This window comes from Helianthus annuus, chromosome 5 (genome assembly GCF_002127325.2).
Source record: "Helianthus annuus cultivar XRQ/B chromosome 5, HanXRQr2.0-SUNRISE, whole genome shotgun sequence".
Lineage (NCBI taxonomy): Eukaryota > Viridiplantae > Streptophyta > Magnoliopsida > Asterales > Asteraceae > Helianthus > Helianthus annuus.
The window spans coordinates 28,251,928-28,324,016 of NC_035437.2; the positions used below are offsets into that span (position 1 = coordinate 28,251,928).

A 72,089-nucleotide genomic window follows, 5' to 3' on the forward strand; every position below is an offset into this window, starting at 1 on the left:
GTGACATCTTGACCTTTCTATCTTCAATTTGTAGCGGTCTTTCTACAAACTTAAGTTTATCATTTACCTCTATATCCTTAAGAGGTACTACTAGTGATTCATCGGCTAAACACTTTTTGAGATTGCATACATGAAATACATCATGTATTCCTGCCATTTCCTCTGGCAGTTGTAGCTGATAAGCTACTGGTCCTATCCTTTTGATAATCTCAAAAGGTCCAACATACCTGGGGCTTAGCTTTCCCCTTCTGATGAATCTTACCACTCCTTTCCAAGGAGAGACCTTCAATAACACCTTGTCTCCTACTTGAAATTCCAACGGCTTTCGCCTGTTATCAGCATAATTCTTTTGTCGATCACGTGCTGCTTTCAGTCGTTCCTTGACTTGAATAATCTTGTCCGTTGTTTCTTGTACTATTTCAGGGCCAGATAGTTGCTTTTCTCCAATTTCTGCCCAACAGACTGGAGTTCGGCACTTTCGTCTATAAAGTGCTTCGAATGGTGCATCATTGATACTGGTATGATAGCTGTTGTTGTAGGAAATTCTATTAATGGTAGATGATCGTCCCAATTTCCTCCGAAATCAATTACACAAGCTCTAAGCATATCTTCCATTGTCTGAATTGTCCTTTCACTTTGTCCGTCCGTTTGAGGATGATAAGCGGTGCTTAGACTTAACTTGGTTCCCATTGCTTTTTGGAAACTTGTCCAAAAATGAGAGGTAAAACGGCTATCTCTATCAGAAACAATTGATAAAGGAATTCCATGTAATGAAACTATTTCATTTACATACAGCTTAGCTAATTGTTCCATACTAAAAGTCTCTTTCATTGGTAGGAAATGAGCTGACTTAGTTAGCATGTCTACAATCACCCAGATTGTATCATTACCTTTTCTTGTTTTGGGTAATTTGGTAACAAAATCCATTGTTATCAATTCTCACTTCCAAACCGGCATTTCTAACTGCTGCAATAAACCTGAGGGTTTCTGATGTTCAGCTTTAACTTGTGAACAGGTTAGACACTTGGCAACATAAGCTGCTATATCCTTTTTCATTCCTATCCACCAAAAATTCTTTCTTAAATCCTGATACATCTTATCACTTCCAGGATGCATCGTATATTTAGACTTATGGGCTTCCTCTAATATACGGTGGCGTAGGTTTCCTAGTTTGGATATCCACATCCTTTTCTTATGGAATCTCCAAATTCCAATGGTTCCTTGTTCTAATTCCTTAATCATTCCTTTCAATTTCTCAGTATCATCCTTGATTACTGATTCCTGTGCTTTTCTAATATGTTCATTTAAATCTACTTGTAGATTTAATTTAAGAGAACGTACTCTTTTTGGCTTTTCATGATACTTTCGACTTAAAGCATCGGCTACTACATTTGCCTTTCCTGCATGATACTGGATATTACAATCGTAATCACTAAAAATTTCCACCCAGCGTCTTTGTCTCATATTCAACTCCTTTTGCCCGAAAACATATCTTAAGCTGTTATGATCGGTAAAAATAGTGAACTTACTACCGTAAAGGTAATGTCTCCAAATTTTAAGGGCAAAAATTATGGTTCCTAACTCCAAATCATGGGTTGAATAATTCTCTTCATGATTCTTAAGTTGTCTAGATGCATAGGCTATAACCTTTTGATGTTGCATCAACACACATCCATATCCTAACTTAGAAGCGTCACAATAGACTACAAAGTCTTCAGTTCCTTATGGTAACGCTAGTATGGGTGTGTTGGTTAATCTTTGCTTAAGAATTCTAAAGGCTTCTTCTTGTTTTGGTCCCCATTTAAACTTAACAGATTTACATGTTAGCTTAGTTAAGGGAATGGCTATTCTAGAAAAATCTCGAATAAATCTTCTATATAACCGGCCAATCCTAGGAAACTTCTAACCTCGGTTGGTGATTCAGGGGTTTTCGATTTAGTAATTGCCTCAATCTTTGTGGGATCCACATGAATTCCTTCATGGTTAACTAGATGTCCAAGAAATTGTACTTGTTCTAACCAAAATTCGCATTTTGAAAATTTAGCGTAAAGCTTTTCTTTTCTCAGCAAATTTAGGAGTGCATGCAGATGCGCTGCATGTTCTTCTTTACTCTTAGAGTAAATGAGAATATCATCTATAAAGACAATTATGAATTTATCCAAATATGGCTTACATATTCGGTTCATCATGTCCATAAATGCGGCTGGGGCATTGGTTAAACCAAATGGCATGACAGTAAATTCATAATGGCCATACCTTGTTCTAAATGCGGTTTTAGGAATGTCTTCGTCCTGTACCTTTAATTGATGATATCCTGAGCGTAAATCGATCATAGAGAAAAATCGAGCTCCTTGCAATTGATCAAACAGATCATCGATTCTTGGTATTGGGTACCGATTTTTAATCGTGACCTTGTAAATTCTCGGTAATCAATGCACATACGTATTGACCCGTCTTTCTTTTTGACAAATAAAATCGGTGCTCCCCATGGCGATGAACTTGGCTGTATGAATCCTTTTTCTAAAAGATCGTCCAGTTGTTTCTTTAACTCTTGCATTTCTGCTGGTGCCAAATGGTAGGGTGCCTTGGCAATTGGTGTTGTCCCTGGTAGCAGATGGATTCTGAGTTCAACTTCCCTGTCTGGCGGTAGTCCTGGTAATTCTTCTAGAAACACATCTGGAAACTAGGATACTACAGGAATATCTTCCAGTTCCTTTCCTTTAGTGTTAATGATTACGGAAATAAAATACACTAGTGACCCTTTTCTTGCATAACTGGCCGTTTTCATTACAGAGATGAACTTTGTGGTTCTAGACGGCTTATCTCCTTTAATTGTGATCTTTTCACCTTTTGGTGAATTTACTTGGATTGACTTTTGATCACATAGAATACTGGCTTTATTGGCTACTAACCAATCCATTCCTAATACAACATCAAATCCTGCCAGATTCATTGGATAAAGATTTGCAATAAACTTTTGATTTAAAATTTCTGTTCCTGCTCCCTGCAAGATTTCGGAAATCTTAGTGGCTTCCCCGTTTGCTGTCTCTACTAGACATTCTTGTGGGAGTTTAGTTAATGGTTGATTGAGAAGTTTGCAAAATGAAGTATTAATAAAACTTTGGTTCGCACCAGAGTCAAGTAATACTTTAGCAAAAACATCATTAACTAAAAACGTACCGACAATCATGTCCGGGATCATCTTGGCTTCTTCTGCAGTCAGAACAAATGCTCTATCATTCTTAGTAGTCTTATTGTTCATGGCTGGAGCTAGTTTCGGATAATTCGGCATGATATGCCCTTTTTTCTCCACAGTTGAAGCACACTTCATAACTGGGTTTCTTCCTACAATCTTCTTCTTTGTGTCCTGGTATCTTGCAGAAGTTGCAGTAGGTGGAGCATCTTCCTGAATGCTTCTTCTTGCAGGCCTTACAGTAAGGTGCAGAGGTAGAACCTACGTTTTTCCCACGCTTGGAATTTGCATAGCGAAATTCTTGGGTAAGTCTTTGAGCTAGGTTCCTCCTCTGGTTATCTTCTTGTGTACGCACTAATTCATCAGTCAAGGTATTTGCTAGTTCTCCAGCTTCTTCTATAGTTTGTGGTCTAGCAGCCTTGACTACATGTCTAATTTCACTGATTAATCCCCAGATGTAACGGGAGATTAATACTGGTTCTGGTGATGCAAGGGTTGGCACTATTCTAGCATATTCGAAGAATGTAGTAGTGTAACCCTTACTATCTACTCCAATCATTCTAAGGTTTAAAAACTTATTTGCTATCTGTCCTTTTCATTAGGAGGACATAATTTCCTTTCAACCATATTCTTAAACTCATTCCATTCCATATTGTAGACCCTATCACTTCCACTAGATTGGAGGATAGTGTTCCACCATTCTAATGTTGAGTTCTTAAACAGATTGGACGCAAACATTATCTTATCCTCTTCTGCGCACTTGCTTATTTTCAAGACTGCCTCAGTCTTTTCTATCCAGCGTAGAGCTGCAATGGCTCCTTCATTGCCCGAGAATTCTATTGGTTTACAAGACCAGAATTCTTTGTAAGAACAACCATAAGACATGGTTCTTCTTCTTTTTGGAATGGGCACTTGAAATATTGGTCCATTGTTTACGATGTGTTCTGGTTCAGTAGGTGGTCGTTTAATGCCATAATTACTTTTATTATTATCCGCTTCCTTAACCGTTTTGATAATATATGGCATCGCATCTATAATCCCTTGTGCCACTATATGTTGGATGGCACTGTTATCTACTTGGTTTCCATTATTATCGTTATTCTGGTTTTCTTGATTCACTTCATTGTCCATCTGAATTTTAAACATTTACCACGTATTAATATCACAAGACAATATCCAATACAAACAATCACATCACAAACATATTGATCGTCGTTATTGCGACCTTTACTCTATTTTATATATGCATCTCTATATCTATTACAAATACAACTGGAACTGAAAATACAATACTAATATGCATCAGTAACTATAAGATTATCTATTTTAGTTGTTTATAATTTATTATATATATATATATATATATATATATATATTCAAACTTACACACATACATATATATTTATATATTATTATTATTATTACTACTACTAATAGGGGTTCATCCAATATTGCATGTTGCGCTTGTCATATTTCCAGACGAGTCTCTCCCCTATCTGTCTCATTCTCTCACTTCCTTCTAAAATCTCCTCACCAAAAGTGCGGAGTTCTTGCACATTCTTAGTGCTCATGGGTGGTGCAGGTGCTGGTATCGGGTCAGGGAACTGGGGTATGGGTTCTTCGTAAGGGTACGGGCTCAATAAGACTCGGCTCATTTCGAGCTTTTTCTCGAGCCGATATCGAGTAGCTCGCGAGCCGCTCAGCTCGTATGCACCCCTAGTCATTATCAAAATATGGGTCTAGAGGGTCAAGGTCTGGGTCGGGTGATACTAGGTTTTGCATGGGTTTGTCTTCTAGTGGGTAGCGTTGTTGATAAACCCTATGGTCGTCAAACCATGGGTCATAGTCTGGAGGATGGGGTGCTGGTACTCTAGGGATTTCAGTTGGGTTAAAAGCAGGTGCTGGAATTTGGTCTACTGGGTTTGGCTCAATTTCCATAGGTTGTGTGGGAAACAGTAGTAACGGTTGGGGTGCTATGAGTTGTTCTAGATTCGAGTCTGCAGCTGTAGTTGCTAAGATATGAAAATTTGCTAATCTCTTATTGATCATATCCTGAGCTTGAGCATTCATTTCTCTATACGCGGCTGCTAAAGCTCGCTGCTTGTAACACCCCAAAACCCGAATTATTAAATTGCTAGTATGTTACCATGATCGATAGAATGAAATATAATAACTACGTTATTAAACCTAGTTAAATAACTAGGTAAAACAAGTAGGGAAGTAATTTGGGTGACAATTGTGATCAAGTAACAAACTTTAAGGGCCAAGATTGTCAAAAAGGAGAACTTGAGTTATTAAAAGAAAAATTCCACACACACACTAGGTGTGTGTGCGTATGAACGATCAGGAGAAAGGGAGAGAAGGGGTGCAAGCCCTAATTCATGAAAAATCTTCAAATTGAAGGGAAATTAAGCTCAAATCCGATGCATGAACTCGTTGTCTTGATGATCTAACCCTAGCAAACATGTGGTAAGTTGTAATTTATGATTTGATGATCTTGCTATGAAGTGGGTTATGATCAATCCATGAATTGTATGAAATTGATCATGTAGATGTGTTAGAATCACAATATAGACCATGAACTATGCGAGATTCTAAGTAATTTGATGATTTTGGATGAAACCCACTTGTAATAGTGAAAATGATGATATGGGTAATCATGCATGTTCAATAAGATTGATGTATGATGTTATATGTAATAAGTAATTGTTAGTTAATTTGGGTATAGTATGAAAATTACATGATTCTAATGGAATTTGATGATCTTGATATGAACTAGTAATATTATGCATAAAATACTTGTACTATGTGCATAGGAAGTAGTATGCACTCCAAGTGTATGATGAAATGCCTAAGTGAAGTTAGGATGTGAGATTTTAGGAAGTGGTTTGACATATATGAATGGCGTATGATAATGATGTAACTGGTAGTATACTAACTTAAAGAATGTGCTTTGGGTGGAACTAGTACAAGAATTCGGTAATTGAATGTATGTGATGGTCAAGATTATGCATTAGAGGCTTTTACATTGTGCTTGAACGGGCGATGCTCGCCATATGTTTGTATTAATCACTTAATTGCGATCAAGAAGTGAATATGTATTAAACGTATAACAAATGACCATATTAGTAAAGGATGATGTTATGAATTACATTAAGTTGTCTAACTTAGCAATGTTGTTGTCAAAGTGTAGAACCATGAAAGCACAAGTATGCGTAAATTGATTATGTGTAGATTATGTATGCGACTAGGTGATCGTGTAGTTGTATGTGTCATACAACACTATGTATGAAATGAATGTGATGTTATTAATATGATCTACTATATCAACATGAATGCTTGTTCAAAGGTTAGAAGTTATATGCTAGAAGGTTGACTTTCTGAAAGTCAACCGAGGAATTATAGTATGATTAGGCATTTTGACACAAGCATAAGAATCAAGAGATCATGGATTGTGTGTTAGACCAATTATGTGTTATGTGTGATAACGGAATTGGATTTCGAAGATATTGAATAATGTGGTTGACGAATCATGTCATATGCATGTTAGTGAAAGCCAATGTTGATAAGAGTTGGTAAATGTATGTTAATTTGAATAGGCATGAATACTAACATTATTATGGCATGACAACATGAAAGAATTGGAACCACACAAGCATGGACCAAGCATGGAAGGATAACGGGTCAAGATGAGGCAAGGAAGCGGTTACGAGCACGGATGCACAAGGTAAGTGACTTCCTACTCACTTCTTAATATGCATATAGATTTCATGTTCATGAGTGTGGGAAATTATGTAAGATTATGAAATGATGAAAGTTATCTAAGTCGAAGGATTTTTTATGAGAATAAACGGGTCAAAATAAGCTTTGAGCGAAAGTGTGTTAAGAGGATGCAAGACATCTAAGAATTTGATCCTTTATGATAAACAACGTTGAAATTATAAAGTTCATGAGGAATCGAGGTCAAATAATCAGATTATGTTGATAAAAGCATGAACGGGTCAAAACTTGGTAAAAAGGTAATAAGTCGATAGCTTAAAAGATTAGAATTTTGTTAATCCGGATGTCGAATGTTAACTCCATGAGATGGGGAATTTAATTACGGTCGCGTAGGAAAAAGAATCGAGTGAAACGGGTGCAAAACGAGCAAGTTATGCGAGTTTTAGCATTTATGAATGATAGCTGATCTGGGTGCTACCGTAACTTACGGTAGCTACCGCAAGTTACGGTAGGCTCTGAAGCCATTTTTCTACCATAAAGCAGTAGGTTGTCACCGTAAGGAATTGGTGGCGCACGGTCGTGCGCTTGGCCGCACGGTCGTGCATATCCGAGTAAATCAATGCACGGGCTTGTGCACTACCAGTGCCCCTGACGTTGTAGGTACCGCACGGTCATGCGGTTGGACGCACGGCCATGCGTCAGCTGCAAGTTCATTAAAATGTGCAGAATTCGTCCAAATCAGTCCCGTAGCCCATAGGGTGTCCCAAAATGTAATCTAACTCATTGTAAAGAGTTCATGAGCTGCAATGAGCGTGTGCGCAAGCATGAAATGGAGCAAGATAAGTATAGAGGCATATGTAAGTTTATGGAGGTACGTATGTGATTAGGCATGAATGAGTTAGGTATGTTACCAGCAGGAATGTATATTTGTATATATGTATAATGTCGGAAGTGTACGCAATGATGTAGGTATGGGTGTATGTAGATACGCATGAAGTGACGTAGATGTGTTTATATAAGGGTATGAACGTATGTATGTAATTGGTTATGTGTGATTATATAATTATGTACAAGTATGTAAGAAAATAGCTACGCATGTACCCAATGAAATTAGTGCTAACGATATTAATAGTATGCCTGGTGAATGAAGTGGAACGCAGGAATAGCAAGGAAGTCTCACCGTGGATCATATGATAAAATGGAAAGCTGGAACGTAAAGGGTTAATGGAACGAAGAGTAAACGTGAATAAATCTTGTGTGTTTATGATGCGTGCTAATGTTATGACTTTGTGTGGTGAGCGCAGGTAGTACGAAACACGAGAATCATCAAGGGATAGAGATCAAGGACCGAGTCACATCAAAGATTGTACGGGGTGTATAAGAATGTAATTTGTTATATATAAGTTATGTTTTATTCTATAATTGAGTTAGTTTGATGTATTCAAAATAGAGGAGTTATTTTAAAAGTGAACTTTCAAGTAAGAAATAAGGTTTATAATGAAAGAAATCTTATGGTACGAACTTCCGCTGCGTCTTTTCAGTAAAAGCGTGTTAGGGCGTTAAACTGCTGCTGAAGTTTTCTCATCCTTTTTCTACGTTCATGAGCTCCTCTGCTGAACTATCCTCTCTTCTTGGGAGGGAATGGCTCTTTAGATTGTGCTTTGAATACGAAAATCCCTTCTTCGGTGTTAGCCGAATACCCCGAGGGGGTAGGCTGGGAAGAGGTTCCTTCGTCCCTAGGAGAGTTGGACAGTTGACGGTAAGCGTCCGAAGGTCCTTGGTCACTCATACTGTAAACTAACAAATTGTCAAATAACACAAAACAATAATATATGCACATAATCCCGTAAATAATTTCCTAACATAACAGATAAAATTTTGGTGTCAGCAGAACACTTCTGTGGCTGAAATCAGTAGTTGTGGCTCTGATACCACCTTCTGTCGCAACCCCCGACCCCTGCCTCGGGAGGCGGGCGGTCGCGGCTTACTTAGAGATGGTGGTATCGGTATTTATCAATTTGGCAGCGGAAATTACATCAGGACCGTAGTTAGGAAATATTTTATCAGAGTGAAATACCACATTTTTATAATATTAAACACATGGGAAATTCCCAAGTTTCCATTACAAACATTTTATAGGGATAAACCCTATTTTATTAAATAAAAATATTTTCTTTATTTAGGTAACTTTTATATCCACTTTTCCAAGCCTTCAGTGCTGTCCAGCTGGCTTCTATTTGGCTTTCACATTTTGTTACCTGAAACGCGTTTAAGAACATTTTGTCAGTGGGAAATACTGGTAAGTGAATCCCAATTTAATCAAGACAGGTTTTATTAGTTTTACAGTATTGAGGGTGATCTCGTAATTACATTTGTTTATTTTTCTACTTTAATTACCACCCATGGTACTGCCAATCCTGACTTGTGGTAATATTACTACTCACAGTATAGTAACAAATTTTGTATACAAAACCCCAACATACCGACGATAATTGTAGAATCACAAATACTCAATCACTGTTAATTATCATTTAAAACAATTGAGGTTTTGTAAAAACAGTTTAAAAGGAAGGATTAACTCACATTGCTACTTTAGGGTTTTCCTTTGTGTTTTCCTGGTTATAATCTATTAATTAAAAAATGCACACGCATTAGTATAATAACCCAATATTTACATTAGTTATACACTCCCCGAGACAGAACTTCAACGACTACGTCGGGTAGAGCCTCAACAGTCGTTACAGAGCGTTAGATCAATCGGGCAGCGTATCTAATACGTAACCGGGGGTTATGATACTTACAACGAGGCAGAACTTCGTTAATTAAGGGGTATAATGCCCGGGTATTATGTTTACACTACATAATTTAAAAGAGAGTAAAATTTTTGAACGGTTTGAGTTGAATCCCGATGCCCTCAATATATAGGGCTGTTCGTCGAGTCCGTCGCGCCCCGCGACGAAAGAAGGCAGGGCCTTCGCGGCCCGCGACATAGGGGATCTAGGGCGTAGCCTTGTCTGGTCATGAGATAGGTTCAACACGCGTGAGGACACGTGGCGGCTCAGGGTGCAGCCTCATAGCCAGGCGCTCGCGGCCCGCGTATGACCAAGGCTAGGTCTTCGCGGCCTGCCAGAGACCCAAAAATTTGATTTTTAATTAATTTTAATCAAATAAAGGTATTTTGGGTCGTTTCTCGTATACGGGGTGTATTTTAGGACGTATAGAGGCACTCTAAATATTTTAGGGGTGTCGGAAATATTTTAGGAGGGTTGTTATATTGCACCCAGTCCACCTTTCGATAGTTATATGCGCAGCAGGGATACTTTTAGTAGTAAGGTCTGCAGGCTTAGACTCACTTAAAGCGTAGTCAAAATCTAACAAAGCAAGAGTTAGTGGAATATATGAGAGAAATAATATACTAATTTAGAGGATCAAGTTATTCTACAAAGGCTTATAATTGTAAGAAGTGTAAGAAGGATTTATAGAGTGACAAGTGTCCAATAAGCTAAAACTAAACCCACTACATCACCACCAAAAACCTAAACACCCACCCCCACCCCACCCCACCACCACCCAAAAACCTAACCCCCCCCCCCCCCCCCCCCCCGGGGCAAAAAAAAAACTATACCTCACCAAAAAAAACCCCAAAAAACCTAACCCCCACCCCACCCCCTAAAAACCTAAAAAAAACAAGAACTGACCTTAAAAAACAAGATAAGTTGAACAAATTAAATAACTACAAAATAAAGAAGAAGAATTATGTTATGATTTTATACCAGTAAAGAAAATAAACAGGTTACGGTGATTGCTTTTGTTTAAAGTAAACAAATCGGGTATTGATTTATTGCAATAAAACAATCACATTTTATTCTTATATAGTCATTAGTTGAAGATCTTTTTAAGATTTTTTTCATCATTAGTAAACCAAATTTGAATGATAAGCAACATATATTCAAAACAAAAAGAACACATAAAACCTAAATAACCCAAGGTGTCATTCGCATTGAACGAACCAAAATCTAAACCGTCGTCGAACGAACCAAATCAAAACCGCCTTCTACACCGAAATCATCCGATCGTCCCCTACTGCAAAAACGAATGAAGCAAAATTGAATGAGCCAAAGTCTAAAATCATCGTCTTAATAGGATGTCTACAATTTAGAGTAGAACCGACGAAGAACAGGAATTGGATATGACGACAGGGATCAGATAAAACGATGGTGATCATTTAAGTGAACAAAATCATGTTCTTTTTTATTTGATTTAGAAACAATCAAATAAGCCTTTATTGCGATATTGAGTAAATCAAAAGGATAAAGACGGAATCTTAGTTGAAACTGGACGGTTACGGAACTTTGATGCATGTATCATGTATCTGAGAATGAAAGAGAATCTATTTCACTGTATGTATACGATTAATTAAGTTATTAATTTTAGTAAGTTAGAAAACATGTCGTTCCTTTACTAAGGGTGAAGGGGGCACCCCCCTAATTAGGTGAGGGAAAACTTTTTTAACCCAATCATACGTTGCCATGTCATTTCCCCTCTATAACTCCCCTCTTGTCCAAAAACGTACGGGGTGCACCCCTCTTAGGGGAATTGTTTTTTTATTAAAAAAAAAAATTCATTGATTGAAATAAAGGCTGGCCCACCTTCTCTCTCCTTCCCTCTTCGGTGCCTCCTCCCCGAAATTGTTCCCGATTTCACTCCCCGCCTGAATGGCAGCACCTCCTCTCTCGGCAAAAGTGGTCCCCGAAGGGACTCCCCGAAGGTGCCCCGGGTAGCCTAATGCTTCACATTGTATATTTGTATTGATATTAACATCCAAAGTGATGCATTTGATTTCTTTGTGATTAATGTTTTGAACCAACGTGCCCCTTCATAAATAAACTCATGGAACGTTTTAAAAAAAAGGCTACAACTTTTTGGAAGAGATGACCACCTTATATGGATTAAATTAAAATCACACTCCTTCATTTGAAAAAGGCATGTCTTTTAACTAAAAGGACATGACCCATGTTGGTAAATCACACTCTTTCATTTTAGAAAGGCATGTCTTTTAACTAAAAGAATACAACCCAAGTTGGTTTTTCAGTATTATATAATATAATTTACATGTGTCATTTATTTTACTTATTAAAAAAATAAATTGATTTTATGAATTGCTACGTTGAACAACGCTATGTATCAAGTCTCATATAATTTGGTAAATTACATACTCCAATCTTCTCATTTAAATAACTAAATGAATATAATAAGGGTAAATTGCATTTTTACTTTTTTTTAGGTTTCGGTAAAATTTCAGACGCTGATGTAGCTGTCGTAACTAATAAAAAACAGACTTTAATACCTATAATAATATGGGCAACTAAAGTCATCTCCACAGAGAATATGCAGTTAGTGTAATGCAACCTCCTCCAGTTTTTTGGTTTAGGTTTCACAAAACTCAGTTTACTTAGTTGATTAGCCACCACATAGACATGGTGTCGGAAAGTTAGTTAAATTAATATGATAATAAAAAATAGGTCTTTTTCATCAGATCTTTTACAGTTCGATTAACACTATCTAGTAGTATGAGTCAACCTACTCTATGTCACCCATCAAGTTACAAGGTTTTGTCATCAACCGAACAAGTTGTAAATCAGGAACTCGAAATACATGCAAATAGTTTAAATAAATCAACACATTAAATTGTTTTTCCAAAGTTGTCATTGTCAAAAACAAATCAGAACATGAATAAAGCTAAAGAAAAGTGACAAAACCCTACAAACTGTCCGCTTGAAGAAAGTCACAGAAAACCTAACCGCTCATCGCGTTCCTGTCTTGATTTACGTTGTAAAGTTGCGAACTCAAAGCCCCCCACCCTCAAATATAAAACCTGCTGCGTTCCTTTATTCTTCCTATGGGCCACACCACACTTAATTCCAGCCCACTAAGATCAATTAATGCACTTTTCTTAAGATAACTTAGCCCACATGACTCTACTTGTTAGCATTTTAACTTCTTAGCCCACTAGTGGCTCGAGTATGCATTCAACTCTGACTATTATAGAGGAGGGGATGCATATGCTCGATTGAATGCATCACAAAATGCTTATCCAGTGATTTCGTTAGCTGTTAAAAGAATGCTTTCGTAAGTGAGTATGTCTGCAAAAGTGAAACAATCATATTTTAGTTTTCTTCTAATTGCCATAACAAACCAAATTTGATTTATTTTAATAATTTTCGCTAACATGCATTTTCATATTATGGTTTGTATTATCAGATCTTTTAACTCGTTCTCTCTTTAAAGCCTATCAAACTAATATGTTTTCTTCTTATAACCATGCATTTTTATTATTGTTAATATAAATAGAGTGTATCTAAGATTACCGATTAGACACTATATTTTAATTAACGAAATCACAACTTATGTTCTTTATGTTCTAATTTCTTTAGGATAGATATCCTTTCTTCCTAAAATGATTACAAAAATAAAGGATATCCGTCGTACATAAATTAGAACATAAACGACATTTGTTGTAAAGAAATTAAAACATAAAGGACATTTATTGCAATTTCATTAGTTAAAAAAAAACACCTAAAATTTTGCTGAAACTTAAAGGACATAAAGTGCAATTCAAGGGCGCAGCTTTGTGGGGGCGGGAGGGGCGGCCGACCCCCCGAACTTTTCGCTCAGTAGTAGAAAGTATGTAGTTTTAATATTAAAATTTTTGGGTATATACGTTTTCGACGCCTCGATTTTATAGAAAATTTTTGATATATATGTTTTCAACACCCAGTCAGAAATCTCAAATTTGACTATTAATAAATTAAATACTTCACTATTTTTAAGAAAAAAAAAACCTTTAATTTTATCCTTTATCAAATAATTAATTCCCAGAAGCAACCAAAGTCAATTTTTTGAAACCATTCAAACTTTTTGATTAAAACTTATTCACAACCCCATCACAACCAACCACCAAAGCAACCCAAATTTCAAATTGATTCACACCACAACCTCCATGGAATAGTCTAAATAGAAAACCCACAACAACCATCCATCTAACAATCAAATGGCGTTGGTAAAGAGAAAAGAAGCACCGCCATTATTGTCTCCGGCCATGTTAGACCATATGGTGTGGAGGGACTTGAAAATGAAGAGTTGTGCGACATGTGGACGTCTTGTCAGCACGCATCAGAAATATGTCTGTAGTGCAAAAACAAGAGGCGTGGGACGGGGTGTGGAAGTGTGGTGTTACTCGAGTTGTGGCACAATTATTTGTATAGTTAAATTATATTTAAACTTTTTTTATAAAATCTATCTATTTTTTTTAAAACATTAATAATAGTTAAACAAATAACATTAATAATTGAACATTACATAATTTAAAAACTAATAACATTACATAATTTAAAAATTAATAACATTACATAATTAAAAAATAAAAAAAAACACACAAAATAAAATAAAAAAAGATTAGCTAATTAAATAAAACCTAAAAAATAAACATTATTAAATAAAAAATCTAACTATTTGCCACGCCAAAACGTGTTTGAATTCGTGGTTGTAGTCGTGACTGAAGTTGATAAGGGCGACTTGTATGATGTCGTCCTCCCCAAGGTCACCGCCCGCATTTTCCACCACGGTGTGCACCGTCTCAAATCTTTCACTATTCAAACAAATAGTCCTAAGATAAGAAGAAAACGTGTCTACGGTTCGGGTGGTCTCACCCCTATGGACGCAAAAGTCTTGTAAATTTATCCTCTAAAACGGACCACTCGAGCGATTATGCGGCGTGTAGTGGCTAAGTGCTTCGACCCACGACTCGCATAACGCGATATCTTCTTCTTTAGTCCACAAAATCGTTGCCATTTTTTGAATTTTAAAGTGGAAAAGGGTAGAGAGTTGAGAGAATTTTGGATGAAATGTGAGTGTTTGTAAAAAAATGAAAGAAGAAGGTTGTATTTATAGGGGAATTTATTTAGTTTTAAAAAGTAATCATTTTAAAATTTTAAAAACTTACTGTTCGGTGGTGTCAACGGCTACTGACCACAGGCAATTATAAAACGCGCCACGTCACCTTTCAAACTGCCTCTACGCCGGCGGGCTAGTGTGCACGGCCGGTGTCCACACATGTTGGCGGGCAAGATTGTATTAAAAACTTACCTTTCGTTTACTTGCGACTTTATTGTAATTGATGATTTTGGTTGGAAGTTAGTTGAATAAAAACGATGTGGATCACAATTATTGAATTATTTTGTTTTGCATTAGTTTGGATCTTTCTTTTGTGTTGCATCTCCGGCTTAAAGAAGAAGGTCGCAATGACCCTCATTGAGCCATTCAAGTTTGGGATTTTGAGAGCACAAAAGTACACATATTAGTGAAACCATACAAAATATTTTAATTGCCAAATATTGTAGTAGCTGCAAATATTATAGCTACTGTGTTAAAGCAAACGCAAATATACGAATATCACAAGACATAAACCCCTTTTCACTTTTATTTTGGGATTACTAATAAATTTATAAATTATGTGGTTTTTATGTCAAATAAAGTTATTAAAATATGACGGTCTAAGACTCGTAACACATGAAAGAGGAAGCTATGAGTATTTCTTTGTATAATATTACAAGGTATGAGGAAACTTAGAGGTATTTAGAGACTTGTATTTACTTTATTAAAATCGCTTACTGTGAATATGCTATAGCGGCCTATGAGAAACATAGGTTTAACCAGCTACACGCAATTGTTCTCTAATATTTGATGCATGTTCATACATTTTTTTATGATTGTTCTTTATAATCAACACAAACAATATTAATATTAGTAAAAGTAACGTTCTACTATAATAGTAGTAATATACGGCTAAACTATATGATAAAAACCAATGCTTTTAAGTAAAAAAAAGTAAAAAATTTATAATTGAAATTTGGATAGATGACAAAAAAAAATAAATTGGGAACTATTCCATATTTGGGGCCCATAATGTATATGACAAGAAAACTATAAAAATTTTGCAGGTGGTGAAGGCTGGGATTCGAGCCCAGGCTTATGTGGGAAAATAAAGCTATTTTACCACCAGACTACAATCAAACTAATTTTTATAATTATCAAAATAAATTTAATATACACATTATACGTTTCAGTTTTCTTTAGAATGAGCCCTAAAAATTTGGTGACCCAAAACCCTAGCTTGTTTTCGCTTATGCTTGGACTGGCCCTGGTGATCACTAATCCGGTTGAATCATTCTACCTCAATGAGTCAATGATGGAAACTTCTTGACAAAAACCCACTGCCCTACATGTTACGTAATTAAAATAACGCGTCTTGATAATTGAATAAAAACAAAACTAGAAAGTTTATAGATTAAAACTGAAAATCTATATAAACAAGTTTTCATTTTTAATGTTATGTGTATTATTTAACGTTTAAGTTTATAACATCATGTCCGATTCTTCTAGTAATGATTGGCCTAGTTCTCCTCCTCCTTTTGGCCTCATTGTCGGTATCATGGTTGGTGTATTTGTTTTTTTAGTCGGTAAGTTGTATTTGTATTCATGTATCCAGTTAAAAAAAAAATATTTAGAGAACATACACATATTTATAATTTACTAGTTCCTAGCAGATTCTAGATGTTAAAGGTATCTCTTTTGCAGTGTGTTCGGGATTGTGGAGGCTAATAAGATATACAAATTCTATGGAAAAGAAGGCGGAGGCATTAGCGAATGACGACGCTCCGTTTATTCCCCTCACCATGGTCAAGTTCCTCGATGATATGGAAATGGAAAAGCCCATCCGATTCACCTCTCAACAACTACAAATATCCACAGATAACTTTAGCATGCATTATGTTGGGTTCAGGTGGGTTTGGGAAAGTTTACAAGGGAGTCCTCAGCAAAAACAAACCTGTAGCTGTGAAAGTACTAAATGGTACCTCTGACCCGCGAGTAGAGGAACAATTCATGGCGGAAGTGAGTACTATGGGAAGAACCCATCACTTTAATCTTGTTAGGCTCTATGGGTTTTGTTATGAATCAAGTTTAATAGCTCTTGTATACGAGTACATGGTTAACGGCTCGTTGGATAATCACTTGTTTAAAGCGAACAAAGGGTCTATGTTAGGGTTTGACAAGCTTCATGAGATTGCGGTGGGAACTGCAAGAGGCGTTACATACTTGCATGAAGATTGTGCTCAAAGAATAGTTCATTATGATATTAAACCAGGAAACATACTCTTGGATTCAATTTTTTGTGCAAAAGTAGCTGATTTCGGTTTGGCCAAACTTTGCAACAGGGATAACACTCATATAACCATGACAGGGGGACGAGGTACCCCGGGCTATACTGCTCCTGAGCTCTGGATGTCTCTTCCAGTTACACATAAATGTGATGTTTATAGTTTCGGGATGCTACTTTTTGAGATCGTCAGGAGGAGGAGGAACATCGACACTAGTACTAATCTTAGTGATATCCAACAGTGGTTCCCCTTATGGGCTTGGGGCAAGTATGAAAAGAATCAATTAAATGATCTGATGACAGACTATGAGATCGAAGAGAAGGATCATGAAGTTGTGGAGAGGATGTTAAAGGTGGCTCTATGTTGTGTTCAATATAGGCCCGAGACTAGGCCGTCAATGAGCATCGTAGTTAAAATGTTGGAAGGTGTGTTAGAGGTGCCTGAGCCTTTAAATCCTTTTACACATATGTTTTCAGGGGCTAACGAACAACCTAATGATTCTTTCGGTCGAATTTGCTTGGATGTGGGTAGTTCAGATTGGTCTTCATCTGAAGTTGTAACAAAATCTGGTGTAGTCACGGGAACACCAGTTATGAGGAGATATGAGATAACAATGGCATCCGTATAATCATGTGAAACTGCAACATGATTATATTGATTATGTGTTACCGCGAGATATATTGGCAGCCGTGGATCGTTTTATCGTTAGAATAAAAATGATATATTTTTTTTCTGATGATAAAGTTTCAATCAAGTTTTATCTTTTAGTTGGCAGCAATGTATATTTGACTAATAGATAATATATTTGTATAGAATATTTTGTAATTATTATTGTTTTCATATTCATTGTATTTATCTCTAAATTATGGGATTGTAGTTTTCTATATAATGGAAACCCTAAGAGGGAGAAGGATCAAGGATCCTATTGTTTCATGGTATGGTATCACGAGACCAGCAACAACCCTAACCCCCCTTCTCAGCCGTCGAGTTCCTCCCTTCCTTCTTCGATCTCGGCTGCCAACTCTTCTCCCTCACTTGTCTTCTCCAAAACCTTCTCACATGGACACCAAACTTCACCCGGCCGTCACGGTCTCAAATATCAAAACCTCCATCCCCGTCACACTTGAGATGGAAACTTGCCACTGGTCTACATGGTCGGAACTATTTAAACTCCATTGCAAGGCTTTCCAAGTCTATGATCATCTCCTACCCCGCCCACCACTTGCCGCCAACCCCTCCACCGACAAAGACAAAGATAAAACAACCGAAACATCCACTGCCAACGAAGTCTGGGAACGCCTAGATTCCATTGTCCTTTAATGGATTTATGGAACCATCTCTCAGTATCTCGTTCACACTATCATCAAACCCGGTACTACCGCACACCAAGCATGGACTACCCTCGAGAACCTGTTTCAAGATAACAAGAGTGCCCGTGCTTTCCACCTTCACTATCGGTTCAACACTACCCGTCTCGAGAACTTTGCTAACGTTTTTGCATACTGTCAAGAACTAAAGGTGCTATCCGATCAGTTAGCCAGCATGGGTCATCCCGTTGACAACGATGCTCTCGTCTTACAACTCATTATCGGTCTCACCGAACAAACAGTATGAAGGCATCGGGACCATGCTCCAAGGTCAAGACCCACTGCCGCCATTCGCCACTGCCCGCTCCAAACTTTGTATTGTTGAATCGCACAAACAGGAACAGGTTAGTCATGCTGCCAAAGCCGCGGGTACGGTTCTTCAGACCTCCACCCGACAGGCCCTCCAACCCCAGCTGCGGACTTCTCTTCTTCGTCAGACCGTGGTCGCGGTCATGGTAGGTCCCATGGTCGTGGTTGCGGAAGGAACGGCTCTGGCAGAAGACGATCGCCCTACAATTTCTGGCCCAGCCCATACTCATCTTACAATTATTGGCCGCCACCTCCTTACGGTTGGCCTGGCAATGGGCCGCCCTAACAGTATCCTCCACAATGGGCCTCGCCCCCATGTCCTTATCCCACCACTAGCTCTCGGCCAAACAACAACAATGGGGCAGGCATCTTAGGGTCCAAACTGTCACAAGCTCATAACACGGCATACACCCCAACGGACATCAATCAGGCGCTTAATGCAATGTCCGTGAACCAGCACGAGCCGACATATTTTATGGACACCGGGGCGACAGGTAACATGTCTAATACCTCTGATAATTTTCACTCTTTTTCTAATAACAGCATGGGACAACAAATTATCGTCGGTGATGGCTCCACTATCCCGATACTTGGACATGGCACTAAAACTTAACCCAACCCATTTCCTCCCCTTGTTCTTAAAAACGTTCTATATGCTCCCAAATTACTTAAAAATTTAATCTCAGTTTGTCGGTTCACCACCGACAACTTTGTCTCTGTCGAATTTGATCCCTTTTGGTTTTATTATGAAGGGTTACAGGAGCCGAATCCCTATCCTCCGGTGCAACAGCAGCAGTGAACTCTACCCACTCGTGCTAGGACCTGGAACCACCACCTTCCCAGCCACCTTTGCTGCTGTCACCTCCACTTTATGGCACCAACGTCTTGGCCACCATGGATGTGCTCCTTTACAGTCTCTTAAGTCGTCTTCTTTTATTAATTTTTCTAGTCTAAATAAAAACATTTGTCAGTCTTGTGTACTTGGAAAAAGCATTCGTTTACCATTTGCCAATTCTGATACACGTATTTTTTATCCATTTGATTTAATTCATAGTGGCTTATGGACTTCTCCTGTTTTGAGTTCTAATGGACATAGATATTATATTCTATTTATTGATGATGTCACTAACTTTTTATGGACCTACCCGTTATCGAATAAATTACAAGTCTATAACATTTTCTGTCAATTCCACAAATTGATTACCACCCAATTTGAGCGACCCATTAAAACTTTACAATGTGACAACGGAACCGAATATGTCAATTCTTCTTTCAAAACTTTTTTCGCTACACATGGCATCCTTTTCCGACACTCCTGTCCTCACACCTCCTCCCAAAATGGTAAAGCCGAACGTATGATTCGGACAATCAATAACATGATTCGCACCATACTCACTCATGCCTCTTTACCAAACACATTTTGGCATCATGCCCTTGAAACCACCACTTATCTCCTAAATATCTTACCCGTTAAACATCTAACCGACAAAACCCCCCACAGAAACCCTCTACCACCGCGTACCATCTTACGACCATTTGCGCGTCTTCGGATGCCTTTGTTATCCCTTATTCCCCAACACCACCATCCATAAACTTGACCCACGGTCTACCCCTTGTGTTTTCTTGGGGTATCCGCCAAACCACCGCGGTCACAAGTGTTTCAACCTTCACACCAAATAACTCATCATCTCTCGCCACGTGGCGTTCGATGAAACCACCTTTCTATTCGCCAACACTATAAAACCGCCCCCAAACTATGACTTCCTTACCACTTTCCCACCCATTCTTTGGCCTCATATCCAACCCCTCACTGATCCAGCCCAGCCGCAGCCCACTACCCTTCACCACAATACATCCGTCCCAGACCAGCCCAACACCACCCTCCCTTTCACCTCCACATCGGTCCAATTCAGCTCCCCCCCACCTCACACTCCCAAGCCCAACCCGCTCCCATGACCCAACCCACACCTTCGACGACCAGCCCTCCTTCCCCCGAACCGTCTTTATCTACTACACCTCACTCCTCTTCCCACTCCTCGCCTGTCTCACATGCTCCACAGCCACCCCCTCCTCCCACCACAACCAGTCGTACCATGCGCACCCGCGTAATGGACGAAATTGTCAAACCAAAAGCTCGCCTTAATCTAAACGCCTCCACCATTGTTCCGCTCCCCAACAACCCAACTGATGCCTTGTCCAATCCGGTTTGGCACAAAGCCATGACCGACGAATACCATGCTCTTATCAAGAATCAGACGTGGGAATTAACACCGAGGTTGCCCGACATGCATATTATCCGAAGCATGTGGTTATTTAAACACAAGTTCATATCTGACGGGCCATTAGAACGGTATAAGGCGCGGTTAGTTTGCGATGGTCGTCTTCAGCAGGATACGTACGGTTTTGTCTATTGCCCTTTCTCAGTCTTGGCAGGTACATCAGTTGGACGTGACTAACGTGTTTCTTCACAGCAATTTACAAGAGACAGTTTATATGTACCAACCTATGGGGTTCAGGGACAAGAATTTTCCTAATCATGTATGTCGACTCAAGAAGTCCTTATACGGGTTGAAACAGGCACCTGGGCTTGGTACCAACACTTCACCGACTATGTTCTCACCTTGGGGTTCGCTCAAAGTAAATATGACGCTTCTCTATTCACCTTTCATTAGGGTTCACAGGTTGCTTATCTTCTATTATATGTGGATGACATCTTGCTGGTCACGTCTTCTGACACACTTCGCGCTACTCTAATGTCTCATCTAGCTAAGGAATTTGCCATGAAAGATCTCGACCCTCTCAGCTTCTTCCTTGGTATCTTCGTCAAGCGTCACAAGAACTCCATGTTTCTCTCTCAACAAGCATATGGTCAGGAAAGTATTCAGCGAGCCGGCATGACATCTTGCAACCCAGTTCATACCCCGGTTGACACGCATGCCAAACTTAGCGCCAATGTCGGAACAGATTTTCATGACCCGACATTATACCGCAGCCTGGCGGGTGCTCTTCAGTACCTCACTTTCACTCGACCAGATATTAGCTACGCTGTGCAGCAAATCTGTATCCACATGCATGCCCCGAAAACGGACCACTGGAATGCACTTAAACGCATTATTCGCTACATCCAAGGTACTACATCTTTTGGTCTTGCGCTCGGCCCATCCACATCGCCTCAACTGATTGCATATACGGATACTGATTGGGCTGGATGCCCTAACACTCATCGGTCCACTAGTGGCTATTGTGTTTATTATGGTGATAATCCTATCTCTTGGTCTTCCAAACGACAAGCCACTATCTCTCGTTCAAGTGCCGAAGCTGAATACCGAGGTGTTGCTAGTGTCGTTGCAGAGGTTTGCTGGCTTCGCAACCTTCTTCTGGAGTTACAGCGACCCTTGTCACGCGCCACATTTGTTTAATGTGACAATGTTAGCGCCATTTATCTTTCCGGCAACCCTGTCCAACATCAACGCACTAAGCATATTGAACTTGATATCCATTTCGTGCGTGAAAAGGTTCAACGGGGAGAGGTTCGCGTACATCATGCTCCTTCTCGATATCAGATTGCTGACATCTTCACCAAAGGCTTGCCACGTGTTCTATTTGAAGATTTTCGGTCCAGTCTAAGCCTTCGGTCACCTCCGGCTTCGACTGCGGGGGTGTAATAGATAATATATTTGTATAGATTATTTTGTAATTATTATTTTTTTCATATTCATTGTATTTATCCCTAAATTATGGGATTGTAGTTTTCTATATAATAGAAACCCTAAGAGGGAGAAGGATCAAGGATCCTATTGTTTCATTGATGCTTCTATTCGATTTATGTCTTGTGATATTCTTATATTTGCGTTTGCTTTAACACACTAGCTATAATATTTGCAGCTACTATAATATTTGGAAATTAAAATATTTTGTACGGTTTCAATATTAATATGTACTTTTTGTGCTCTCAAAATCTCAAACTTGAATGGCTCAATGAGGGTCATTGCGACCTTCTTCTTCAAGCCGGAGATGCAACACAAAAGAAAGATCCAAACTGATGCAAAACAAAATAATTCAATAATTGTGATCCACATCGTTTTTATTCAACTAAGTTCCAACCAAAACCATCAATTAATTAATTAATATATGATAAAATTTAAACGGAATAAATAGTAGTTTAATATTAAATTAAAATTAGAATTAGAGTTATAATTATATATTATATATTATACATATAATAATATAATTATTTAAAATTAAAATGAAATGAATAGTAACATAATTAAGAGATGAGCAAATGGTATCGGGTATAGGTACCGGTCTCAAATTTATCAAACCGGTGTATTTTCGGTACCGGTTCTGCACAGGTATTCACCGGTTTTTACCCTCAAATACCGATGCCGTACCAGTACCGACCGGCACCGAACCGTACCATACTAGGTATATTCGGTACCAGTACCCACTTTTGGGGATTTCGGTAACGGTATTTTCGGTACCGGTTGGTACCGAGCTCATCAAATCCTGTAGCAACGCATCAATGCAAGTAATTGCACCATTTAGATTACTTTTCATACACACAGTAAGTAAATTGTATTTCGTTTGAATGAGGTTTTATATACACAGCAACTTATTTTGCTTTCTTTTTTGTCTTTTTCTGTAATGAATGAATTGTAGCATTTAAAATTAACTTGGATATTTAGATTATTGATGAGCAAATCGTATCAAATCCTGTAAACGAACCGGTATCATATCGGTACCAAAATTATTATACCAAATCATTTTCGGTACCAATTTGGTACCCACCTTTTGGCGTTTTCAGAATCGTTACTTTCGGTTCGACACCGGTCTAGCATCATACCTGTATTTATTGATTTTTACATTCAAATACCATACCGTATTGTACCGAGCATTTTCGGTGCCGGTACCTAATTTCGATGATTTTCCGAATAGGTACTTTCGCTGCCGTTACCGGTACCGAGCTCATCCATATTTTAACGTGTTAGCACCATAATAACTGAACAGAAAACAACCGAATTTCCAAGGTGTAGGATGTGTGGGTCCTATTATTATATATTAGGTTATTTAAAATCGTTTTTTATGACGGACTGATCCTTATCACATCATTTTATTTATGTTTTGATATTCGGTATCTGTTTGCCGCTGTTTGCCGTTGCTGACACGCCTTTTGTAGTCATTGGGTCTCGCCGCAACGCGCGGGCGGAAAATAACTAGTTACAATAAAGTGGCAAGTAAATGAATGGTAAGTTTTTAATACAACCCTGCCCGTCAACGGTGTGGACACCAGGCGTGCACACCAACCCGCCAACAGTGTCGAGGATGGCGTGGAGTTGGAGACGGTGAGTTTCCCATCGGTGTGGAGGCATTTTGAAAGGTGTCATGGCGTGTTTTGATTGCCCGTGATCAGTAGCCGTTGACACCACCCAACAGTAAGTTTTTAAAATTTAAAAAAAATTACTTTTTAAAACTAAATAAATTCTCCTATAAATACAACCCTCTTCTTCCATTTTTTTACAAACACTCACATTTCATACAAAATTCTCTCAACTCTCTACCCATTTCCACTTTAAAATTCAAAAAATGGCAACGATTATGTGGACTAAAGAAGAAGATATCGCGTTATGTGAGTCGTGGGTCGAAGCTCTTAGCCACTACACGCCGTGTAATCGCTCGAGTGGTCCATTTTGGAGGAGAATTTTACAACACTTTTGCGTCCATAAGGGTGGGACCACTCGAACCGTAGACATGTTTTCTTCTTATTTTTGTTTGGATAGTGAAAGATTCGAGATGGTGCACACCGTGGAGGAAAATGTGGGTGGTGACCTTGGGGAGGACGACATCATACAAGTCGCCCTCATCAACTTCAGTCACTACTACAACCGCGAATTCAAACACGTTTTGGCGTGGCAAATAGTTATATTTTTTATTTAATAATGTTTAATTTTTAGGTTTTACTTAAGAGTAAATTACAAAAATCGTCCTTTATGTATGTCACGTATTGCAAACTGTGTCCTTTGTCTTCAATAATTACAGAAAACGTACTCGATGTTTGCAAACCCTTGCAAGTTATGTCCTTTAGCCCTAACTCAGTTAATTTTTTGTGGTTAAATCTGACCAAATGGACCCCAATTAGGTAATCTTTTTTTATTTTATTTTGTGTTTTTTAATGTTATTAATGTTATTAATTTTTAAATTATGTAATGTTCAATTATTAATGTTACTTGAGGAGAATTTGTATGTGATAATTACCAAAAAACCCATCTACTACTGTTCAAAGCATTGTTATTAATTTTTAAATTTTAAATTATGTAATGTTCAATTATTAATGTTACTTTAGGAGAATTTGTATGTGATAATTACCAAAAAACCCATCTACTACTGTTCAAAGCATTGGTTTATTAATATATAGGATAAATTAATTTTTAAATTATGTAATGTTCAATTATTAATGTTACTTGAGGAGAATTTGTATGTGATAATTACCAAAAAACCCATCTACTACTGTTCAAAGCATTGTTATTAATTTTTAAATTTTAAATTATGTAATGTTCAATTATTAATGTTACTTTAGGAGAATTTGTATGTGATAATTACCAAAAAACCCATCTACTACTGTTCAAAGCATTGGTTTATTAATATATAGGATAATTTGTTAAATTATTATTAATGTTTTTTTTAATAGATAGATTTTATAAATTTTTTTAAATATAATTTAACGATAAAAAAAATTGTGCCACAAATCGAGTAACGTCACACTTCCACACCCCGTCCCACACCCCTCGTTTTTTGCACAACGCCCTATTTTTGACGCGTACTTATGTGATCTCAACATGTCGCAGAACGCTCCATTTTCAAGCCCCTCCACACCGTATTCCACACCTCGTCTCACACGGCGACACCTCTCGTTTTTTGCACCACGCCCCATTTCTGATACGTGCTGATGTGACGTCCACATGTCGCACAACGCTCCATTTTCAAACCCCTTCACACCGTATGATCTAACGCCGGAGACAATAATGGCGGTGCTTCTTTTCTCTTTACCAATGCCATTTGATTGTTAAATGGTTGGTTGTTGTGGGTTGTCTGTTTAGACTATGTGAATGGAGGTTGTGGTGTGAATCAAATTGAAATTTGGGTTGCTTTGATGGTTGGTTGTGATGGGGTTGTGAATAAGTTTTAATCAAAAAGTTTGAATGGTTTTCAGAAAGTTGACTTTGGTTGCTTCTGGGAATTTATTTGATAAAGGATAAAATTAAAGGTTTTTTTTCTAAAAAATAGTGAAGTATATAATATATTATTAGGCAAATTACACCAGTGGCGAACCTTGAGATTTCCGATCATGGGGTCAAAAACATATATACCAAAAAAATTCTATAAAATAAGGGGGTCGAAAACGTATATGCCCAAAAATTTCTATACGAGACTACATACTTTCCACTAATAAGCGAAAAGTTCTTGGGGGGAGGGGGGCACAAAGTTGCGCCCTTAAATTGCACTCTACGTCCTTCAAGTTTCAGCAAAATTTTAGATGTTTTTCTTTAACTAATGAAATTGCAATAAATGTCCTTTATGTTTTAGTTTCTTTACAACAAATGTTGTTTATGTTTTAATTTATGTATGACGGTTGTTCTTTATTTTTATAATCATTTTAAGAAAAAAGGACATTTATTGTAAAGAAATTATAACATTTAGGAACATGCGTTGTGATTTCATTAGTTACAGATAGCGCCTAATCGATACATTTTAGGTACACTCTATTTTATATTAACAATAATAAAAATGCATCGTTGAAAGAAGAAAACATATTAGTTTGATAGGATTTAAAGAGATAACGAGTTAAAAGATCTGATAATACAAACCATAATATGAAAATGCATGTTAGCGGAAATTAGTAAAATATATCAAATTTGGTTTGTTATGGCAATTAGAGAGAAAACTAAAATATTATTGAGTCCAGTGGCGGATCAGACAAGTTCAGGGGTATCCCAGAATTTTTTTTTTGGATATAGAGGTATTCTAATATTTATTCAGGGGTATCCCCGATACATAAAACGGAGAGAAAATATTTTTTGTACTAATTTTACACTCGGCCGACAAAGTTGAGGGGTAGCCCATGCTACCACTCCTTGTACATTACATGCGCCCCTGATTGTTTCACTTTTGCAGACATACTCACGTACGAAAGCGATTTTTCTAACGGACAACTAAATCACTGGATAAGCATTCTATGATGCCATCAATCGAGCAAATGCAACCCCTTCTCTATAACAATCAGAGTTAGTTGCATACTCGAGTTAGTTGGTCTCTAAGAAGTTAAACTGCTAACAAGTAGTGTCATGTGGGCTAAGTTATCTTAAGAAAGGTGCATTAGTTAATCTTAGTGGGCTGGAATTAAGTGTGGTGTGGCCCATAAGAAGAATAAGAAAGGAACGCAGCAGGTTTTATTGAGGGTGGGGGCCTTGAGGTCGCAACTTTACAACGTAAATCAAGACATGAGCGGTTAGGTTCTTAGTAACTTTCTTCAAGCGGGCATTTTATAGGGTTTGCCCCTTCTTTTACCTTTATTCATATTTGTATTTGTTTTTTACATTGACAACATTGTATAAATAATTTAATGTGTTGGTTTATTTAAACTATTTACATGTGTTTCAAGTTCTTAATTTACAACTTGTTCGGTTGATGACAAAAACTCCGTAGCTTGTTGGGTAACATAGAGTAGGTTGACTCACACTACTAAATAGTGTTAATCGAACTGTAAAAGACCTATTTTTTATTACCATATTAAGTTAACCAACATTTACGGTACCATGTCCATGTGGTTAGGGGTGTTCATGAGCCGATCCGATCCGATCGAGGGTCTGCTCGTGCTGGGATTGAATTACAACCGATCCGATCCGATCGGATCGAATTTGCAAAACCGAGCACAAAAGTGATGCTCATGCTCGGATTGAATTTGAATCGAGCGGATCATTTTCGCTCAGTTTTTCTTAAATCCTAACTAAAATCGAGCTAATCGTTTTCACTCGGTTTCGCTCGATTGAATTATAAGGTTCCGTTCAACAAAAACAAATCTTAACTTAATTAAAACATGTCCAACACCTTACTAACAAAAGCAATATATAACTAAAATCATGATATATGATATGTGATTGTGTGGCAAACTGGCAACGGCGATATGCAGATGAGTTAGAACAATCAGATTATGACATTGTTTTAGGAATTAGGAATTTAGGGTTAGATTTTGGTGTGTGGCAGCGGCGATATGCAAAAGGAACATTCGAACAATCAGTTTATGAGTATGTGATTGTTTTAGGAATTAGGGATTTAGGGTTAGATTTTGTTATTAACTATTAAGTTGGACTAGTATATTATTTGGGCTTTTAATTGTTCTTGGGCTAGTATATTTTTTGGGCTTTTAATCTTTAAAATCTATAATATATATATATATATATATATATATATATATATATATATATACACATATATATACTATATATACTATATATATTATTTAATAAAAAAAATCGAGCGAAACCGAGCGATCGACGAGCGAGCGGGCCTTTGCTCATGCTTGGATTGAAATTGAATCGAACCGATCCGAGCGGCTCATTTACAAACTGAGCGGGAATCGAACGAGCATTTTTCGGGTATTTTTCGAGTGATCGTCGAGCAGTTTGGACAGCCCTATATGTGGTGGCCAGGGCCGGCTTAATCATTTTGGTGGCCTAAAACAAACCCGAAATTCAGGGCCCCCAACTCTTAGTTTGTGTTTATTTTCCTTTGAGTAAATTACTTTTTGAGTCCCCGTGTTTTAGTGGTTTTAACCACTTGAATCCAAAATCAAAATGTTTAACGCCTTGAATCCCTAACCACTCATTTTATAACATTTTGAGTCCAACTTTTAACACTTGTAATTTTGATTTTATACTCAAGTGGTTAAAACCACTAAAACATAGGAACTCAAAACATTATAAAATGAACTGTTAGTGACTCATGGCATTAAACTTTTTGATTTTGGACTCAAGTGGTTAAAACCACTAAAACACAGAGACTCAAAACGTAATTAACTCTTTTCCTTTTAAAATGTCTGGATTCTTATTCCCAGTTTCTATTCAAAAAAAAAAAATAATTATAGTCAGTAACTCCCTATAGACCATAAATTATAGCCAGTTCTTTTTATCAATTAAGGAGCACATATTCAAATTACACCAGAAGCCCAATTTGTAATAACTCATAATTATATATAATTTTCCCTTAAAACTCGAGGCCCAATACAAGTGGTGGCCTAAAGCATTGGCTTTATTATAAGGGGAAATAGATTGTATTACCCTAAACTATGCAAAATTGGCCAATACCACGCCCAACTTTCAAGTTGGCTCCCACCACCCTCTACTCGACAACTTGGTGTCACTGTCACCCCTTCGTTAAATAATCACTAACTCATATTGTTTTTTAATCCTACGTGGCAAGGAACTTGTGAGGTGGACAGGCTACGTGGACTCACCATCATTCTATCTCAGTAAACATAAATAAAAACCCTAAATCACTTGTCATTTCAACCCAAACACAAATTGCAGAGAAAATCAATCGGAACTCCTACTACCACAACCAACAAGAGGTGATGGTGGTTGGTGGTGATTGTGGGAATGGTTAGTGGTGGTGACGGAGGTGGTTCATTTCTTTTTGCTTCATTTCTTTACTACTACTCCAGTATTAGCTTCAATTCAGTTCTTGACTTCTCATTTAGCATAATTGGATCTTGTTCTGAGATGGGTTTCTTAAGATTGTTTGTAAAGTTGTGTTCTTGATGAAAAATGAATGCAATCTGAAATGGGTTTTTCAAGATTGTTTGTAAAGTTGTGTTCTTGATAAAGATTGAATGCAACCTGAGATGGGTTGTTGGTATTGTGTGTAACCCACTAATGATTTGAGCATTTGTTGTTGTTTCTTGATCTGGGTGTTCACAATTCTCAACTTTTATGTTTAAAGTTTGGTTCTTGATGAAGATTTGAGGTTCTGATCTTGTTTCTTGATATGGGTGTTCTGTTTCTTGAAGAAATTGATCATCATCCTCTGTTTTTGGATTGATTTATCTTTTGTTTTGATCTGATCTGGATTTTGACCTTCAAAAAGTTAAGATCAGATCATCATGCTAGAGTTCGACCGGGTGGATGATGTTTCCGGTTCCGATACCGCGTCTGGAGTTGATTTTGAGTTGAATCTCCGGCCAGTTGGCTTCCGCCATTTCGCCGGAAAAGTGATCAGCCGGTTGGCTTTCGCCATAGGAAGGAGGTGGTGGCTGTGTTGATGGTGGCGGTGTTTAGAAGGGCGAAGGAGGGGAGGCGGCAGAGGGTGGTGGGGAAAGGGCGGTGGTGGGTGGTTGGTGAAGATGATGATGGTGGCGGTAGTGTTGCAGCTAGGGAGAGAGAGAGGGGGGGGGGGGTGATGACTGATGTAGGGTTTTATAAAATAAATCTTTTAATTTTATATTTTTAATCAAATACAAAACATAATAAAAATCCATGTCATCATCTGCATGCCACATAGGCTTAAAAAACTAACTCAGTTAGTGTTTTTTTAACAAAGGGGTGACAGTGACACCAAGTTGTCGAGGAGAGGGTGGTGGGAGCCAACTTGAAAGTTGGGCGTGATATTGACCAATTTTGTATAGTTTAGGATGATACAGTCCATTTCCCCTTATTATAATTACCCAATAGCCGGCTTTGGTGGTGGCCAATCAACTAAGTATATTGAATTTTGTGAAACCTAAACCAAAAACTTGGAGGAGGTTGTATTACACTAACCGCATATTCAGAGACGATTTTAGTTAACCATACTATTATAGGTATTAAAGTTTGTTTTTGATTAGCTACCACAGCTACATTAGCAACTAAAATTTTTACTGAAACTTAAAAAAGTAAAAATGCAATTTACCCTTATTATATTCATCTAGTTATTTAAATGAGAAGATTGGCGTATGTAATTTACCAAATTATATGAGACTTGATACATTGTGTTGTTCAACGTAGCAATTCATAAAATCGATTTAAATTTTTAATAAGTAAAATAAATGACACATGTAAATTATATTATATTATATTATATAATACTATAAAAACCAACTTGGGTTATGTTATTTTTGTTAAAAGACACGCCTTTCTAAAATGAAAGGGTCTGATTTACCAACATGGGTGATGTCCTTTTAGTTAAAAGACATCATCATCATCCTATTCAGTAAATCTCATGAATAGCAAATCTAAGGTAGAGTCTAAGAAGAGTAAGATATACACAGCCTTACCTCTACACTGTAGGAATAGAGAGACTACTTCCAATGAGACCACCGGCTCGATAGTAGTTCTACATCAAGCCTTGGACATAAGGCACATAACACTCAGCAATTAAGACAAAGGTTGATTAGTGCATGTACTCACTTGTCTTTCGCCTATCAATGTCACCACATGATGCATGATTAACCATCCCCCTCTTTTAACATTATTTTCATTAAATTAGTAAAATAACGTTAAAATTAGTGCACTTTCACTTTTGCACCCCGAGCGCTCGCACATATATACATTATATGTGCATACCACAAACAATGCGTATTAGTTAGTTAAAAGACATGTTTTTCTCAAATGAAGGAGTGTGATTTTAATTTGATCCATATAAGGTGGCCATCTCTTCCAAAACGTTGTAGCCTTTTTTTAAAACGTTCCATGAGTTTATTTGTAAAGGTGCACGTTGGTTCAAAACCATAATCACAAATTAAATGCATCGCTTTGGATGTTAATAATGTGAAGCATTAGTAAAGGAACGACATGTCTTCTAACTTATTAAAATTAATAACTTAATTAACCTTACACATACAACGAAATAGATTCTCTTCCATGCTCACATACATGATACATGCATCAAAGTTCCGTAACCGTCAAGTTTCAACTAAGATTTCGTCTTTATCCTTTTGATTTACTCAATATCGTGTGGAGGCAGTACAGTTTCAGGGGAAACGCCGTAACCAAGTCTGGCCAACCCAGCGCGGGCCCGGTTAAGACAACGTGGGCAGACTTGGCTAGGGCCGCCGATTAGGCGGTGTGACATTGGGTCACTCAAAAAGAAAGTCACCGTTCAAAAAAAAATGATCACCATCGTTTTAATTATCCGATCCCTGTCATTCGTCATCTCCAATTCCTGTTCTTCGTCGGTTCTACTCTAAATTGTAGACATCCTTTTTAAGACGACGATTTTAGACTTTGGTTCATTCAATTTTTCTTCATTCGTTTTTGCAGTAGGCGACGATCAGATGATTTCAGTGTAGGTGGTTTCGATTTGGTTCCTTCGGTGTAGACGGCCGTTTAGATTTTGGTTCGTTCGGTGCGAATGACACCTTGGTTAATTTAGATTTTATGTGTTCTTTTTGTTTTGAATATATGTTGCTTATCATTCAAATTTGGTTTACTTTTTTTGAAAGAATTCAAATTTGGATTACTAATGATGAAAAAAATCGTAAATAGATCTTCAACTAATGACTGAATAAGAATTAAATGTGATTGTTTTATTGCAATAAATCAATACCCGATTTGTTTACTTTAAAGAAAAGTAATCACCGTATGTTTATTTTTCTTTACTGGTATAAAATCATAACATGATTCTTTTTCTTTATTTTTTAGTTATTTATTTTGATCAATTATAAACTGTTTTGTCAAGATATGTATTACCTTTTATATGTAAAAAGCAATGTTTTTTTATGTTAGTTTTTATTTTGATTACAATAGGATAAATATTGTTAATGCAATACCATACATGATTCACAATGAAGATTTGTATACATGATTCAGAATGAAGATTTGTTAAGAGTGTGTTCAAAAGTCTAGAAGAATGGATGTCTAAGCGGGAATGTAGTTTCAATTTTTATTTGATATGTTAGTGTATGCATGGGTCCACTGAGTTTAGCGATTATTATTAGTTTATTAAAATATGTAAACAATGTTCATAATCAAGCCTCCCGTATAGTGCTACTAAAGACGTTCATAATCAACAACCCGCCGCAATACGTGAGTTTTCGTTAACTTGTTTATTACAATTATTAAGTACACAGGTAACATTGTAATTACCTACATATGTAACTTTTTCAGCAGTTATGTATATTTGCTAGTTACCAGGGGCGGACTTATGTACAAAGTACGGGTTCCCGGGAACCCATAAACATAAAAGGCCTTGGTTCCACTGGTTATGTTCCCGCTTTTCTTCCTAATCCACCCGAGTTCGAATCCCGTAACTTCTTTTTTTTCCCTTTTTTTTTAATTTCTCTTTTAATTTTTTTATATTTAAAGTAATAAAACATTAAAACCCATTTAGGGTTATATCCTACAACATACAACATATGCCGCACACAAACAGAAACAAGCAACGGAGTTCGCCCCTGCAACTGCTCCGCCTCCGGCCTCCGGCTGCTCCGCCTCCGGCCTCCGGCTGCTCCACCTCTGGCCTCCGGCCTCCGGCTGCTCCGCCTCCAGCGATTAAGGTTAGTTGTGCAACTACCCGCAGGGATAGATTTCTACAACATTTATGGAACATCTTTGGATACACCTTTTGATGTTTGGTATGTTAGAATCCATATGATAAAGAAATTGAGATTTTCAAATACATAACCAACTTTCAATTTTTGTTTCAGGTAAGAAACTGTCATAAGTTTCGGTTTTAGATAGTCCATACAGGTAGGTCAAAATGATGATGGAGACGTATCGCACCAAATTTCGTTGATGTGGCATTGAGAAACTCTTTACGGGGTGACTGGGTTGAATCTTGAACTAAAATTTATAAGAAATTGTGGGGTTTAATAAAATTTGGACTAAAGTTGGTTACCATAAACTACAAAAAAGTAAAGTAATTAGTTTTTTGGCACTTCATGGTTATGATGTTTATGTTTTGTGTGTGCTGAAATGCAAACTATGTTGCCTGCAGTTACGGTTCAGAAACTAATCCAATTAATGATCCATCTGAGATATGCCATACACTGGTAAGTCATTCAAATCCATCAATTAATCATTTAATCCCTTTATTTCAGCCCGTTTTGACCCGGGCCTGTAGCATCTCATGTATGCTTGTTCGATGAAGAGTTTAATGTTTTTGTTTGTGCAGCCTGAATACTCATATGTGGATGGAGATGGAACAGTCCCTGCCGAGTCTGCAATGGTACCTTAAATATCATATATAAAGTGTGTGTTTATGTGCCCCTCCCTTTAAATAATTGGGTCAAACACATCGATCGATCGCCTAATTAACTTCAAGTTTGACTACTTATTCATCAAACTCTTCGAGACCCATGTTTTAACTATTGACAAACCTGATTTAGTTTTTCTATTTGTAAAGACTATCGTATTTTATAGTGTTTTTAAATTTCTAATGACGATTTTCTTTTCATCATTGTATCGTACTTTTATTATGTGATGAAACTTACCCGATCCGAACTATCGAACCGACCCGAAATTCTTTATGTTCAGTTACATGAAATTTGAGTATCTAAAAAAGTGAACCCAGTGAAAAATATTTCTGGATCCGCCACTGCTAGTTACACATGTAATATTATTAAATATGCATGTAGCATTGTTATCTACATATGTAACATATCAAAAGTTGCTTAGGGCCATCAAACCAAACAAATCATTATACAAATTAAATTTATAAGTTACTTTCATTTTGATTATATCAGCTTCGGTTTATTTCAAACGTGGTTGTTGTTTAATCTCTTATTGGAAGTTAATCGAAATAGGAGGTTTGCGCGTTTGATGGACATGTTTGGAATTTGGATTCAGCAAATCAGAAAGGAAGATGAACAGACAAATGCTTAACTCGTTAGTATTAGATCTCTAGGGTCATGTTTGTAAAACAAAGATACTCCTGCTTTTGTTTACCCGATCCCTTTTACCTAACCCAGTTTTCTTAAAAGCTACTCAAAGTGCCTTATCCTATGTATTTACCTTTAAAAGAAAGTGGTATTGTGCTTTTAGGGTCTCGTTCGAAGTTATGAATGAGGATGTTGCTGACGAGAAAAGATGGTGATTAAGAGGGTTTGGACTATTTTAAGATGAAATTTTGTTATTGGAAGTTAACAGTAAAGTTCCCGTACAAATAACTTTAACGTAATAAACGTACGAATAGCATGAAGAAGGCAAAAAACACGGTCATATTTTTGTAAATATTTGCTTGTAGGGTAATTATCAAAATTACTCTACAAATGATTAGTGGCGGACCCAGAAATTTTTTCCTGGGGTGCGGAATATTTTCAAAGATTTTAAGCCCCTAGCTGTATAAAAATATCAGTTTATAGCGGCTCGAGTCGGATCATGTAAGACAAAAGAACATCAAACTAAAATTTATAAACCATCAAAAACACGTCAATCGTCATTACAAATTACAAACGTATTTAAAATTGTGCCCTACAGTTTTTTTTTTGAAATATATCCAAAATATCATGTAAAGATACTAAACACGCCATAAGTTCATTACATTCTTACTTATTGTTCCTAACACATATAACTTGCTCCATAGGTTCATAAAACAACACTAAACACTTTCAGTTATATTTTTAAACATTCAAGCCCTAATATTAAATGTTGATTACTTGTAACTAATTATTTAAACAAACAAAACTATAAATAAAACAACAAAATCATTTAACTACAAGTCTAGAACAACAAAAAATCAAAAAAAAAAAATATAAAAAGATTAAACTTTTACACATCTATATTTTCTCCTAATTATCACATAAAACAAAATTAATAAACCATACTAGTTCTATATTGGAATTCTGACGTAATATGGGTCGGTCCAACCGGAATTTTGGTTTTTCCAGAAAAAAAAAGTCACCAGGTCGTGAGCAGTGACGTCAAGTCGTCGGGAGTTTTTTTTTTTGTGTTAATAAAAATTGATTGCAGATTGGGCTTTGATTGGATTAAATAATTAAGTGAATAAGTGGTTAATAATTATTTTTTTCTAATTGGGGCAGTTGAAAATTTTCAAGGGGTGCGGGTGAAAAATTCCAAGGGGTGCGGTCGGGATTTCCGGCGAAAAATAACACTAAAAAATATTTTTTCATGGGGTGCGCCCGCCCACCCTTGGCTTAGGGTGGGTACGCCCCTGCAATGATCATGTAGAGTAATTTTGTTCTTGTAGAGTAATTTTAATAAAAAAAAACTATACCTCACCAAAACAACCCCCAAAAAACCTACCCCCCCCCCCTTTCAAACTAAATGCTAAAAACTAAACCATAAATCTAAACCCCATAACTAAATGCTAAAAAAAATTTATAAAATTACTCTAAAGACCAAAATTACTCTACATGATCATTTGTAGAGTAATTTTGAATTGTACGTCGTTTGATAAACTTGCAGAATAATTTTGATTCAGAGTACCTTTGATACACTTGTAGAGTAATTTTAATAATTACCCTACAAGATCAAAATTACTCTACAAAAACATTTTACAAAATTACTCTACAAAGATCAAAATTACTTTATAGGATCATTTGTAGAGTAATTTTGATAATTACTAATATTTACGAAAATGCCACCACGTTTTTTCAGCAAAACGTTGAGTTCGTACGTTTTTGTACGTTAAAGTTATTTGTATTTGATCTTTTTTATATATTATATATGGCGGTAACCAGTGGCGGACATATAGTGTTAATAGGGGTAGCACGGGCTACCCCTCAACTCCGTCTCCGTAGTGTAAAGATACCCGTTAACTCCATTTCCGTAGTGTAAAAATACCACTCAACTCCGTTTCTGTTATATAAAGGATACCCCAGATCCTAAAAAGAAAATTAGGATACCCTGAACTTTTTGTGCTAGTTCCGCCACTGACGGTAACAATTGGACAACTATTAAAAAAGCCGGCAAGCATATGTTATATATGGCAGAAACAATTGGACAAGTATTAAAAAACCGTCAATATTCATTAGTTTTTCATTGTGTCATTTTAAGACATCAAAAAGTTAGCAATTTTTTTTGTTTTATGTAGTAATAACTATCGTTGAATTACATGGATAAAATAAAGAATGAAATATGAGTACTCCAAAAGGTTGAATAATTCTACTTAATGGAAATTTCTATACGAAAAAGTCACTATTCCCTACATTTGACTTAATCAAACACGTCTCAATATCTTAATTATATACTATTTTGAAACTCTATGCAAACAAGTGTTCTTCACTTCTACGTTCTGTAGTAAAGTTTGTTAATTCCATGGTCCTTAACAATATGTCTGTTCGAGATCTCACTCTTGGAATTACGATTAGTGTCACGGTTTTTCTATTTAGTAAGTTATACTACATAAAGTATCCAATAAATAAATCTGGAGGCAATAATACTCAATTGTAGAGCAAATTTAAGTGAATTCTAGATATTAATGATTTTTTTCTTATATTACAGTTTGTTGGGTAGTTTATAAATCCATACAAGCTACCGTGGCATTAAAGAACCAAGACTCTCGATTCATTACCATCGCCATGCCCAGTTCCTTGATGACATGGAAAGGGAAAAGCCCATCTGGTTCACCACTCAACAACTAAGAATATCCACAGATAACTTCAACCACATATTGGGTTCAGGCGCATTTGGCATAGTTTACAAGGGAGTCATCGGCAACAACCGGCATGTGGCCGTGAAAGTACTAAATGGGACCTCTAACCAGCAAATTGAGGAGCAATTTATGGCAGAAATGAGCACCATGGGAAGAACACACCACTTTAATCTTGTTAGGCTTTATGGGTTTTGCTTTGAACCAAGTTTAATAGCTCTTGTATATGAGTTCATGGTTAATGGCTCATTGGATAAGCATTTGTTTAAAGCAAACCCAGGTGAAATGATAGGGTTTGACATGCTTCAGGAGATTGCGTTGGGAACTGCAAGAGGCATCAGATACTTGCATGAAGAATGTGCTGATCATAAAATAATTCACTATGATATTAAGCCAGGAAACATATTACTGGACTCAAATTTTTGTGCAAAAGTAGCTGATTTCGGTTTGGCCAAACTTTGCAATAGGGACAACACCCATATAACCATGACAAGGGGACGTGGTACCCCAGGCTATGCTGCCCCTGAGATCTGGATGCCTCTTCCAGTTACACACAAATGTGATGTTTATAGTTTCGGGATGCTACTTTTTGAGATCATTGGCCGGAGGAGGAGGAACACTGACATTAATAACTCTAGTGATATCCGACAGTGGTTCCCGGTATGGGCTTGGGACAAGTACGAAACAAACCAAATGAGAGATTTGATGGGAGATTGTGAGATTGAAGAAAAGGATAATGAAGTCGTGGAGAGGATGCTGAAGGTGGCTCTTTGTTGTGTTCAGTATCGGTCTGAGATTAGGCCAGTGATGAGCATGGTTGTTAAAATGTTGGAAGGTGTCATAGAGGTCCCTAACCCTTTAAATCCGTTTACACATTTATTTTCAGAGAATGATGAATCTAATGATTTCTACGGCCAAATGGCACTGAATGTCGGTGGTTCAGACTAGTCTTCGTTTGAAGTTGTAACAAGATCTAGTGAAATCATGGAGACGCCACTTATGAGAAGATATGAGATTACAAGTGCATCTGAATAACCATGTGAAACGCGAACAAAACAACATATTTTGTTTCGAAAATAAGATGCTTCTTGATAGAGGCCGATTCGAGATGGCTAATCTCCCAGGAGACCCGTTGAGTGGGTTAGGCTCCAAGAACTAGATAAGAGAAACAAACAATACTTTTTTCAATAATTTTCTTCTTAACATTTAATAAAACCAAAGGCCTTATATAGGCTTACAAGAAGGAACGTGCATGTGCATGAAAGAAATGAAACATGGACATAATGCATTTAACCCACTACATGAATATCTACCTTAAAAAGAAATGAAATGAAAATAAAAAGGATTTGAAATGGAAACGTGGGTAATCTGTGATCATGGAAGCATGGACAAGGTGGTTGCTTGACCCGGTGTTTACCGGTCACGGAGGATCCGTATCAATACTCCCGCCCTAAAAAATTGTCCTTGTCCTCAAGGACCGGATGGAGGTACCAAGGTGGTCGCCACTCGAATCTCCCATTGGCATTTGGTGCGGTATCAATGTCGCCCCATGGTGGTCGCCATTCGCGTCTCCGGGTGGCACCGTTTACGTGATCTTTATCCTCCTTTATCAAGGGCACAAGAGTTTTCCGTTCTTCAAGACTTCTGTAACACACCAATGAAGATTCCTTTGTGAAATTCCACGTATTGTTGACGTTCACAACCAAAACTTCTGCTAGGTCTTCAACATCTAAACCAAAATTTGATTCTTTAGTACCCTCCAATGATGTTGATTTGTCGATCACATGGGCGAAGTTGTTAGAGCCGAGTAATGGTGGGGATGGTTTTTGTGAAAGTGTAAGGGCAGGTGGTTGTACATACGGTTCCAGTGACGGCGTAGGTTGTGGTGGCAATTTTGGTACCGGTATTGTTTTTGGTGTAGAGAATGTGGTCCGTGTGGGTATGAGTTTTGGCCGTGGTGGCGGTGGTGGTCGAGCGGGCAATGAAAGCACCAATTGATAGAGGCCGATTCGAGATGGCTAGTGCAATGGTATACACCAGTTTAAGACTGTATAATAGATACTACTATTTCAAACAACGTATTCATGGTTAGAAAAAAATAATATAGTCTTCGTTGATAAAGTTTTAATTAAGTTTCTTGGTAGATTTAGAGCTTCCATTAAAATTTCATCTCCGTGTTATGGGTTTCTTATATTTTTGTTTTCTTTGATATAGTGCTTTTAAAGTTTCATTGCACCTATTACTATGTTTGACTACTAGGTTTAACGCCTATAAAGGTGGAGGGAACTGAAGAAACACTGACCTGAACGGTAAGCTTCGACTAGGACTTCAACACTTGGCGATCCGAACAACTAACTGCAAAACAGAACACCGTTAGGAATCGTTACAGGAATGAGATTATTCCTATAACCACCCTCCAGCGTAAGAATAAGTCTCGGTTGTGGGAGTAAAAATATGTGTATAGAGAGAGAGAGAGAGAGAGAGAGAGAGAGAGTAAACGAGAGTAGAATAATAATACCTTTGATGTTTACCTCTATTTATAGTTTACTATTAGGGTTTCCTCTAACTTAGGATGGACTCCGACAAGTTAGGAATTTGCATGATCTTCCCAAAATATTGGGGATTCGGTTACATGGTTTATCCATGAAGAATAGAAGATTATAGAATAAACATGTGTAAGTGTATATTTATAATAAAATAATGGGTAATGACCGGGTCGGGTTGGCCGTTCCGGGTCATACCTCGTCATGTCCCCGCAGTCTGAAGTTATGACATGAAATTCATGAGATCGGACTAAAAAAGGAAAAAGTCAAAATACACCCTTTGAGTTTGAGTGTATATTTCTCGAGTGGAGGTACCGTTGCTTTTTTGAATTATGGCGGTGATGTGAAAGAGTGTGATAGTTATGTCATCATTTGGATGACAGTTGTACATGCCCTGTTTTGACACGCGTCCTCATCCTGTTTGCCTTTTTGAATACGAAAGGTTGTTTTCCCCTTTCCTATAAATAGGATCCCCGTTAGGGTTTTCCCATTTCGTTCTTTGCTTTCATCTTTTTCTATTTCTTGACTGCATAATATGGCTTCCAAAACCGGCGAGTCTTCTTCAGCCCAGGCAACTTCCGATGCCTTGTATTGAAAGTGGGGGACAATATCGTTCAACAATCTTGTGCAAGAGTACGATATTAAACCAGAATGGAATCCGGCGTTGCCGTCAAAGAAAGACACGACGTTCCCACTGAGATAGGGTAAGATCACTATGTTCAGTTATTTTTTCAAGTTTTGTAAGTCTGTTCTTGACGAATACCAGATTCACATCTCTCAGATGCATCCTCTAGGTTTAGTCAAACTTTGTCATTTCGAATTTGCCTGCGTAGCTTTGGGTCATATCCCTAAAATCATGGTGTTTAGGGCTTTTTTTGTTCTTGTATGGAAGTCCCCCTTTTTACATTCAATCAACGAGACATTGGGGTGTCTTGCCTGAGAGACTTCCCTGTAAGTTCTAGGGATAAGGACTGGAACAAGAAATTCTTCTACATTGATGCTGGTGTCATCTCTGGGGAGATGCACTGGAGGGAAATGGGGGCCAAGGATAGATTTAAAGATGATGGTCCACCTGCTGATGCCTACATCGAGAATGCTTTGTTTAAGAGGTTAAGCCAACTCCCCTCCGAGTGCACGGTGTTCCCGGAGGGGCCCTGGTGATGGCTGGGATGAGTTTACTATGGCGTAATAACCGGTTATACCCTGCCTTTTAGAGGGTTGATGGAGGTACGTGTCAATTTGCTGTTAATTTGATTTGTAAATTGTGTTTATTTTAATGTGTATGAATGTCAAATAGGTGAATGAAGTTTATTTGACTTTGTTGATCCCCCCTCGGAAGGCTGCTCTGAAGTCCGCGGACCGCGCGGTTGGGGAGTAGGAGCCTGATGTGTTGAAAATTCACATCGAGCAATTTCTACTTCCCGTCGTGCCGGCGGATCCAACTGCTTATGTGTCTCAGCCTCCCCCGATTGGGGGGAGCGGTGTTTCCTTTGAAGAAACGAAAAAACCATCCCGGATAAGGATAACCGGGAAGAAGATTATTACCGCGGGGGCCAGTGCTTCGCCTATGGCGGCTAGCATTTCTGCGACCCCGGAGGGTGTTGCAGTTACTTCCGCCCTTGCTATTTTGGTGAGTCCAACACACGCGCCTAAGAGGCGTAGAATGATGCCTCCTTTGACCACCTTTCAAGGAACAAAAGCTGCCCAAGCGTTAATGCTGGTAAGTGGTCGTATTTGTCAATGTAGGAGTTGGTTCCTTTATTCATGTTCTGAATATCTGATTTAATGTAGGTTTCCCTTGTTGAGGCCCAAGTTGAAAGTGGGTCCTCTATGCCTTTAACCTCTGGGGAAATTGTTCCTTCCGCGGCTGGCGGTCAAAGCATTCCCCTTGAAGATCTTATATCCCAAGTGAGTGTTGTTTCTGTTCGCTCTTCGCTGCCCCCGCCCCTCTTCACTACCGCTGTTGTTATGACACCCGGCTCTGTTACCACGCCGCTGTTTTCCAGCTCTACCCCCGTATCTATGTTTGATTCTTCGGTTGGCGATTTCTTTGTATCTGGGAAAGAAATGCCTACAACTTCCGCTGCTGGCGAGTCAACAAGTGCCAAGGATACCACTGTTAGCGATACTGGGGGATCTAGTGGTGCTTTTGCTAAAAATGGGGCTCGTTTGTCTGATGATCTTTATCTTCCCACCGTTTGCTAGGATTCGTATGCTCAGGACAAACGTTATCAACCTAAGTGGAAGATAGCGGAATCTTCCAAGCTGGTTTTCCCCCAGTGGTGCATCACTGGGTGGATGCATGATAATAATGAGCTTCACCAGGCGCAGATGACCATTCAGGAGCTTATGGATGAGAAATTCCCTTTGGAAAGTCAGCTCCAGACCGCTAGTCTCAGGGAGAGCCGGTTTGTGTCAAAGAAGAATAAGGCTGAGGATGATCTGAAGCGGGTAACAGCCAATATTTCTGAGTAAGGGTGATATGGGCCCGCGACATAGCGGAAAAGGATCGCGTGCTTTCTCATGCCAAGGCTGTTCAGGAAGAGTTGGAACGTAAAGCAGTCAATGAGGCTCAAAAGGTGAGGTATGAGTTATCTGCTGAGGTGGAAAAGTTCCATATTGACACCGATTTTGTTTATCAGGTGCAGGAGAGGTACCAAAATTTGACCCTGGAGTTAGAGGCGTCTAATGCCAAAGTCCATGCCAAACAAGTTGAGCTCGAGGAGCGGGAGGAAAAGCTCAGGGAGGTGCAGCAAATGTGTGACTCCCTGGTCTCTGAAAAGAACCAGCTTGTGTAATCTTCAACCGCCCAGCAGGCGCGTCTCAGGGATGCGGAGAGTGCCTTGGACCAGACCAACGCTGAAGTGGATAGCTTGACCAGTCGATTGGCTGGTCTACAGGGTGATAGGAACTGGCTGATATCCCAAGGTCTAGTTGGTGCTTTTGAGTACCTACGCCAGTCTGAATCCTTTGTTGCCCTCCTGGATCGTCTATCTACTGTTGCTTAAAAGTCAGGTCATTATGACGGCGTCCACGAGGGTTATGCTACTTGCCAGCAAACGAGTAGGATTAGTCCCGAGTTCCAGGAGAGAGGAGGCAAACTAATAGCGGAGATGGCAGATGCTCTTGAGGCAGTTTATAATGATCCGCTGCCAGTGTATACTAATTTGACTTACAAGGTGGCCGAAGACGGCGTAGACTCCTTACGCCATATGCTGGAGGCGGCGGATGAATCTAGAGAGGAATGAGCGTTTATTTTCTTGATATCTCTTTTGTTTCTTAGATATTCTTGTAAAAACAATATTTTATGCATGTTGGGGTGCGTGTGAGCACTTGATTTTGTCAGAAGCAATTAATGAAACCATCATTATGACAGTGTCGCCGTTTGTAAAAATGTGGCGATTAGACATGTAATCATGATTCCTAATTAATTTTGCTTTCGTCATGATTGTCCACTTGTTTAACCGTCTATAAATTGATTCTTTACTTTTTTTACGATATTTGGTAAGTGAAAGCAATGAGTAGTAAGTACCTCTCCGGAAGGTCTCCGACATACTACAAACCCTGGACGTGGCTAAAGCTATGGTCCGTCTTCGGGATGAGATGCCAGGGAAAATGATAGAGTTGTAGGAGGTAGACTCCGGTAATACAGTGTTTTGTACGAATATTTCCAGCATGGGTATGGAAGATCATGGTCCTTCTTTTGCCGGAGTCAAATTCGATAGGGTTGCTCTGCTCTTGACAGGGAATACCCTAATACAAGATTTTCCTTCCGAGTGTTTATGTCGATGTAGATTGGTGTATGAACGACGTCGTTGTGGTTGTTAAAGCCCCCATTCTGTTGGCGATCAGAAGATGTTAGCTTCTTCGGCAGGTGGGGCGAACGATGACAACTTGAATCTTGATCGTCGACCTTCACCCCTTGGAGTGGTATGACGAAGCATTGCACACCCCTGCAGAGGTGTTAGCAATGTTCCCCGATGTGTAAATATGTAGAACATGTTCGTTTTTTGATATTCCCATATGTTAGTTTTTGACAACAGGGACAAGTACTTGGTTTTGTAAGATAGTTGTATGTATTTATTACCAAAATACCTATCTTTTGTAGTGGTTAATGTATCTATTACCAAGATACCCACTTTTAGCGCTGTATAGTTTTGGTCATCTGACTTTGTTATATATGAAAAATATTTCGTGTCAGAGACATTTTTTACCGTAATATGCAGTTCAAATGCGATGGTAATTTTTTGTACCATAATTTGCAGTATACATGCGATGGTAGTTTTTTGTTCCATAATTTGCAGTATAAATGCGATGGTAATTTTTTGTACCATAATTTGCAGTATAAATACGATGGTAATTGTTAGTGTGTATGTAGATGGAAAAAGAGAATAAAAAAGTAACTTTTATTAACTTAACAACTGAAAAGAAAAAGCGACATCGTTCTTGATGAATTACACTTGTTCAAAAAAGAAAACTGTTAATCCCGCCGCTAGGGGCGGAAGTCTACATGTAACATTTTTTCAACTGAGCAGCATTCCAGCTACGTGGAACCGCTGTGCCATCGAGCCTGGATAGGCGGTAAGCCCCTTTGCCTAGATCCTCTTAGACTATGTAGGGGCCTTCCCAGTTAGGTCCCAGCTTGCCTGTGGGTTCCGCCCTACTGGCCTCCTTTTCCCGCAAGACGTACTCGCCTTCCTTGAAAGTTTTCCGAGCCACGCGTTGATTATAATACTTCTCTAAAGTTTTCTTGTATTTTGCATCGCTAATGGAGGCTGCTTCGCGGCGTTCTTACAGGAGGTCCAGGCCTTCCCGTAAGAGCCTGTCATTGTCATCATCAGTGGTAAGGCACCTTAGCGAAGGTAGCCCTACCTCCGCGGGTATCAAATCCTCTGTGCCATAAGTTAGGCTGAAGGGGGTTTCGTTATTGCTTGTCTTGGGCATAGTTCGATGTGCCCAGAGGACATTTGGCAATTCTTCCACCCAAGAGCTTCCTTCGTATCCTAACCTTCTTTTGATTCCATCCAGCAGACTTCTATTTGCCCTTTCCACTTGGTCGTTTCCTTGGGGGTGTGCAACTGATGTAAAGATTTGTTAAATCTGTAGCTCGGCACACCAATCTTGTAGGACCTTGTCTGTGAATTGTGTTCCATTGTCGGTCACAAGATATAGCGGCAGTCCAAATTGGCAGACGATGTGTTCCCATAGGAATTTCTTGGCATTTTCAGTAGTTACCTTGGCCAATGGTTTTGCTTCAACCCACTTAGTAAAATAATCGATAGCCATGATCAAGTACTTTAGTTTCCTTGGGGCCAGCGGGAATGGCCCCACGATGTCAATCGCCCATTTTTGGAAAGGCCATGCCGTCGTTACTGGGATCAAGATATTCTTAGGGCGGAGTGTCTGTGGAGCATACTTTTGACAGCTGCGGCATTTTCTAATTTCAACCACCGCGTCTTCATGCATTCCAGGCCAGTAGTACCCAGCGTTTTGGATTTTAGCGACAATCGCCCGGGCTCCGACGTGACTGCCACATATGCTGGCGTGTATCTCCTGAATCAAGTACGTAGCTTTTGATGGGGACATGCACCGTAGCGGTGGTCCTAACTACGACTTCCTGTACAAGATGCCATTTTGCACTTCATACTGTAAAGCCCTTGTTTGTATCTTCTTGGCATCGCCTCTGGCAGAGGGCAACTCCCCTTTTGTGTGCAATTTCAGAATGGGAGTGTACCAATAAGGTTCTTCCGCCGTGACAGCGGATACTTCTCGGGACTCTATTGAAGGTGACCGGAGCGTTTCCACCTTCACCTCCTTTTCCATGCCAGAAGTAGCTAGTTTGCTTAGGGCGTCAGCTATTTGATTTCTTACGCAATGGACATGATTGAGTGTAACGCTGTCAAAAGAATCTATGAGTTCCTTTGTTTTAGCCAAATATTTTGCCATCGTCCCATCTTTGGCTTTATAGGTCTCATTCACTTGATTATTGACCAGCAAAGAGTCAACGTATGCATCGACCCTTGTTGCTCCCGTGGACTGGACCATCCTCAGGTCTGCTAACAGCGCTTCATACTCTACCTCGTTGTTGGAGCATTCAAAGTCAAATCGTGTAGCGTACATCAACTTTATCTCATCCGGGCTTATTAGCATGAGGCCCGCTCCGACCCCCTTTCCACTGGAAGACCCATCTGTGTATAACTTCCAGGTTTGCCTGGATGTGCTAGATTCTGGTATGTCGTTAACCACTGGGTCTTGTATTACTTCTCCATCAATAATTTCAGCTAAGAAGTCGGCGATTACCTGCCCCTTGATTGCTGTTCGTTTTCGATATTCAATGTCTAGGGCTCCCAGCTCAATTGCCCATTTAGCTAACCTCACAGAGATTTCTGGTTTGTGTAATATTTGCTGTAGGGGATAGTTCATTAAGATTTGCACGCGATGCCCCTAGAAGTATCTTCGGAGACGCCAGGTGGCGTGAACTAATGCAAGTACCAGTTTTTCCAGTGTCGGATACCGCGTTTCAGGTCCCGCTAGTACCCGGCTAATGTAGTATATGGGCGTTAGTTTGCCATCCCTTTCGACCATGAGTACCGCGCTTATAGCGTTGTGGGCTGCCGCCAGGTACATCTTCAAAAGTTCATTTGGGTATGGTGCTGTCAACATGGGTAACTTTTCAATGAACCGCTTCATGTCTTGCAAGGCTTCTTCTACTTCACTGGTCCATTTGAAGTTGTTCTTGTTGAGGCAGTGTTTCAATGTTTTTATAAATGGCAAAGACTTTTCAGCATGTCTTGCCAGGAACTTGTTTATAGCGACTAAATGCCCATTCAATGCTTGTGCCGCTTTTACAGTTCGGGGTGATGGCATTCGCGTTATTGTGGTTATCTTTTCTGGGTTCGCTCTAAAGCCATCCCGGGTGACCACCACCCCCAAAAACTTGCCTTCCTCTACCCGGAATGAACACTTTTTGGGGTTGAGCTTGATGTTGTACTCTATCAACTTTCGAAAAGTTTCCTCGATGTCCTCGAGCATTTGTTTTTCTTCCATGCTCTTGATTACTAGGTCATCGACGTATACTTCCAAGTTTCTGCCAATTTGCTTCTCAAAGGTTTTGTCCATGAGTCGTTGATAGGTGGCCCAAGCATTATGTAGACCGAAAGGCATTTTGGTGTAGTAGAAAATGCCTATATCGGTGTGAAACGCAGTTTTTTCTTCATCTTCTCTTGACATCTTGATCTGGTGGTAACCCTTATAGGCGTCTAAGAAACACTTGTACCTAAAAGGGACTAAAGAGTCAACTTTGAAATCCATCTCGGGTAGTGGATAAGCGTCTTTAGGGCAAGCCTTGTTTAAGTCTTTGAAGTCAATGCACATCCGCCATGTGCCATCTGGTTTCTTGACCATAACGGGGTTTGATACCCATGTATGATATTTCGTTTCCCTAAGGATTACCGCTTCAACCAACTTTCGTACTTCTTTTACTACTGCATCTCTTCGATCGGGGGCCATGCTACGTTTTCCCAGAGCCACCGGCTTGATGCCTGGGAGTGTAGCTAACCTGTGCTCCGCCTTATCCCGGGGTATCCCTGTCATGTCAGAATGTTCAAAGGCGAAGATATCGGCGTTCCTCCTTAGCAATCATTTCAAGTTGTTTTTAATTTCAGGAGAGAGGCTGTCTCCTATTATAACTGTTTGCTTGGGGTGGCGTGTGCTCAAAGCCCACCTTTCCGTACCGATTGCTCCTGTAGATCCTTAACGACATCTTTTAGTATCCAAGACTTTACCCACCTTGTCCCGATAGACTGTTGCAATCCCTCTTGGCGTGGGGAACTTCATGAATCCTCGCACTGTGGATACAACAGCATCTAGTTTCCCTAGAGTAAACCTTCCGATTATTACGTTGTGGTAGGGTTCAGCACGTACCACAAGAAATGTGAGGAGTATGGTCCTTTCGTGAGGGGCGAATCTGAATGTTATCGGGAAGGTGATTTGGCCGATTGGGTCAACCTTTTCTCCAGTGAACCCCTTTATAGGGGCGTGTACGAATTCGAGCAGCTTTTTATCTTCCGGTTGCATCCTGTTGAAGCAGTGTTCATATATAATATCTTCGGAGCTCCCGGTGTCAACTAGGATCCTTCTCATGTTGTAATCACCTACAGCGGCGGATATGATGAGGGGGTCAGTGGTGAGGGGTAAATCCTCAACGCGTGGTCCGACCGTCATGGTTGCCAGCATCCAAGGCTCGAGTGTGGAGAAACTTCGTTTCATTCCTTTTCCCTTGTCGACGTATACCATGTTTAACTCCCGCTGTCTCTTGCCCGCACCTTTGTCAGCGTCTTCCTTGCTAGGGGGCGGGCCTTGCTTTATGTCTCGAACCAAATGAGCCAGCTTCCCAGTCTTCACATAATATTCCATTTGCTTCTTTAACTGATATCAATCGTTAGTATGATGGCCATTGCCCTTGTGATATTCACAGTATTTGCTGCCGTCTTTATTGGGCGTGTCTTTCAATGGCTTGGGAGGATTGAGTTTTAGGTTCTCAGAGGCTAGGATTTTTGCCGGTGTTTTACTCAGATTAGGGTATTCAGACCTTGACTTGGAGGAGGATTCGTTTCTTGAATAAGAGCTCCTGGACCTGTCATATCGTGAGTCTGACCGGTCGCTTTTCTGGAACCTATCTCCTCTATTCTTACCTTTGGAGGTCTGCTGCTCCTTACCGTCTAGGCTTTTTTGTGCTTCCTTTTCCCTGTTAGCAGCGTGACTGGCCGCCACCGTCTTTTCTTGTGTTATTGTAACAACCCGCATGTTCGTGCGTTGTTACTACTCGTTATACTCGTTACGTCTAGCATCAGAGATTCGGATCATAATGTAGCTATATCGCATACATCGCTATATCGCAGTATTTTCGCATATTACACATACTTTATCGCTATAACACATCACATTGCACATACTAACACTCACGACGACGTCGAGTGAGGACCTATTCTACCCTCCTCAATAGCCGTGATGTGTCGTAACGCAACGCATATTCGAAACGCGCAACTCGATTATCGCAACGCATGCTTTGAAATGTGGATATTTATACCACCCTTTGTGACTAATTATAATAAATATATGAATGTGGGTATGATAATGTGTAACCAATCTATCATGATGCTTAACGAACAAAACGAAACATCAAAACGCAACACGCCGGAGACCACCGATCGAGTGACTGATCGATCGAGTGGCCACCCGATCGGATTACCACCCGATCGGACAGCCACCTGATCGGACAGCCACCCGATCGGATTGCCATCCGATCCGTTGCACTTTTTCACCTTCACTCCACTTCACCTATAAATAGCACTTGTCACATCACTTGAATAGTGATGTGACAGCTCTCACTCGACTAGCACGCTTTGGGTCTATTTCCTCCCGATTTCTCGTGATTCTTGTAAGTTTTCAACCTAAATCTTGTACTTCCTTGATCTACACGCACTCCTACACCTTTCTATCTTTTGAATCTTAACTTTTAACCGTGAAATCACTAGATTCAAGGTGTTCTAGGATGATGTCATTATGGTGTTCTTATGAACTTCATTTTTTGGCTTCAATCCACCAAGAACAACTTAGATCTGAACAATTTCCACATGAATGAACAAAGATCTTGCATGGATCTGAACATATTCATGGTGAAAATGATTGAAAGATGGTTTTCCTAACTTTCTTTCAACTCTTTTACACTCAAGGCACTCGAACCCGATGGAATCGGAGCTTGTTCTGATCTTCTACTCATTCTTAGTGATGCATCAGTTCCGGATCTGAATTCTATCCGGGAGAGATGTTGATTTCGGGTTTGAAGATGAACAACCGACTCGAACCGTGAACTGTTCGGACCAGGGTGATTCCTGTTCGGCCAGGTCACTTGGGACAAGATGAGGGTCTTGTTGTTCAAGTAAGATATCAAAATGTCTCAATCAAAGCTACAACATTTCAAACAGAAACAAGTGTTTGAACGATCAGACCGTCGGAACGGATTACCGTCCGATCGGGTTGCCACCCGATCGACCGGCCGCCCAATCGGGCTGCACTTGGTTCCATACTTAAACTATTTCTCCAATTATTCAAGGGATCTGAACGCTGAAACGGATTACCGCCCGATCGGATTGCCGTCCGATCGAGCGACCGTCCGATCGTGTGACGTTTGGAACTTAAACAATTTTCAACATGTTCAATGTATTACCAGTTCGAACGGATTGCCACCCGATCGGATTGCAATCTGATCGAGTGACAAACTGCTATGAACTTGTTCTCACTAAAGTGTCCTACCAATCGGATCGTCACCCGATCGGACCGTCGTCCGATCGATCGACCTGAAGGGTAGAGATACTTCTTTGTTTTCAAAATGCTACAACGAAAACTTCAAAAGTCAAACCATCATACACGAACACGTCTTCACCACACGAGGTGACAATCCAATCGATTGGCCGTCCGATCGGATGATCATCTGAAAGGATTGCCACCCGATCGACTGGCCATCCGATCGGATTGCCATCCGATCGGATTACCATTCGACACTTGGTTCTCTCGCCACCGTTTAACGCACTGTTCGACGCTTACGCTATAAATCTGTAATTAGGCTAATCTCTGACGCGCTCCCTTCAATCCAACCATGTTGTGTTTACTTGCTGAACACCGACTGTGAGTATACTCGAACCCCTTTTATCGCATTTCGGGTGTAACAAACGTTCCTATTAAATCGAATTTATCAAACAAATTATTCATTCAAACTATTTATCACTTGAGAATGACTGTTATGCATATTTACACGTGATGCTAGTTACATATGTGTTAGGACTTTTACTCGCGAGGTCCCGCCTTAACTAGTATAGTACTATAGCACCCGACGGGGTCTAGTTAGGATGAATAGCAATCGCAATCGCAGCTCGAGTGACTTAGCTGGTAGTATCTGTCTTGTATGCATGTATGTTGAGGTATCTCGTTTATGTATTTGGTAATTCACAACACTTTTATCTATTTCTCGCTACTATCAAAACTTGTATACTCGCCAATACTTTTGTATTGACGTTGTTTTAACGTATGTTGCAGGTTTAGTTGCAGTCTACATCAAATCAAGCTAGGGAGTCTAGAAACTCACCTAAAAATCTATGTTGCCGGATTTGTATTGTTTGAGAGGATAAGAAATCTGTGATGCCTTATGTGATTGTATTGTTTATTAGAATGGGATAATGAACGCATTAAATACTGTCGCAATATAGTTGTTATGGATTTTCTTGAGCAATCTGATTCGCCTCGTGCCACGCCCCGATGATTCCGCCATCGGTTGGGGTGTGACAGACTGGTATCAGAGCCATAACTATAGGGAATTAGGCCAGACTTGACCTAGTCCGGGTCGATGTCTTAGAAACGACCTAGTCTATAGTCTAAGTACCAACAGGCCGACTCGTACGAACCTGGTAGGAGATTGTACGAGCCTACTTGATACTCTCGTTCGAATTCGCTGAAAATTACTACTTCGTGTGAACACTGCATACTAAAATTTCACACGAAGAGCCTTTCATAAGGCTAGAATATTACTTAGCCTTTCCTAAGGCCAACACAATACACACGTTTTCGAAAATGCTCGCATAACACAACCGAGTGGTCCAGTAGAGATCAGGTGTGAAAACCAAGAACTCTCGATAAGATCGCTCACTCAGCGCCTTTTCTAGCACGAGAACTTTCCGTTGAGCTGGGAGTGACATCCATAACTCGAGAAAAGCCTCCATTTCAAAATCCAGTGGAACTCCCGAATTTATTCGAAGAGCACAACCACAGCTAGGAATGAAGTAATTAAGTCAGGGGTGAAACCCGTATCTTAATAAACCGTCCACTCTCCATAAAATGGTTTACAAAAGCTCTCACCAAGGACTCGGCTATAACGATAACTCGAGCCACGCGAGGACTAGGAAGACGAATGCCATGAGCTACATTCCAGTGGAAACATGAGTCTTCTAGGGCAACGCGCGTGCACGAACTTGTTGGGCATAGTTGGGTTACCTTGGGCAGTCGACGCCTAAACACCTGAGGCACTCTACCTATTTTTCTAGCATACGACTCGCCGATTTTATGCTTTATGGAACTTCTTTACGCTTTTGTGTTACAATTTAAAACTTTACGCTTTATTGATTTCTCGATTTATCGATTTTCGCTCCCTGTTTTTGCAACCGCACAAGTCACACAGCCATCGCAATCTAAAACGAAAACCGAATGTTCGCAACAAAGCTAATGTCTAACTAACCGCCCTCGCTTTCTCCCTTTAACGCGTCCTCGCGAATTCTATCCGACATGTATGTGTACAAGAATAAGATATAACTAATTATATACAAAACAAATCAACGTTTTGAGAACTTAGGAATCTCGTATCTTCTATGTGGCTCCTATGTGAAGTCTATTATATTACTCGCTACAAGTTTTGATCGCGCTCAATCACATCGCAAAACTCAAAAATCATTATGATCGAATCTCACTCCAAATCTTTCTCTGTCTAGATGCCTTCCAATGACTCTACCTCCAGACGAACAACTAGGAGAAGAGCCAAATGAAGCGCCGAAAAGAGGATTGCCTCGCTTGTGACCAAGGAAGTGGCCAAGGTCATTCCTCAAATTGTCGCTCAAGTGCACTCTCTCAGCAACTCTCGAACCCCGGAAGACTTTAAGACGGAAGCGCCGCAATCTGCTTTCCTCTACAAACACTTCAAAGCCTGTGACCCGATGGAGTTCACGGGTGAAGGAGGTGTGTCCCAACTACTCCAGTGGTTCGATTCTATCGAAGTTACCCTTCGTCAGAGTGGGTGTCCCGATGGTTTTCGTACTACTTGCGCTACCAGAGTATTTCAATCGCGAGTAATCGACTGGTGGACAGCCGAACGTAACAAACGTGGGATCTCCGCAGCTTATGCCCTCTCTTGGGATGAGCTGAAAGAGCTCATGAAGAAAGAGTACTGCCCTCCCCACGAAGTCCAGAAGCTAGAAAACGAATTTTGGGAAATTAAGCAAGTCGAAGATGACAATACTGGCTACACCGCAAGGTTTAAAAAGTTTATCATAATCTGCCCAAGTCAAGTTATTGGATCTTAGTTTGATTTTGATTGTATTTTGTGTTTGAAATTAAGATGAAAGTGGATGAGTGTGCAACGGAATTAAGATGAAAACAAACTTTGCATACAATCAAACGAGAGTAATACTTTGATCAAACATCTTTACACAATGAACCGAAAGATTGAATTTATTTCAACAACGATTACAATGATTGATGAATGAATGCAAACTCCCCCTCAGCCAGAGCTCAGTTGTTTGTTCGTGCAAAGAAGACGAATGATGCAATAAGATGAAAGTGGATGAGTGCGCAACGGAATTAAGATGAAAACAAACTTTGCATACAATCAAACGAGAGTAATACTTTGATCAAACATCTTTACACAATGAACCGAAAGATTGAATTTATTTCAACAACGATTACAATAATTGATGAATGAATGCAAACTCCCCCTCAGCCAGAGCTCAGTTGTTTGTTCGTGCAAAGAAGACGAATGATGCAAAAGAGCTAATAGAACAGTACAAAGTACTGAACTATTTATAGGCACTTGCAAACTACTGAGCATCTTAGCTGACGTCACCATGAAAGTGACATCTAACCTCCTAACAAACTCTAACCTCTGATCTATACAGACACTACTTGTGTTAACTACTGCTAATACATTCTATTACAAAACAGACTTTAGAACAGCTGCTGCAACCTTCTACTGCTGTGAACCCAGCAGCACTTGTCCGGATCAGCAGTGCTTGACTCAAGGCAGTAGATTGAATCAGCAGGACTTTAGTCTTCCATCAGATCTTTTACTTGAGCAGTAGTTGTAGGTCAGTACTTTGCAAGATCAGCAGATAGGAGGTCATCAGTTGTTGTAATCACTTTCAAGGGGAGAGACTTGTATGTAAACATCTGCTTATTCTGGATCCACTGCTCTGATCCAGTTTTGGCTTTAATTATCTGTTCCTCTGATAGGGTTCAATCCCAACAATCTCCCCCTGGAACAGATAATGCCAAAACTCTTCATTATTGTGGACATTTTATTGCCTCATTAACAGTTCCCTTATCTGACCTTTAAATTTTAATTCAAAGTCAAGGGCATCTGTGTCTTCATCATCCCTGCTAAGTGGAAGATCAAGGAGATCCAGCAAATCTTCAAGACTCAGGCCAAGAGCTTGTTCCCTTGATATTTTCTTCACTTCTCCACCAGACCTGAGCAAAGTCAATACGCAGGTCTGTTTGTCAGTTTCCCACTTTTGTATTTTTGAGCCTGGTGGGTTTCTTGGGAGATGTTTATTAGCAGAAGTATTTGGTGAGGCTGGCCTATTCATCACTGGCTGAGCAGTGTTAGCAGAGTTTTCCAGTTCAAATTCTTCTTTAAACTTTCTCAACAAGCCTTCTTTCACAACGGCATTTCCAGTAAGAATTTCTTGAACTGTTTCAGCACCTAACTGGCTTTGTCTCCTTCTTTTGTAGATGGCAGTACCAGTTGGAGCAGTGACTCTCCTGATTTGCAGCTTTGATGGTCTTTTTGAAACCGCTGCTTCAGGATAGTCAGGTTTTTGAGGAACTTTTGGATCTTTCTTTCTTAATTCCTCCAACCTTTTGTAGGTTGTCCTGACCACATCTTCTTTCCATCTTGCAACTTGTCTTTTGTTACCATATTCAGCAGCAACCAGTTGTTCTCTCATTCTTTTCAGTTCTACCTGTTTGTCAGGTACATTCTTTCTAAACTTTGCCCAATCAGGAGGAGTGTGAGTGACTTTCCTTTTTATCATGTCTTGAATTCTTGCTGCTTCAATTTCAAGCTCAAGAACTGTCCACTCTTTGTACATGTGTCTCTCTCCTTTGTATCTTTTGTGAATCATAATGCTTTCAATGTAGTCTTTCTTCAAAGTTTCAGCTGCTCTTTCTGAAATTTGTTGACTGACATTCTTTGCAAAACATTCTAGGGAACTGAATTATGTGAGCAGATATTGGTATTATCTAGAAATTTCTTTGTCAGATTTCCCTTGTATGTTTCTTTTCGAGATATCCTCTGCTTGCTTGGCCTTTATCTTCAAATATTCATCAACATTTTTGGGCCAGGGATATCCTTTGATTGATGGCAAACTCCTTTTAGCAGGGTCATCCTCATAATAAAAGGATTTTATTTCTTCTCTAACAGCTTCCAGTTCAAGAGGAAATTGAACACCTGCAGGAGGTAAGGGCTTGTGCAATGGAACTGAAGAAAGAGGAACTGGTTTTGGTATTGTGACAAGAGCTAAAGATTTTGAAGAAGTTTGGGATGGTGAAGTGACATCATCTTTAAGAATTAGTCTTCTCCTCTTTATTTGAGGAGGGACTGATGATGTTTTGGATGGAATGGTGGTTGTAGTGGCAGTGGTTTGTGATAGACTAACAGTTGTTGAAACAACTGGTGTTCCAACCACTGTTGTCTTTACAGCAGATGTTATAACAGCTGCTGTCTTCTGCCTTTTGACAGGAGGTGATTTTGTTTTTGGTGGTGATGGAGATAAGGCAGTGGATGTAGTGTGTGTTGAAGTGGTGTGTGTTGAAGTGGGAACATATGTTGAAACCACTGATGTACCAACAGTAGTGGATACAGCAGGAGTTACAACAGCTGTTTTAGGTGGTGGTTTTGGAGCAGACTTTGAACGTCTGGTTGGAATGGATTTGGGTAGCCTGATTCTTCTTGTAGGCTTCTTCTTTTCATCAATAAGATTTTCATCATCTCTTGACCCTGAAGTACCCTGATCCGGATAATCAACCCTGGCTTTCTTTTTGGCCTCTCTATCCCTTTTTACACATGCAACTGCTTCTGCAAGTGCATTTGTAGTCACATCAATTTTCTTGCTCCCATCTGGCAAAGGAATCTTTTTGGTCATGTTTGAATTTTCTGGTGCAAGGTAAAGACCATCCTCTATTCCCTTCCTTATCCACGCCTGAATTTTCTCCCCCTTTTTGGCATTATCTTCGGGAAGTTGATCAATGAAGAAAACTGGTGGAGGAGCAGTGCCAGTGATGTGCAGGATCTGAGATTTGAGAGCCTTTAGATCTGCCTGGGTGTTTTTGAATCTTGACTCCATTGCATTTCGCAGTTGTTGAACATGTTTTTCATGTTGCTGATCTGCTATTTTTGCTTGTTGATGGAGAAAAGGTTGAAATAGATTCCAGAGCTCTTTGGTAGCAGATGCCTGTTGTGGAGCAGGTGCTGGAGATGGAACAGTAGTAGATTGTACCTTTTGTACTTTAACAACTGTTGTAACATATCTTTGAGTTCGGCAACAGAGTTATCAAGTTTTTCAACACGAGCCGTCAATTTCTGGTACGTTAAACCATCACCCAATTTAATGGGATCATCTGATTTCCCACTAACAGTGGTTTTATCAGTGGTTGAAGTAGGGAGTTTACTCCAAACATTAACCACTGATGCCCCTTTTTCTTGGTACTGGGGTCTTCTTCCTTTAACACCTGACAACCTTTTGATGTTGCCAGTAGGATAAATAAATCCGCTGGTGGTTGGCAGAGGTGCTATAAAAGGAATTGCCTCCAAGGAAGACTTATTGATGTAACCACTGTCCAACTGTAAACCAGTGGGTTCAACAGTTGTAGTGGCTGCTTCACTTGGATTACCACAAAGAGTTGTGTTGGTGGGTTAGCAAAGAATGATACATCAGGCTCAGTCAAATGTTGAGGCATATTCTCATTAACAGGTGATTGAGAAGGACTGGGTAATGCCTGGTTCAAATCAATTGCATCCAACAGAAGTTGTGTTTTTGGTGGAATTGTGGATGTGATGGTGGGTGTAGAAGACGGATTTGCCCCGGGCATTGAGCTGTGGATGATGGAAACGAGTCTATCCAGAGCATCATAATGTGGTGGCCCTTTGTGTACAACCTGTTCTTTTTGAGAAGAAGTAGGAGGAGTTATGGTTATGGGTTGAGATATTTGTACCAACTGCTGTGTGGAAGAAGCAGCAGTGGTTTCTTGTGACATTTGTGTTGTCACAGGCATTAACTCTGGTATCTCATCCTCCAGAGTTGCCGTTTTGATTGGTTTGGGGGGTTTTGGAATTTTCTTTTTGTTTTGCTTTTTGGGATTGGTAGGTGTGGGTTTCAAAACAGTTGGTCTGCTGCTTTGATCACCTAGAGCAGTAGGCTCAGCAGCAGATACCTGAGGAGCAGTGGTAGCTGCTAAATTCTGCTCAGGCACCCCTGCTTGTGTTTTGCAAGGTGCTAACATTCGTGAAAAAGTTTCAGATGTTAGGCAGTTTATTACAGTTATCTCACCTTGGTTTATTAAAGCTAAATCATCCTTACTGAATTTCTTTGCAAAATAGTAACTTAAAAACCTTGGAAACAATAAGAATGATTTGGTTTCAACATTATTAACCAAATCTTTAAAGATTTCCCGAGAATAGTTAAAATTTTCTTCTTGAAGAATTGCATATCCCAGATTTTGAATCTTTATAGGGATCTCACTAAAAGAAGTGGTTTTGTTTGAAACACATAGTAGGAAGGTATGAAATAGGAATCTGGTTGCAGAAGGAAAATAACATTTTTCTAAGGTAAGTTTCTTCATCATTGTGGCTTCATACCCTCGTTCAATGAAGTCAATGTGCAACTCATTTTTAGTGAAGGAAGTTTTACCTGCCTGATCATCGAGTTGAAAGACTTCGGAGATGGATTGTGGCGTGATTTGGACCTTTTTACCCTTTATAGAAGAGTGTATGGCAGTTGCAGAGTCACCTTGTTTTTCAAGGGTTGCATTCTTCCAAAACTCCTTTTGGGTCGCCAAATAGATTGGTGCATTGGCGGTGAGCAAAGTTTTGTACTTTGATTTTGCCATGATGTTGAGAATGGAATCGAAAACATCGGTGGTTCCTTGTTTTGTTAGAAGACCCAGGAGATTGTGAGATGATTTGTATGGAATTTTAGTGGAAGTTGCCTTTTGAGAGGCTGTTTTCGATGATGATTTGGATGAGGGTTTTGCAGATGGCTTCGATTTTGTCATTTTTGAAACGAATGATCGAAGAAATTTGTGAGAAATGAGAAGAAAAACTGCTTTGAGAAGAGAATTTTTAAGAATTCAATTCGACAGTAAAACCCTGTTTTGATGGTGAGTGGGGGATTTTATGGGGAAGAAAAGTGAATGCTGACGTGGCAGCCGTTACAAAAGGTCTGACTGCTATGTACTGCCCACGTGACAACCCCTGGTGAAAAATGAAGGACAGTACTTTGATGAAAGCAACTGATGAAGGCAGTGGTAAGGAAGCAGTGGATGATTTTCACTATCAGTGGATAGCATATCAGTGGATAAGACAATGCTTTTGAACAACAGAGTTTATCAAGAAATGAGAAAATAGAGGTTGCCTTTCAGCAGTGGGCAGGCCTTTTGAAGTAGAGCAGACTTTTGAACAATCAGTGGTTATGGCAGACTTTTAAGGATTTTAATGAAATTTTCATTTTTAGCTATTTTTAAGGATGGATTTTTGATTTTCTGAAAACATTTTGGTGCTTTTATTCATAGAAAAACAAGATGTTGCTTGTTATTCCATGTTTAGCATCCCAATCCTAGAGACCAGACTTTCAAAAGTGGCTGTATCAAGTGCTTTTGTGAGCACATCTGCCAGCTGGTCTTTAGTTGGGACATGATGCAGAGAAATCAAACCTTTTTCATAGCAATCCCTCACAAAGTGATGTCTGATGTCGATGTGCTTTGTGGTAGAGTGGGAAACTGGAATTTTTTATGATATTTTCTGCTGCCTGGCTGTCCAACATGAGTGGTGTCTTTAAGGCAGTGATACCAAAATCCAGTAACTGATTTTGAAGCCACAGGAGTTGGGCTGTACAGCTTACAGCAGCAATGTATTCAGCCTCAGCAGTGGATGTTGAAACTGCTGCTTGCTTTTTGCTTTACCAAGAAACTAAGCTATCACTTAGAAACTGGCACCCTCCTGAAGTGGACTTCCTTGTGGTGTGACATCCAGCAAAGTCAATGTCTGAAAAACCTGAAAGCTTGATATTCCCATTAGCTGGATACCAGATACCAAGTGTGGGAGCACCTTTTATGTATCTGAGAATCCTTTTTACAGCAATGAGATTTGATTTTCTGGGAGCTGATTGACTTCTTGCACTGACACATGTTGCAAACATGATGTCTGGTCTAGATGCAGTTAGGTACAATAAAGACCCAATCATGCTTCTATAAAGTGTTTGGTCAATCAGCTCATCCTTTTCATCAGACATGACCAGCTTATTTGTTGCCATGGGTGTGCTGCATGGTTTACAATCATTCATATCAAATTTGGTTAAAAGTTCTTTAGCATATTTGCTTTGATGAATGAAAGTTCCATTTTGCAATTGTTGTACTTGGAGACCAAGTAAGCATTGCAGCTCACCCATTGCACTCATTTCAAACTCAGCTGTCATGAGTTCTCTAAACTCTTCACACATTTTGGTACATGTGCTTCCAAAAATAATGTCATCCACATAAATTTGGACAATCATTAAATCTTTCCCTCTCCATTTAAGAAACAGTGTTTTATCAATGGTGCCTCTTTTGAAACCATTTGAGAGTAGAAAGTTGGAAAGAGTTTCATACCAGGCCCTTGGTGCTTGTTTCAAGCCATACAAGGCTTTGTTTAGCCTGTAGACATGATCAGGATAAAATGGATCCTCAAAACCTGGAGGTTGACATACATACACCTCTTCATGCAATGTACCATAGAGGAAAGCACTTTTGATATCCATCTGAAACACCTTCATGTTGTGGTTGACAGCAAAGGCCAGGAACAGTCTAATAGCTTCCAATCTTGCAACAGGGGCGAATGTTTCATCATAATCAATCCCCTCTTCTTGTCTATAACCTTGAACCACAAGCCTGGCTTTGTTCTTGACAACAATGCCCCTTTCATCTGTTTTGTTCTTGAAGACCCACTTTGTGCCAATGGGACTAACCTCTTCTGGCAATGGTACAAGCTCCCATACTTGTTGTCTTTTAAACTGTTGGAGCTCTTCTTGCATGGCTTCTACCCAGCTGTTGTCTTTTAGTGCCTCTTGGTACTTGACTGGCAGATGGAGTGATAGAAAACCAGCAGAAAGACAAATGTTTTGGGTTTGGCTTCTTGTGAGCACCCCTTCATTGATGTTGCCAATGATTTGATCAGGTGGATGAGATCTCAAGAAGATTAAATCTCCTTGGTATGGTATGATGGCATTTGTTGGTGAAGGCTGCAAATGTGTATCATCTGAGCTATCCACTGCTGGTGACTTTGATGACCCAACAGTAGCTTCAAAAGGTGGTGGAATAGGAGGTAGTGAAGTGGACAACTGCTGACTTTTATCCACTGTTTGAGGACTTTTGTCAGCAGTGTTTGAGGATGTGGAAGCAGTGGTGAATGGGCTACTTTGGTCCACAACTGTTGATGTAGCAGTGGTTGAGCTTTGACAGATGTTTTGAACAACTGATGCTTTTCCCTTTGTGGCAGACCTTTGAGGGATGATGATTTCATACCCATAGTCTGGTGTTGTATCCTCTGTTGGACCTGCACTGTTAGTCTTGACAGCAGTATTTTCAAAAGTAAACTTTTCAAGATCAAACAAATTAGAAGGATTTGCTGGGATTTTCATTGATGAAAGTTCATTAAACTTTACATTCAAAGTCTCTTCCACTGCCTTGGTCCGTGTATTGAACACTTGGTAGGCCTTGGCAGTGGCTGAGTATCCCAGATGATAACCACAATCAATTTTGGCTGCAAATTTTGAAATGGAATCTTTTTAAGTTCAAAATAAAGCATGGGCAGCCAAACACCTTGAAGTATGAGATCAGTGGTTTGATTTTATACAGAATTTCATGGGCAGTCTTTTTGTGCCTGGGGTTTATTAAAACTCTGTTCTGGACATAGCAAGCAGTGTTTACTGCCTCTGCCCAGAAAGTTAATGGCAAACCTGAATCTGCAAGCATAGTTCTGGTAGCCTCAATCAAAGTTCTGTTCTTTCTTTCCACAACCCCATTTTGCTCTGGTGTTCTAGGGATGCTGTACTGTCTTACAATCCCTTTCTTCACACAGAAGGCATCCAACTCCTTATTTTTAAATTCTGTGCCATTGTCACTCCTGAAGCTTTTCACTGGAAGGTCAAATTGCTTTTCAACCTGGGTCACAAAGTCTTGCAAAATGCCTGCAGTCTCATCTTTTGAGTGTAAAAAGAAAGTCCATGTAAACCTAGAAAAGTCATCCACAATAACCAAACAATATCTTTTCTTTTTGAGGCTCATGACTTGAACTGGGCCAAACAAATCCATGTGCAGCATTAGCAAACACTGGGTTGTTTTGGACTCTTCAATGGACTTACAAGAACTTTTATGCTGTTTTCCTTTTAAACAGGAAATGCAATGTTCAGAACAAGAAAACAATTTTTGTGGTAGGCCTCTCACCAAACCATTTTTTGAAATTTCTATGATTGTCTTAAGATTTGTGTGCCCCAGCCTTCTGTGCCAAAGTTCTGTCTCTTTGTTAGAGGCAGCTGAGAACAGACAGGCATCAGCTCTGGGACACTCTTTTGACATATCAACAACATAAACATTGCCACTTCTTTGAGCAACAAGTTTAGTTTAACCAGTTTTGATTATTGCTTCAATCTTTTTGACCATGTCTGGTCCAACAATCCTACAACATTCTTTTGTGAAGAATGACCCAAACCCTTTGTCACTCATTTGAGATACACTCAGAAGGTTGAATTTCAGATCGTCTATTAGATTGACATTTTCAAATTTTACATTTCCAGATTGCACTGTACCAGACCCCAGAACTTACCCTTTACTATTATTCCCAAAGGATATATCACCCCCTCCATGGATTTTAAAGTCTTTGAGGAGGGCTTTACATCCTGTCATGTGCCTGGAACCTCGACTATCTACATACCAAAGACTATCAAAGCATGCAGAAGCTCCCTGCACATGAAGTAAAAGGATTAGTTCATTAAGGACTCCAAAGCCAACAAGGCATTGGATGGAGTCTCAACGGTGTCTGGTATGGATGAAGTGTGATGGACAGTGGTTAAGTCAGGGGTTTGGACAGTTTTAGTACTGTTTCTAGCTAACCACTGTTGGGGGTCTTGACCAATCACCTGCTGATAACCAAAAGGATGCCTGTTCACTCTGGGTTTAGAGGGCTTTTTGTAGACCTCATAAACGTGTGGAATCCTTTGGTAAGACTGTTTTTCCTTGCCTTTTCTGAACTGATTGGCAGGAGGTGCATCAGTAACCTGAACATCTCTTTTGACAGATGTTTGGTTCAGCTGTTTTGTGACAGCTGTTTGAACTGGCACAAACAGTGGTTGTTTCTTGGTGAATTTGACAGATGGTGATGATGCTGATGAACTCAAGGATGTTTTAGCAATGTACTCATTCTTTTTCTCATTAAAGTTTTTGAGATACACACATGATTGAGTTTTATGATTTGTTTTACCACAAACACTGCAACTTTCAGCAGAAGTAATGACACTTGTTTTGGTTAAATCATAAGCTTTTAAGTGGAAGCAGTCTTTTGTTAGATGATTCCTTTTCTCACAGAATTCCCAAAACAAGTTATCAATTTTTTCTTTCTTCTTTCTCTTTTCAGACTCCTTTGCAGCAGAGGTTTTAACCACTGTTGGGATGTCCTTGAGAGGAATGACTTTAGCTTTTGGAGCTTTAACACCATCAGTTGATGTAAAGTCCATTGGCTTAAAATTCTCAAGAATATCACACTCATCAGACCATTTTGGTTTAAATTGATGATTTTCAATCTCCTCAAAAACAGAGGGACCCATTGGTCTGTCAAGTGTGATTTTGTTACCAAGTTTGTCAGTGATCTTCACTTCTTGGCCATTCTTGTTTGTGGGAATGAACTCAGCAGTCCCATCAGTGGTTGAGACAGATTTTCCAAAAGCAATGTTTTCATCATCATGTTTTCTATAGCAAACCCCAAATTTCACATTGCTTTTTATCTGTTTCTCAAGCATAACCTCATACCCTTTGCATGATTCCACCCATCTCTCACATGTGATCTGGGTGGATTCTAACTCCTTTTTGCAACCTTGGTATTTTTCTACCAAGGTTTGGAGTTGGGGTTTGGTTATGCTTTGCTGTTCTTTCATGCTGCTAATCTCTTTCTCTTTTTCAGCCAATTTGTTTTTAAGTTCTTTTAGAGATCTTTCAAATTTGACTTCATCAGATAAGATTTTATCACGAAGGTTTTCATTCACCTCTTTGATGTTAGCAAAAGCAATAATGCAATTGTCAGAACACAGTTTTTCAAGAACTTGAGGTGATAACTTGGCAGCAGCCATCATTGCACAATCACATTTAGGATTTTCCTCATCTTCGGCTCTCTCTTCTTTCTCACCTGCCTTTTCTTCTTCTGACCACGGATCTGTCAGTGGTTCAATTAGGGTGCCTGAACTTTCTCCCAACAGTACTTCATCAGCCACAGCAGTAACCACTGCTTCAATCACCTCATCCACTGTTTCAGAAACCAGCTGTTCCTCTTCAGATTCAACACCCTCCTGTATTGACTCTAATGCCATCAAACAAAATTCATCATGAGAAGAAACATTTGAAGCATAGAGTGCAAAATTTTCATCACTAAGATCTTCAGGCATACTGCTCCAGTCAACAAACCCTTGAGTGAAAAAGCTTTGTTGATCTGGTTGTACTGCTGCTGGAGCAGTGGTTTGAGGTGCAGGTTGCACTTGTGCCTGAGGGATAGGGGTTTGAACATATTGGATCTGTGGAGCAGCTGTTTGGACATAATGTACTGGCACAGGGGCAACAACATAGTGAGTAGTGTTCATTTGAGCTGCTGGGGCATATTGGGCATAGTGCATAGTGTTTTGATTTTGAGGTCTAGGGTTTGAACTAGGATGAGTGATTATGGGGCCAACAGTTTGACTCCTACATTCCCTAGCAAAGTGTCCTAACCTATTACACTTGTAGCACTTGATTTTCAATTTATCCAACCCAACCCTTAGATTCCCATGCAACCCTAGGAATTTTCACCCTGTTCTTTTATAAAATTTGCTAGTTCTAACACTTAGCAAGGCCAGTTGATGCAGGATGTCCATTTCCTCTAAATCAGTGGGGTCAAAATGCTGTAGATCATTGAGTTCAAAGCTTAGATTGTCTGACATCTGGTTTTCATTTGCAGTGAATGCATAACTTGTAGAGTGAGGATCAGGGTTGTTAAAATTTGCACCAGCAGTTATGTCAATGAAGTGATCATAACCCTGATCCTTACCACTACTCCCAGATTCTTCTTGACCCAAAAGAGCAGTGTTACCGAATGTATAATCATCAACGGTTTTTCCTAACTCTTGTAACTTCCTTTTCTGGTTCAACTCCCTTTCGTAGGTCAGGAATCGACCATGGAGTTGGGTCAAGGTCAGATCCTTGAACTCAGGTGAATTTCGGGTGACAAAAGCTATGGTGTCCCATTTTTCTGGCAGTGACCTGAGGAACCTGCTATTTTGAGTTGAGTTTGTAAAAGTGGTTTTAACAAGCCTCAGTTCACTGATGAGACAACTGAAACGCTCAAATTGTTGAGTCAGTGATTCACCTTTAACATGACAAAATGTTTCATACTATTGGTTCAGGATTTCCCTATTGTTTTCTATGACTTCTTCGGTACCCCCAAACTGTTCCTTAAGCGCGTCCCACAATTCTTTGGCACTGTTACAATGTAACAGTCCAGCATATATTTCATTGGGCAGCGCTGATGCTATGATGCTAAATGCTTTAGCATCTAGTTCAATCCTTTGAAAATCGATTTCGGTATAATTTTCAATAGGTTTTGGAACAGATGTTTTAGCATCTTCAGCGCTTGGCACTGTAGGAACATGGGGACCAAAGACGACAGACCTCCAACAACCTGTGCTTTGTTGAGCAAGGATGTGACCCATCCTCCTCTGCCAGATGTTGTACTCATTTCTTTTTAACATAGGTGGTTTAAAAAGCGAGCCGATGTTGTTTTTATCGTCCTGAGATTGTGACGTCATTCTTGTTGTTTTACAGATACTGAGAAATCAACTTTAATGGTGATTAATCCTTACTCTGTTTTTCAACGACGAACAAACGATTAGTATCAACTGTTTTGAGCTGAACTATTTACGTCAAAATGATTGTTAAATCAAATTTGACTGTTCTAGCTCTGATACCAATTGTTGGATCTGAGTTTGATTTTGATTGTATTTTGTGTTTGAAATTAAGATGAAAGTGGATGAGTGTGCAGCGGAATTAAGATGAAAACAAACTTTGCATACTATCAAACGAGAGTAATACTTTGATCAAACATCTTTACACAATGAACCGAAAGATTGAATTTATTTCAACAACGATTACAATGATTGATGAATGAATGCAAACTCCCGCTCAGCCAGAGCTCAGTTGTTTGTTCGTGCAAAGAAGACGAATGATGCAAAAGAGCTAATAGAACAGTATAAAGTACTGAACTATTTATAGGCACTTGCAAACTACTGAGCATCTTAGCTGACGTCACCATGAAAGTGACATCTAACCTCCTAACAAACTCTAACCTCTGATCTATACAGACACTGCTTGTGTTAACTACTGCTAATACATTCTATTACAAAACAGACATTAGAACAGCTGCTGCAACCTTCTACTGCTGTGAACCCAGCAGCACTTGTCCGGATCAGTAGTGCTTGACTCAAGGCAGTAGATTGAATCAGCAGGACTTTAGTCTTCCATCAAATCTTTTACTTGAGCAACAGTTGTAGGTCAGTACTTTGCAAGATCAGCAGATAGGAGGTCATCAGTTGTTGTAATCACTTTCAAGGGGAGAGACTTGTATGTAAACATCTGCTTATTCTGGACCCACTGCTCTGATCCAGTTTTGGCTTTAATTATCTGTTCCTCTGATAGGGTTCAATCCCAACACAAGTCAACACTTCAGAAAAATCCATCACGAAGTACATTCGCGGCTTACCTGAATGTGTGGGCGATTTTGTCGAAGTTGCAAGACCCGCTACCATCGAAGAAACCTATCGTTTGGCCGCAGAAATCAACGACAAACGAGTCTTGGACGGATTTTTCTCTAAGAATCCTGTCAAACAAGCTCATCAAGCAATCGTCATCGACTCTTCCGACGATTCTTCTAACGATTCCTCCGACGATTCTTCAAGTGAGTCCTCAGACGAATCCTCCGATGATAACACATCACCTCAGGAAGCTCAGTCCAACCGCAAACGAAAGACCATGAGCCCAAACTCTTCAACAACCGAACTGTCGCAACCAGAACCTCTCCAGGCAATTCCAGTTCACTCGAAGCGCGACTACAACGGAACTTATCCCCTGTGTCTCACGTGTACGTATCATCACCCTCTAGAAGCTAACTATCGCTTTTGCGCAAATTGCAACTGGTATGGTCATCTTACCCAGCACTGTCGCACGGGGCCGCAAACTTGAGGAATTCCAGCAACAATCGCAGTCTCCGTAGAAGTCCTCCACAACAACATTAGTTATTCTTCCAATGTTGTTGTAATGATACGATTTTTGTCGTTCATTTCTTTTGCATGTTGAACTTGTTCTATTTCTCGACGTAATGTGGACTCTAATTATCTCTCACTCTCTTGCACTCGCGCACGGACTATATACTAGCACTATGTACTATATAACGCGTTTTACCCCTACTATGCGTTCTTGAGATAAGTTACGATAAACGTGCAAGGGATAACTTAATCACGGGTGCACACGGGATTGTGTTGGTTAGTGCACGGGGATCGTAATAAGTTTCAATGATGCCATAACGTTAAAAGCACGGTTAAGCGTTGTTGATGCACGGAATGTCTGTTGACTGCGTCTACAAGAAGTCTGAAGTCAAGATTAGTCAACAGGGGGTCAAAATGTAAAATATGTAACATTTGTATATAGGTTCGCTTTTATGTCATTGAACATAGTGGTCCGCTCATAGGGTTTATTTGTGGTCCGCTTATGGTGCTTTGATGTAGGTCCGCTCATATGGCATGTCATATGAGCGAACCACATAGTCTATATATAGGGGTGTCCTCAGAGCGGACCTAACACACGTGTTTGTATGCTGGAGCGAAACTCTGTCAAATTTTCAGTAGAAAAGCAATAAAAGCAAAGGAAATTAATAGGACAAGCTGTTGTAACCTTGCATATTCTGATTCCCCCTCTATATATGAGGATGAGCTACTCTGACTGACTTTTCGGGTCAAACAACGGTCCAACAAGTGGTATCAGAGTTCAGGATGAGGAGTTCATACTACTACAACTTATATCTGCTAAAATCTCTCTTTTCTACTCACTTTCTCTCATACTTTTTCGGTTTTCAGTGGTTCCTACGGTTGAAATTGTCTGAAATTTGAGTATAACGTGTAAAACACACTAATAACAAACCCTAGAAAGTTTTAGAGTGTAATTCGGACTAAAAATGGTAAAAACAGGTTAAAAACAGTGGTTCGCGTTTTCGAACAAACAGGTCCGCTTTTTCGTACATTAGTGAATAGGTTCGCTCGAAATACCTGTGTGGTTCGCTCTTTCAGACAATCTTACTGTCAGGTTCGCTCGAACGAACACATACAGGTCCGCTTAAACGTACAATTCTGATTCGCTCATACTGACATTGACTGGTCCACTCGAAAGGACATAGTTGGGTTCGCTGTTTAGTACAGTTTCTGGTTCGCTTGAACTGATATTTGTCTGGTCCGCTCGAACGGACATTGCTGGTTCGCTTATCTGAACTTATCAGATCCGCTTATCTGTCACGTGTACAGATTGGTTCGCCTTTGTGTCCTGTTTTTCAAAAGTTTAAGAAAATTTTCCTAAGTGTTGATTGATTTTTCAGGTACAATCAAAATGGATGATATTTTCATGAATCCCTTCAGCGACGTGTATGCTTCCACGGGTAGTTCGGGAAACAACGATACATCTTCTAACAATACAAATGAGAATCAATCAAAGGAGAAAAAGAAGGAAGCTTGGGAGTCTGAGAGTGCATTCGGTACATTCAACAAACCTCCAAAGCTTATGGCAATCGAGGAATATAGCCGTTGGTCGAGAAAATTTGAGGATTGGTTGATGGCTTTCGCGTTTGCAAGTTGGAAGAGTTTGAAAAATGGATATGTTCATGGAGACAAAAGTGGAGAAACTTTATCATCAGCTGACGAAATTTGTGGCAGAGCAAAAGTGTGTGGCATTATTGTTTCAATCGGTGCGAGAAGATATCATTTCGCTGATAGATTACTCCAATGCTAAAGATTTGTGGGAAAAACTTGAAAAGAAGTGTCTTGGTAGCAAAGAGATTGTAAAGAATAAAAAGAAACTTCTTAGAAAAGAGTTTGACATGTTTGGTTGTCTTAAAAATGAATCGGTGTGTAAAATGATTGAAAGATTCGGTCATCTGAAGCTGGAGCTTGCACGACACAAGATCACGTATTCTGATGAAGAACTGGTTGACAAGCTGTTTGATTCATTACCAGACGAAGTGGATTGGAGATACTACGCGCTGATGTTGAAGAACACTATTGCTCCTGAAGATTTAACTCCAGATGTTGTGATTGAGAGACTTGAAAGTCATGAGCTTGAATTGAAGAAAACATACAAAGTCAATCACTCATCCTATCAGCAAAACTTGGATCTTTATTATCCGAAAAGCTTGATGCCGAAAGCTACTTCTCCAAAGACAGCATTTTCAGCTGAGAATGTATCTCCAGCAAGTAAAGAAAATCAAAGCAGTCCAAGCAGTGGAAGCCACAGTGGTTATCACGGTGGATCTTCGTCTTCTGAAAAACGTTCTGATGCAAAGTTTTCTTGCAATATCGCAATAGATCTGAAGAATGCACAGAATTTTGATGAGGAGTCGGCAAAGCAACAAATGGTTTTTCTGGCGTCTGTGTTGGAGTCTTACGCAGGTTTGGTGGCCGGAAAGATCGGGAACACAAGTCTGACAAAAGAAGACTACGATCAGATAGACCCGGAGGAAATGGAACTGATCGATATTCGTTGGGCGATGGCAAGTGCTGTTCGACGTGCTCAGCGTTTCATGGAAATTACCGGGAGGAAGACAATCGGAGGTCCGTCTACAAAGCTGAGGTTCGATAAGTCAAAGGTGACATGTTTTAAGTGTAAACAGAAGGGTCATTTCAAGCGGGAATGCAGAAATGCGTATGCAGATGAATCAGAGAATCCGTTTCGAGACGACTATTACAAGAAGGCAATCTACCATCAGAATAAATCCGAGCCACCCAGATTGAAGCAGCAGGAAGAGAACAGAGACAAATCGAGGGCTTTAGCTGTGATTTATGATGATGAGGGTTACGATTGGAGCAAAGAGGTTTTGCCGGAAGAAGATGCCGTTGGTTATGCTTTCATGGCAAAGAATGAGCCTATTCCGTGGAAAGATAATTGAACAGAGGATCAGAAGTATAGATACCGGAAGATGGTTGCTGAAAACAAGATTATCAGACTTTCTGGTGTATATCTAGAGGCAAAAAGAGCGAATAGATGGGATCCAGACAGAGAGTGCTACCTTGATAAGTATGGCAACATCGCGATTGATGACAAAACGCTTGATATCGAAGCCATCATCAAGGAGTATAAAGAAGAAGATGAATATTGGCAGCACAAGTGGTGGGGAACACCAACGTCAAAGATGATTGAAGAAGAGAAAGAGAAAGAGAGAAAGGAGAAAGAGGCGAAAGAAAAGAAAGAAAAAGAAGAGATTGATGAAGTGAAAAAGATTGATACGGGATTGATCGATGTTACGCAGGAGTTGACAGCTGAAAATCTGGGAAAGATGGCTGACAAAGTGCTAGCTGCGAAAGCACTTGAGGTAGATCCTAATTCTATTTCTGAGTCTAAGGATCAGGTCAGTCCAAATGTGTCAGCTAATGCGTCAGGTAAGAAGATTGATGGAAACATTGACTACAAAAATTGCACAAAAGAATGCAATTTCTGTAGTACTGTCACGTACCTCAACAATGAGAAAATTAAAAACCTGACAGCTAAGGTCAGCAGTGTTGAGGATCAAATACTCGGTCGTGACAAAACTGTGAGAGCTTCAACTGAACGGATCAAAGAGTTAACTTCTCAAATGGAAAAAGATAAAATTGATCATGAAAAGGTTAAAACTGAAAATGAAAAGTTAATTCTTGAAAACCGTAAAATTTCTGAAAAATTTGAAAAACTCAAAACCACAGTTAAAGAAAGTGATGAACGAAATGGTAAAACGTTTAAAGAAAATGAACATCTGCGAGCTGTGGTGAGAATAAAAGAAGAATCAATTAATAAACAACTGGATGAGATCGCTAAATTGAAACTTAAAGTTCAAGAAGCTGAAATAGAGAATGAGCGAATTTAGTTGAAACTTAACAGTTATAGCTCCGCAAGCTTTGTGTTGCAGCATATTGTTCTTAAACCTATAGGGAAAAACAAAGCTGGCGAGGATGTGTTTTCAGATGGTACCGGTGTAGGGTTTCACAAAGTTCCACCGCCGATTTTGCACAATTACACTAAAAAGGAATCTGGGTTGGTTGAACTTGAGGAAGGAAGTGAAGTGCAACTTCCGGAGAATATTGATGTCATGTTCACGTCTTCCAATGATGAAAGTGTCCAAAATGATGTGGTGAAAAGTGTGGTAGACAAAGTGCTTAAACCAGATTGTGACACTTCTGAGGAGGATGGGTGTTTCTTGGATAAGTACACTCCGAAACAAAAGTCCAAGAATAACTTACACGATGAACTTGATCTTGTCATGTACAAGATGTCGGGATCGGATAAGTTGTTTTCGGATTCAGAGTTTTCGATCGAGAATGTTAACATGAACAAATTGACAAATGTTTTCAAACTTGTTGAAGTCGAATTGTCAGCAATGAATACTCTGAGTCGAAAGAAAGACAGGGTTTACAACAAGAAAACTGGTTATCCACCGCGTTTTTACAATAATAACATAAACAACTGGTCGGGTGGTTATCAGGGGGGTAGACCGTTTCAGAAAAAGAATGTTTCACACAAGAGGTTTGTTGAAAAGAAAAAATTTGTGAATAGTTCAAGTTCACTTGCTGATGAAGAAAAAGAATTTTTTTCAAAATCAAACAAAGATTTTTTTGAGAAGAGAGCTTCACAGGCTCAGTCTGAAGGCACGAGCCGGGTAGCTGATACTCGTACTTGTTTTAGATGTGAACAGGTTGGTCATATTGCACGAAAGTGTACATATGTGAAGCCTAAGACTGAAGCTGTGAAGGTTCAACAAAAGAAGGTTGATGTGAAGGGTAAAGCACCGATGTATGTTGAGAAGAAATTGGTTGAGAAGAAAAACGTTAAAATCGACAACGTAAAAGCAAAAACTGAACCAGTAAAGAAGTTGGTAACTCAAAATGATAAATTTTATAAAAGGGTTGTAGTAACTCAACAGGTGTGGAAACCAAAAATTGAATCAAAAGTTGAGAAGAAAGTTTCAAATTCTGAGGAGAAAAAGGCTGAAGAGCCAATTATTGTTGATTATGATGCAAATTTTCCGCCTCTCAAGGCTGAAAATTTCAAAATTCAAATTGCGAGAGTCAAGGTTGCACCTAAGGCTGATAAGGCCTGGGTGGACTCAATGTTTGACTAAACAGTTTGAGTTGTCGGAGCTTCCTGGTTAGCGAAGCATGAATCGGCATCTTTCTTGAAGTTGTTTAAATGATGATTTGTTATGTGCAGGATCTACCAAAACTTGTATCCAGGTGGATAATGGATAGTGGAGCGTCAAGGCATATGACAGGGAAGACCGCATTGCTGTATGATGTGAATAACATTAACAGTGGTTATGTGGGTTTTGCGGGTAATCAAGGAGGAAGGATCATAGGTGAAGGAACATTGTCAAATGGCATTATAACGTTTGAGAGAGTTAACTACATCGCTGAGCTAGAGAACAACCTGCTGAGTATCTCCCAGATCTGTGACAGGATGTATACTACTCATTTCACCGACAAAGAATGTTTGATCTTGAAACCGGGATTTGTGATACCTGAAGAGTGGATCATCATGAGGGCACCAAGAGTCAACGATCTGTACGTGTTGGACATGA

At 39.4% G+C, this 72,089-nt stretch overlaps 2 protein-coding genes, 1 long non-coding RNA gene and 1 pseudogene across 3 annotated transcripts; all 4 read left to right on the plus strand.

Moving 5' to 3' along the window:
• Positions 1-16,288: 16,288 nt before the first annotated feature.
• On the plus strand, positions 16,289-17,958 carry LOC110940625 (annotated as a pseudogene).
• A 2,956-nt stretch (positions 17,959-20,914) lies between these two features.
• On the plus strand, positions 20,915-22,225 carry LOC110943180 (uncharacterized mitochondrial protein AtMg00810-like). The gene is made up of 3 exons (XM_022184934.1): positions 20,915-21,168; positions 21,278-21,344; positions 21,479-22,225. Exons 1-3 carry the CDS (start codon positions 20,915-20,917, stop codon positions 22,223-22,225), a joined length of 1,068 nt encoding a protein of 355 aa, XP_022040626.1.
• A 10,941-nt stretch (positions 22,226-33,166) lies between these two features.
• LOC110938856 lies at positions 33,167-34,234 on the plus strand. Its single transcript, XR_002591755.2, has 3 exons — positions 33,167-33,327; positions 33,768-33,822; positions 33,945-34,234. It is a non-coding gene; the product is annotated as an uncharacterized LOC110938856 (long non-coding RNA).
• Positions 34,235-37,239: 3,005 nt separating this feature from the next.
• On the plus strand, positions 37,240-38,577 carry LOC110943179 (G-type lectin S-receptor-like serine/threonine-protein kinase At1g34300). The gene has a single exon (XM_035990251.1). It carries the CDS (start codon positions 37,332-37,334, stop codon positions 38,328-38,330), a length of 999 nt encoding a protein of 332 aa, XP_035846144.1. The 5' UTR covers positions 37,240-37,331; the 3' UTR covers positions 38,331-38,577.
• Positions 38,578-72,089: the final 33,512 nt, after the last annotated feature.

Coding starts and splice junctions, on each gene's coding strand:
- LOC110943179 (XM_035990251.1), top strand. CDS start 37,332: ATGGAAAGGGAAAAGCCCATCTGGTTCACCACTCAACAACTAAGAATA.
- LOC110943180 (XM_022184934.1), top strand. CDS start 20,915: ATGGACGAAATTGTCAAACCAAAAGCTCGCCTTAATCTAAACGCCTCC. Junction 21,169..21,277: donor TTAGAACGGTATAAGGCGCG/GTTAGTTTGCGA, acceptor GTTTCTTCACAG/CAATTTACAAGAGACAGTTT. Junction 21,345..21,478: donor ACAAGAATTTTCCTAATCAT/GTATGTCGACTC, acceptor ACCTTTCATTAG/GGTTCACAGGTTGCTTATCT.